The following is a 69,279-nucleotide window of genomic DNA, read 5'->3' as shown; positions in this document are numbered from 1 at the left end:
AAAGCAGGGCGAAATTTCACAAGTTTTCGTGGAGGATAGCCTTGGTTTGCACAAAATTTCTGAAAAATTCTCCCGAAATAGTTTTTTCCTGAAATTCCACGCAAGAATCTCCACTGAATTTGGGACAAAACTCGACAAATTTCAGGTCAAACGGATGAGTATTCACCCACGAAAAAAATCAAACAGTTTCGCACACAAACGAACCTTACTTTCAGCCCTGGCAGTGATGAATAAAAAATTTATTGCCAATCTTGTGGGACAAATCTGGGGCTCAAATCTCAACCAAAACACAGCAGACACAGTGACGAACGTCTGGTAAAAATTTCAGGCCAAAATACCCAAGGAGTAAGGCGTAGTAAGTCCCAGACCGGGAGCGAACAAAACTGGTTTTCCGAAAAAAAGACGTCCTGACTTTCCTTCCCCGTATCTTCTTTTTGTGATTTGTTTATGGACGTGCCTCCTTACCTGGGTGCAAATAGCGTATGAAAGTACTTGTGTGAGTTTTTTCAGCGCAATACGGACCCGGAACGGAATTGCAGAAAGAAGGGCGAAATTTCACAAGTTTCCGTGGAGGATAGCCTTGGTTTGCACAAAATTTTTGAAAAATTCTCCCGAAATAGTTTTTTCCTGAAATCCTCGCAAGAATCTCCACTGAATTTGGGATAAAACGCGACAAATTTCAGGTCAAACGGATGAGTATTCACCCATGAAAAAAATCAAACAGTTTCGCACACAAACGAACCTTCCTTTCAGCCCTGGCAGTGATGATTAAAAAATTTATTGCCAATCTTGTGGGACGAATCAGGGCTCAAATCTCAGCCAAAACACAACAGACACAGTGACGAACGTCTGGTTAAAATTTCAGACCAAAATACCCAAGGAGTAAGGCGTAGTAAGTCACAGACCGGGAGCGAACAAAACTGGTTTTCCGAAAACAAGACGTCCTGGCTTTTCTTCCCCGTATCTTCTTTTTGTGATTTGTTTATGGACGTGCCTCCTTACCTGGGTGCAAATAGCGTATGAAAGTACTTGTGTGAGTTTTTTCAGCGCAATACGGACCAGGAACGGAATTGCAGAAAGCAGGGAGAAATTTCACAAGTTTTCGTGGAGGATAGCCTTGGTTTGCACAAAATTTCTTAAAAATTCTCCTGAAATAGTTTTTTCCTGAAATTCCATGCAAGAATCTCCACTGAATTTGGGACAAAACGCGACAAATTTCAGGTCAAACGGATGAGTATTCACCTACGAAAAAAATCAAACAGTTTCGCACACAAACGAACCTTCCTTTCAGCCCTGGCAGTGATGATTAAAAAATTTACTGCCAATTTTGTGGGACGAATTTGGGGCTCAAATCTCAGCCAAAACACAGCAGACACAGTGACGAACGTCTGGTAAAAATTTCAGACAAAAATACCCAAGGAGTAAGGCGTAGTAAGTCCCAGACCGGGAGCGAACAAAACTGGTTTTCCGAAAACAAGACGTCCTGGCTTTTCTTCCCCGTATCTTCTTTCTGTGATTTGTTTATGGACGTGCCTCCTTACTTGGGTGCAAACAGCGTATAAAAGTACTTGTGTGAGTTTTTTCAGCGCAAAACGGACACGGAACGAAATTGCAGAATGCAGGGCGAAATTTCAGAAGTTTTCGTGGAGGATAGCCTTTGTTTGCACAAAATTTCTGAAAAATTCTCCCGAAATAGTTTTTTCCTGAAATTCCACGCAAGAATCTCCACTGAATTTGGGACAAAACGCGACAAATTTCAGATCAAACAGATGTGTATTCACCCACGAAAAAAATGAAACAGTTTCGCACACAAACGAACCTTCCTTTCAGCCCTGGCAGTGATGAATAAAAAATTTATTGCCAATCTTGTGGGACGAATCTGGGGCTCAAATCTCTGCCAAAACACATCAGACACAGTGACGAACGTCTGGTAAAAATTCCCAAGGAGTAAGGCGTACTAAATCCCAGACCGGGAGCGAACAAAACTGGTTTTCCGAAAACAAGACGTCCTGGCATTCCTTCCCCGTATCTTCTTTTTGTGATTTGTTTATGAACGTGCCTCCTTCCCTGGGTGCAAACAGCGTATGAAAGTACTTGTGTGAGTTTTTTCAGTGCAATACGGACCCGGAACGAAATTGCAGAAAGCAGGGCGAAATTTCATAAGTTTTCGTAGAGGATAGCCTTGGTTTGCACAAAATTTTTGAAAAATTCTCCCGAAATATTATTTTCCTGAAATTCCACGCAAGAATCTCCACTGAATTTGATACAAAACGCGACAAATTTCAGGTCAAACGGATGAGTATTCACCCACGAAAAAAATCAAACAGTTTCGCACACAAACGAACCTTCCTTTCAACCCTGGCAGTGATGAATAAAAAATTTATTGCCAATCTTGTGGGACGAATCTGGGGCTCAAATCTCAGCCAAAACACAGCAGACACAGTGACGAAGGTCTGATAAAAATTTCAGACCAAAATACCCAAGGAGTAAGTCGTAGTAATTCCCAGATCGGGAGCGAACAAAACTAGTTTTCCGAAAACAAGACGTCCTGGCTTTTCTTCCCCGTATCTTCCTTTTGTGATTTGTTTATGGACGTGCCTCCTTACCTGGGTGCAAACAGCGTATGAAAGTACTTGTGTGAGTTTTTTCAGCGCAATACGGACCCAGAACAGAATTGCAGAAAGCAGGGCGAAATTTCACAAGTTTTCGTGGAGGATAGCCTTGGTTTGCACAAAATTTCTGAAAAATTCTCCCGAAATATTTTTTTCCTGAAATTCCACGCAAGAATCTCCACTGAATTTGGGACAAAACGCAAAAAATTTCAGGTTAAACGGATGAGTATTCACCCACGAAAAAAATCAAACAGTTTCGCACACAAACGAACCTTCCTTTCAGCCCTGGCAGTGATGGATAAAAAATTTATTTCCAATCTTGTGGGACGAATCTGAGGCTCAAATCTCAGCCAAAACACATCACACACAGTGACGAACGTCTGGTAAAAATTTCAGGCCAAAATACATAAGGAGTAAGTTGTAGTGAGTCCCAGAGCGGGAGCGAACAAAACTGGTTTTCCGAAAACAAGACGTCCTGGCTTTTCTTCCCCGTATCTTCTTTTTGTGATTTGTTTATGGAGGTGCCTCCTTACCTGGGTGCAAACAGCGTATGAAAGTACTTGTGTGAGTTTTTTCAGCGCAATACGGACCCGGAACGGAATTGCAGAGCGCAGGGCGAAATTTCTTAAGTTTTCGTAGAGGATAGCCTTGGTTTGCACAAAATTTCTGAAAAATTCTCCTGAAATAGTTTTTTCCTGAAATTCCACGCAAGAATCTCCACTGAATGTGGGACAAAACGCGACAAATTTCAGGTCAAACGGATGAGTATTCACCCACAAAAAAATCAAACAGTTTCGCACACAAACGAACCTTCCTTTCAGCCCTGGCAGTGATGAATAAAAAATTTATTGCCAATCTTGTGGGACGAATCTGGAGCTCAAATCTAAGCCAAAACACATCAGACACAGTGACGAACGTCTGGTAAAAATTGCAGACCAAAATACCTAACGAGTAAGGCTTAGTAAGTCCCAGACCGGGAGCGAACAAAACTGGTTTTCCGAAAACAAGACGTCCTGGCTTTTCTTCCCCGTATCTTCTTTTTGTGATTTGTTTATGGACGTGCCTCCTTACCTGGGTGCAAAAAGCGTATGAAAGTACTTGTGTGAGTTTTTTCAGCGCAATACGGACCCGGAACGGAATTGCAGAAAGCAGGGCGAAATTTCACAAGTTTACGTGGAGGATAGCCTTGGTTTGCACAAAATTTCTGTAAAATTCTCCCGAAATTGTTTTTTCCTGAAATTCCACGCAAGAATCTCCACTGAATTTGGGACAAAACGCGACAAATTTCAGGTTAAACGGATGAGTATTCACCCACGAAAAAAATCAAACAGTTTCGCACACAAACGAACCTTCCTTTCAGCCCTGGCAGTGATGAATAAAAAAAAAATTTCCAATCTTGTGGGACGAATCTTTTGCTCAAATCTCAGCCAAAACACTGCAGACACAGTGACGAACATCTGGTAAAAATTTCAGACCAAAATACCCAAGGAGTAAGGCGTAGTAAGTCCCAGACCGGGAGCGAACAAAACTGGTTTTCCGAAAACAAGACGTCCTGACTTTTCTTCCCCGTATCTTCTTTTTGTGATTTGTTTATGGACGTGCCTCCTTACCGGGGTGCAAACAGCGTATAAAAGTACTTGTGTGAGTTTTTTCTGCGCAATACGGACCCGGAACAAAATTGCAGAAAGCAGGGCGAAATTTCACAAGTTTTTGTAGAGGATAACCTTGGTTTGCACAAAATTTCTGAAAAATTCACCCGAAATAGTTTTTTCCTGAAATTCCACGCAAGAATCTCCACTGAATTTGGGACAAAACGTGACAAATTTCAGGTCAAACGGATGAGTATTCACCTACGAAAAAAATCAAACAGTTTCGCACACAAACGAACCTTCCTTTCAGCCCTGGCAGTGATGAATAAAAAATTTATTGCCAATCTTGTGGGAAGAATCTGGGTTTCAAATCTAAGCCAAAACACAGCAGACACAGTGACGAACGTCTGGTAAAAATTTCAGACCAAAATACCCAAGGAGTAAGGCGTAGTAAGTCCCAGACCGGGAGCGAACAAAATTGGTTTTCCGAAAACAAGACGTCCTTGCTTTTTTTCCCCGTATCTTCCTTTTGTGATTTGTTTATGGACGTGCCTCCTTACCTGGGTGCAAACAGCGTATGAAAGTACTTCTGTGAGTTTTTTCAGCGCAATACGGACCCAGAACGGAATTGCAGAAAGCAGGGCGAAATTTCACAAGTTTTCGTAGAGGATAGCCTTGGTTTGCACAAAATTTCTGAAAAATTCTCCCGAAATAGTTTTTTCCTGAATTTCCACGCAAGAATCTCCACTGAATTTGGGACAAAACGCGACAAATTTCAGGTCAAACGGATGAGTATTCACCCACGAAAAAAATCAAACAGTTTCGCACACAAACGAACCTTCCTTTCAGTCCTGGCAGTGATGAATAAAAAATTTATTGCCAATCTTGTGGGAAGAATCTGGGTTTCAAATCTAAGCCAAAACACAGCAGACACAGTGACGAACGTCTGGTAAAAATTTCAGACCAAAATACCCAAGGAGTAAGGCGTAGTAAGTCCCAGACCGGGAGCGAACAAAACTGGTTATCCGAAAACAAGACGTCCTTGCTTTTTTTCCCCGTATCTTCTTTTTGTGATTTGTTTATGGACGTGCCTCCTTACCTGGGTGCAAACAGCGTATGAAAGTACTTGTGTGAGTTTTTTCAGCGCAATACGGACCCGGAACGGAATTGCCGAAAGCAGGGCGAAATTTCACAAGTTTTCGTAGAGGATGGGCTTGGTTTGCACAAAATTTCTGAAAAATTCTCCCGAAATAGTTTTTTCCTGAAATTCCACGCAAGAATCTCCACTGAATGTGGGACAAAACGCGACAAATTTCAGGTCAAACGGATGAGTATTCACCCACAAAAAAATCAAACAGTTTCGCACACAAACGAACCTTCCTTTTAGCCCTGGCAGTGATGAATAAAAAATTTATTTCCAATGTTGTGGGACGAATCTGGGGCTCAAATCTTAGCCAAAACACAGCAGACACAGTGACGAACGTCTGGTAAAAATTTCAGACCAAAATACCCAAGGAGTAAGGCGTAGTAAGTCCCAGACCGGGAGCGAACAAAACTGGTTATCCGAAAACAAGACGTCCTTGCTTTTTTTCCCCGTATCTTCTTTTTGTGATTTGTTTATGGACGTGCCTCCTACCTGGGTGCAAACAGCGTATGAAAGTACTTGTGTGAGTTTTTTCAGCTCAATACGGACCCGAAACGGAATTGCAGAGAGCAGGGCGAAATTTCACAAGTTTTCGTAGAGCATAGCCTTGGTTTGCACAAAATTTCAAAAAAATTCTCCCAAAATAGTTTTTTCTTGAAATTCCACGCAAGAATCTCCACTGAATTTGGGACAAAACGCGACAAATTTCAGGTCAAACGGATGAGTATTCACCCACGAAAAGGATCAAACAGTTTCACACACAAACGAACCTTCCATTCAGCCCTGGCAGTGATGAATAAAAAATTTATTGCCAATCTTGTGGGAAGAATCTGGGGCTCAAATCTTAGCCAAAACACAACAGACACAGTGACGAACGTCTTGTAAAAATTTCAGACCAAAATACCGAAGGAGTAAGGCGAAGTAGGTCCCAGACCGGGAGCGAACAAAACTGGTTATCCGAAAACAAGACGTCCTGGCTTTTCTTCCCCGTATCTTCTTTTTGTGATTTGTTTATGGATGTGCCTCCTTACCTGGGTGCAAACAGCGTATGAAAGTACTTGTGTGAGTTTTTTCAGCGCAATACGGACCCGGAACGGAATTGCCGAAAGCAGGGCGAAATTTCACAAGTTTTCGTAGAGGATGGGCTTGGTTTGCACAAAATTTCTGAAAAATTCTCCCGAAATAGTTTTTTCCTGAAATTCCACGCAAGAATCTCCACTGAATTTGGGACAAAACGCGACAAATTTCAGGTCAAACGGATGAGTATTCACCCACGAAAAAAATCAAACAGTTTCGCACACAAACGAACCTTCCTTTCAGCCCTGGCAGTGATGAATAAAAAATTTATTTCCAATGTTGTGGGACGAATCTGGGGCTCAAATCTGAGCCAAAACACAGCAGACACAGTGACTAACGTCTGGTAAAAATTTCAGACCAAAATACCCAAGGAGTAAGGTGTAGTAAGTCCCAGACCGGGAGCGAACAAAACTGGTTTTCCGAAAACAAGACGTCCTGGCTTTTCTTCCCCGTATCTTCTTTTTGTGATTTGTTTATGGAGGTGCCTCCTTACCTGGGTGCAAACAGCGTATGAAAGTACTTGTGTGAGTTTTTTCAGCGCAATACGGACCCGGAACGGAATTGCAGAGCGCAGGGCGAAATTTCATAAGTTTTCGTAGAGGATAGCCTTGGTTTGCACAAAATTTCTGAAAAATTCTCCCGAAATAGTTTTTTCCTGAAATTCCACGCAAGAATCTCCACTGAATGTGGGACAAAACGCGACAAATTTCAGGTCAAACGGATGAGTATTCACCCACAAAAAAATCAAACAGTTTCGCACACAAACGAACCTTCCTTTCAGCCCTGGCAGTGATGAATAAAAAATTTATTGCCAATCTTGTGGGACGAATCTGGAGCTCAAATCTAAGCCAAAACACATCAGACACAGTGACGAACGTCTGGTAAAAATTGCAGACCAAAATACCTAACGAGTAAGGCTTAGTAAGTCCCAGACCGGGAGCGAACAAAACTGGTTTTTCGAAAACAAGACGTCCTGGCTTTTCTTCCCCGTATCTTCTTTTTGTGATTTGTTTATGGATGTGCCTCCTTACCTGGGTGCAAACAACGTATGAAAGTACTTGTGTGAGTTTTTTCTGCGCAATACGGACTCGGAACGGAACTGCAGAGAGCAGGGCGATATTTCACAAGTTTTCGTAGAGGATAGCCTTGGTTTGCACAAAATTTCTGAAAAATTCTCCCGAAATAGTTTTTTCCTGAAATTCCACGCTAGAATCTCCACTGAATTTGGGACAAAACGCGACAAATTTCAGGTCAAACGGATGAGTATTCACCCACGAAAAAAATCAAACAGTTTCGCACACAAACGAACCTTCCTTTTAGCCCTGGCAGTGATGAATAAAAAATTTATTGCCAATCTTGTGGGACGAATCTGGGGCTCAAAGCTCAGCCAAAACACAGCAGACACAGTGACGAACGTTTGGTAAAAATTTCAGACCAAAATACCCAAAGAGTAAAGCGTAGTAAGTCCCAGACCGGGAGCGAACAAAACTGGTTTTCCGAAAATAAGACATCCTGGCTTTTCTTCCCCGTATCTTCTTTTTGTGATTTGTTTATGGACGTGCCTCCTTACCTGGGTGCAAACAGCGTATGAAAGTACTTGTGTGAGTTTTTTCAGCGCAATACGGACCTGGAACGGAATTGCAGAAAGCAGGGCGAAATTTCACAAGTTTTCTTAGAGGATAGCCTTGGTTTGCACAAAATTTCTGAAAAATTCTCCCGAAATAGTTTTTTCCTGAAATTCCACGCAAGTATCTCCACTGAATTTGGGACAAAACGCGACAAATTTCAGGTCAAACGGATGAGTATTCACCCACGAAAAAAATCAAACAGTTTCGCACACAAACGAACCTTCCTTTCAGCCCTGGCAATGATGAATAAAAAATTTATTGCCAATCTTGTGGGACGAATCTGGGGCTCAAATCTCAGCCAAAACACAGCAGACACAGTGACGAATGTCTTGCAAAAGTTTCAGACCAAAATACCCAAGGAGTAAGGCGTAGTAAATCCCAGACCGGTTGCGAACAAAACTGGTTTTCCGAAAACAAGACGTCCTTGTTTTCCTACCCCGTATCTTCTTTTTGTGATTTGTTTATGGACGTGCCTCCTTACCTGGCTGCAAGCAGCGTATGAAAGTACTTGTCTGAATTTTTTCAGCGCAATACGGAACCGGAACGGAATTGCAGAAAGCAGGGCGAAATTTCACAAGTTTTCGTAGAGGATAGCCTTGGTTTTCAAAAAAATTCTGAAATTCCACGCAAGAATCTCCACTGAATTTGGGACAAAACGCAACAAATTTCAGGTCAAACGGATGAGTATTCACCCTCGAAAAAAATCAAACAGTTTCGCACAAAAACGAACCTTCCTTTCAGCCCCAGCAGTTTTGAATAAAAAATTTATTGCCAATCTTGTGGGACGAATCTGGGGCTCAAATCTGGGCCAAAACACAGCAGACACAGTGACGAACGTCTTGTAAGAATTTCAGACCAAAATACCCAAGGAGTTAGGCGTAGTAAGTCCCAGACCGGGAGCGAACAAAACTAGTTTTCCGAAAACAAGACGTCCTGGCTTTCCTTCCCCGTATCTTCTTTTTGTAATTTGTTTCTGGACGTGCCTCCTTACCTGGGTGCAAATAGCGTATGAAATTACTTGTGTGAGTTTTTTCAGCGTAATACGGACCCGGAACGGAATTGCAGAAAGCAGGGCGAAATTCCACAAGTTTTCGTTGAGGATAGCCTTGGTTTGCACAAAATTTCTGAAAAATTCTCCCGAAATAGTTTTTTCCTGAATTTCCACGCAAGAATCTCCACTGAATTTGGGACAAAACGCGACAAATTTTAGGTCAAACGGATGAGTATTCACCCACGAAAAAAATCAATCAATTTCGCACACAAACGGACCTTCCTTTCAGCCCTGGCAGTGATGAATAAAAAATTTATTGCCAATCTTGTGGGAAGAATCTGGGGCTCAAATCTCAGCCAAAACACAACAGACACAGTGACGAACGTCTTGTAAAAATTTCAGACCAAAATACCCAAGGAGTAAGGCGAAGTAGGTCCCAGACCGGGAGCGAACAAAACTGGTTTTCCGAAAACAAGACGTCCTGGCTTTCCTTCCCCGTATCTTCTTTTTGTGATTTGTTTATGGACGTGCCTCCTTACCTGGGTGCAAACAGCGTATGAAAGTACATGTGTGAGTTTTTTCAGCACAATACGGACCCGGAACGGAATTGCAGAAAGCATGGCGAAATTTCACAAGTTTTCGTAGAGGATAGCCTTGGTTTGCACAAAATTTCTGAAAAATTCTCCCGAAATAGTTTTTTCCTGAAATTCCACGCAAGAATCTCCACTGAATTTGGGACAAAACGCGACAAATTTCAGGTCAAACGGATGAGTATTCACCCACGAAAAAAATCAAACAGTTTCGCGCACAAACGAACCTTCCTTTCAGCCCTGGCAGTGATGGATAAAAAATTTATTGCCAATCTTGTGGGACGAATCTGGGGCTCAAATCTCAGCCAAAACACAATAGACACAGTGACGAACGTCTTGTAAAAATTTCAGACCAAAATACCGAAGGAGTAAGGCGTAGTAAGTCCCAGACCGGGAGCGAACAAAACTGGTTTTCCGAAAACAAGATGTCCTGGCTTTCCTTCCCCGTATCTTCTTTTTCTGATTTGTTTATGGACGTGCCGCCTTACCTGGGTGCATACAGTGTATGAAAGTACTTGTGTGAGTTTTTTCAGCGCAATACAGACCCGAAACAGAATTGCAAAAAGCAGGGCGAAATTTCACAAGTTTTCGTAGAGGATAACCTTGGTTTGCACAAAATTTCTGAAAAATTCTCCCAAAATAGTTTTTTCCTGAAATTCCACGCAAGAATCTCCACTGAATTTGGGACTAAACGCGTCAAATTTCAGGTCAAACGGATGAGTATTCACCCACGAAAAAAATCAAACAGTTTCGCACACAAACGAACCTTCCTTTCAGCCCTGCCAGTGATGAATAGAAAATTTATTTCCAATCTTGTGGGACGAATCTGCGGCTCAAATCTCAGCCAAAACACAGCAGACACAGTGACGAACGTCTGGTAAAAATTTCAGACCAAAATACCCAAGGAGTAAGGCGTAGTAAGTCCCAGACCGGGAGCGAACAAAATTGGTTTTCCGAAAACAAGACGTCCTTGCTTTCCTTCCCCATATATTCTTTTTGTGATTTGTTTATGGACATGCCTCCTTACCTGGGTGCAAACAGCGTATGAAAGTACTTGTGTGAGTTCTTTCAGCACAATACGGACCCGGAACGGAATTGCTGAAAGCAGGGCTATATTTCACAAGTTTTCGTAGAAGATAGCCTTGGTTTGCACAAAATTTCTAAAAAATTCTCCCGAAATATTTTTTTCCTGAAATTCCACGCAAGTATCTCCACTGAATTTGGGACAAAACGCGAAAAATTTCAGGTCAAACGGATAAGTATTCACCCACGAAAAAAATCAAACAGTTTCGCACACAAACGAACCTTCCTTTCAGCTCTGGCAGTGATGAATAAAAAATTTATTGCCAATCTTGTGGGAAGTATCTGGGGCTCAAATCTCAGCCAAAACACAACAGACACAGTGACGAACGTCTTGTAAAAATTTCAGACCAAAATACCCAAGGAGAGAGGCGTAGTAAGTCCCAGACCGGGAGCGAACAAAACTGGTTTTCCGAAAACAAGACGTCCTGGCTTTCCTTCCCCGTATCTTCTTTTTGTGATTTGTTTATGGACGTGCCTCCTTACCTGGGTGCAAACAGCGTATGAAAGTACTTGTGTGAGTTTTTTCAGCGCAATACGGACCTGGAACGGAATTGCAGAAAGCAGGGCGAAATTTCACAAGTTTTCGTAGAGGATAGCCTTGGTTTGCACAAAATTTCTGAAAAATTCTCCCGAAATAGTTTTTTCCTGAATTTCCACGCAAGAATCTCCACTGAATTGGGGACAAAACGCGACAAATTTCAGGTCAAACGGATGAGTATTCACCCACGAAAAAAATCAAACAGTTTCGCACACAAATGAACCTTCCTTTTAGCCCTGGCAGTGATGAATAAAAAATTTATTGCTAATATTGTGGGACGAATCTGGGGCTCAAAGCTCAGCCAAAACACAGCAGACACAGTGACGAACGTTTGGTAAAAATTTCAGACCAAAATACCCAAGGACTAAGGCGTAGTAAGTCCCAGACCGGGAGCGAATAACTTGGTTTTTCGAAAACAAGACGTCCTGGCTTTTCTTCCCCGTATCTTCTTTTTGTGATTTGTTTATGGAAGTGCCTCCTTCCCTGGGTGCAAACAGCGTATGAAAGTACTTGTGTGAGTTTTTTCAGCGCAATACGGACCCGGAACAGAATTGCAGAAAGCAGGGCGAAATAGCACAAGTTTTCGTGGAGGATAGCCTTGGTTTGCACAAAATTTCTGAAAAATTCTCCCGAAATAGTTTTTTCCTGAAATTCCACGCTAGAATCTCCACTGAATTTGGGACAAAACGCGACAAATTTCAGGTCAAACGGATGAGTATTCACCCACGAAAAAAATCAAACAGTTTCGCACACAAACGAACCTTCCTTTTAGCCCTGGCAGTGATGAATAAAAAATTTATTGCCAATCTTGTGGGACGAATCTGGGGCTCAAAGCTCAGCCAAAACACAGCAGACACAGTGACGAACGTTTGGTAAAAATTTCAGACCAAAATACCCAAAGAGTAAAGCGTAGTAAGTCCCAGACCGGGAGCGAACAAAACTGGTTTTCCGAAAATAAGACATCCTGGCTTTTCTTCCCCGTATCTTCTTTTTGTGATTTGTTTATGGACGTGCCTCCTTACCTGGGTGCAAACAGCGTATGAAAGTACTTGTGTGAGTTTTTTCAGCGCAATACGGACCTGGAACGGAATTGCAGAAAGCAGGGCGAAATTTCACAAGTTTTCTTAGAGGATAGCCTTGGTTTGCACAAAATTTCTGAAAAATTCTCCCGAAATAGTTTTTTCCTGAAATTCCACGCAAGTATCTCCACTGAATTTGGGACAAAACGCGACAAATTTCAGGTCAAACGGATGAGTATTCACCCACGAAAAAAATCAAACAGTTTCGCACACAAACGAACCTTCCTTTCAGCCCTGGCAATGATGAATAAAAAATTTATTGCCAATCTTGTGGGACGAATCTGGGGCTCAAATCTCAGCCAAAACACAGCAGACACAGTGACGAACGTCTTGCAAAAGTTTCAGACCAAAATACCCAAGGAGTAAGGCGTAGTAAATCCCAAACCGGTTGCGAACAAAACTGGTTTTCCGAAAACAAGACGTCCTGGCTTTTCTTCCCCGTATCTTCTTTTTGTGATTTGTTTATGGACGTGCCTCCTTACCTGGGTGCAAATAGCGTATGAAAGTAGTTGTGTGAGTTTTTTCAGCGCAATACGGACCTGGAACGGAATTGCAGAAAGCAAGGCGAAATTTCACAAGTTTTCGTAGAGGACAGCCTTGGTTTGCACAAAATTTCTGAAAAATTCTCCCGAAATAGTTTTTTCCTAAAATTCCACGAAAGAATCTCCACTGAATTCGGGACAAAACGGAACAAATTTCAGGTCAAACGGATGAGTATTCACCCACGAAAAAAATCAAACAGTTTCGCACACAAAGGATCCTTCCTTTCAGCCCTGGCAGTGATGAATAAAAAATTTATTTCCAATCTTGTGGGACGAATCTAGGGCTCAAGTTTCAGCCCAAACACAAAAAACACAGAGACGAACGTCTGGTAAAAATATTAGACCAAAATAATCAAGGAGGAAGGCGTAGTAAGTCCCAGATCGAGAGAGAACAAAACTGGTTTTCCGAAAACAAGACGTCCTGGCATTTCTTCCCCGTCTCTTCTTTTAGTGATTTGTTTATGGACGTGCCTCCTTACCTGGGTGCAAACAGCGTATGAAAGTACTTGTGTGAATTTTTTCAGCGCAATATGGACCCAAAATTGAATTGCACAAAGTAGGGCGAAATTTCACAAGTTTTCGTTGAGGATGACCTTGGTTTGCACAAAACTTCTGAAAATTCTCCCGAAATAGTTTTTTCCTGAAATTCCACGCAAGAATCTGCACTGAATTTGGGACAAAACGCAACAAATTTCATGTCAAACGGATGAGTATTCACCCACGAAAAATATCAAACAGTTTCGCACACAAACGAACCTTCCTTTCAGCCATGGCAGTGATGAATACAAAATTTATTGCCAATCTTATGGTACGAATCTGGAGCTCAAATCTCAGCCCAAACACAACAGACACAGTGACGAACGTCTAGTAAAAATTTCATACCAAAATAATCAAGGAGTAAGGCGTAGTAAGTCCTAGACCGAGAGAGAACAAAACTGGTTTTCCGAAAATTAGACGTCCTGGCGTTTCTTCCCCGTTTCTTCTTTTTGTGATTTGTTTATGGACGTGCCTCCTTACCTGGGTGCAAACAGCGTATGAAAGTACTTGTGTGAATTTTTTCAGCGCAATACGGACCCGGAACGGAATTGCAGAAAGCAGGGCGAAATTTAAAAAGTTTTCGTAGAGGATAGCCTTGGTTTGCACAAAATTTTTGAAAAATTATACTGAAATAGTTTTTTCCTGAAATTCCACGCAAGAATCTCCACTGAATTTGGGACAAAATGAAAGAAATTTCAGGTCAAACGGATGAGTATTCACCCACGAAAAAAATCAAACAGTTTCGCACACAAACGAACCTTCCTTTCTGCCATGGCAGTGATGAATAAAAAATTTATTGCCAATCTTGTGGGACGAATCTAGGGCTCAAATCTCAGCCAAAACACAGCAGACACAGTGACAAACGTCTTGTAAAAATTTCAGACCAAAATACCCAAGGAGTAAGGCGTAGTAAGTCCCAGACCGGGAGCGAACAAAACTGGTTTTCCGAAAACAAGACGTCCTGGCTTTTCTTCCCCGTATCTTCTTTTTGTGATTTGTTTATGGACGTGCCTCCTTACCTGGGTGCAAACAGCGTATGAAAGTACTTGTGTGAGTTTTTTCAGCGCAAAACGGACCCGGAACGGAATTGCAGAAAGTATGGCGAAATTTTACAAGTTTTCATAGAGGATAGCCTTGGTTTGCACAAAATTTCTGAAAAATTCTCCCAAAATAGTTTTTTCCTAAAATTCCACTCAAGAATCTCCAATTTTTGGGACAAAACGCCACAAATTCCAAGTCAAACGGATGAGTATTCACCCACGAAAAAAAATCAAACAGTTTCGCACACAAACGAACCTTCTTTTCAGGCCTGGCAGTGATGAATAAAAAATTTATTGTCAATCTTGTGGGATGAATCTGAGGTTCAAATATCAGCAAACACACGACAGACATAGTGACGAATGTCTGGTAAAAATTTCAGACCAAAATACCCAAGGAGTGAGGCGTAGTAAGTCCCAGACCGAGTGCGAACAAAACTGGTTTTCCGTAAACAAGACGTCTTGAATTTTCTTCCCCGTATCTTCTTTTTGAGATTTGTTTATTGACGTGCCTCCTTACCTGGCTGCAAGCAGCGTATGAAAGTACTTGTGTGAATTTTTTTCAGCGCAATACGGACCCAGAATGGAATTGCAGAAAGTAGGGCGAAATTTCACAAGTTTTCACAGAGGATAGCCTTTGTTTGCACAAAATTTCTGAAAAATTCTCCCGAAATAGTTTTTTCCTGAAATTCCACTCAAAAATCTCCACTGAATTTGGGACAAAACGCTACAAATTTCATGTCAAACGGATGAGTATTCACCCACGAAAAAAAATCAAACAGTTTCGCACACAAACGAACCTTCCTTTCAGCCCTGGCAGTGATGAATAAAAAATTTATTGTGAATCTTGTGGGAAGAATTTGGGGCTCAAATCTAAGCCAAAACACAACAGACACAGTGACGAACATCTGGTAAAAATTTCACACCAAAATACCGAAGGAGTTAGGCGTAATAAGTCCCAGACCGAGAGCGAACAAACCTGGTTTTCCGAAAACAAGACGTCCTTGCTTTTCTTCCCCGTATTTTCTTTTTGTCATTTTTTTATGGACGTGCCTCCTTACCTGGGTGCAAACAAAGTATGAAAGTACTTTTCTGAACTTTTTCAGCGCAATACAGACCCAGAATAGAATTGTAGAAAGTAAGCCGAAATTTCACAAATTTTCGTAGAGGATAGCCTTGGTTTGGACATAATTTCAAAAAAATTCTTTCGAAATAGGTTTTTCCTGAAATTCCACGCAAGAATCTCCACCAAATTTGGGACAAAACGGCACAAATTTCAGGTCAAACGGATGAGTATTCACCCACGAAAAAAATCAAACAGTTTCGCACACAAACGAACCTTCCTTTTAGCCCTGGCAGTGATGAATAAAAAATTTATTGCCAATCTTCTGGGACGAATCTGGGGCTCAAATCACAGCCCAAAGACAACAGACACAGTGACAAACGTCTGGTAAAAATTTCACACCAAAATACCCAAGGAGTAAGTGGTAGTAAGTCCCAGACCGAGAGCGAACAAAACTAGTTTTCCAAAAACAAGACGTCCTTGCTTTTCTTCCCCGTATCTTCTTTTTGTGATTTTTTTATGGACGTGCCTCCTTAAGAGGATGCAAACAACGTATGAAAGTACTTGTGTGAATTTTTTCAGCGCAATACTGACCCATAATAGAATTGCAGAAACTAGAGCGAAATTTCATAAGTTTTCATAGAGGATAGCCTTGGTTTGCACAAAATTTCTGAAAAATTCTCCCGAATCAGTTTATTCCTGAAATTCCACGCAAGAATCTCCAATGAATTTGGGACAAAACGCAACAAATTTCAGGTCAAACGGATGAGTATTCACCCACGAAAAAAATCAAACAGTTTCGCACACAAACGAACCTTCCTTTCAGCCCTGGCAGTGATGAATAAAAAATTTATTTCCAATCTTGTGGGACGAATCTGTGGCTCAACTCTCATCCAAAACACAACAAACACAGTGACGAACGTTTGGTAAAATTTCAGACCAAAATAATCAAGGAGTAAGGCGTAGTAAGTCGCGGACCGAGAGCGAACAAAACTAGTTCTTCGAAAACAAGACTTCCTGGCTTTTCTTCCCCGTATCTTCTTTTTGTGATTTGTTTATCGACGTGCCTCCTTAACTAGGTCCAAACAACGTATGAAAATACTTGTGTGAATTTTTTCAGCGAATACGGACCCAGAATTGAATTGCAGAAAGCAGGGGGAAATTTCACAAGTTTTCAGAGAGGATAGCCTTGGTTTGCACAAAATTTTTGAAAAATTCTCCCGAAATAGTTTTTTCCTGAAATTCCACGCAAGAATCTCCACTGAATTTGGCACAAAACGAGACAAATTTCAGGTCAAACGGATGAGTACTCACCCACGAAAAAAATCAAAACAGTTTCGCACACAAACAAACCTTCCTTTCAGCCTTGGCAGTGATGAATAAAAAATTTATTTCCAATCTTGTGGGACGAATATGGGGCTCAAATCTCAGCCAAAAAACAACAGACATAGTGAGGAACGTCTGGTAAAAATTTCAGACCAAAATAATCAAGGAGTAAGGCGTAGTAAGTCGCGGACCGAGAGCGAACAAAACTGGTTCTCCGAAAACAAGATGTCCTGGCTTTTCTTCCCTGTATCCTCTTTTTGTGATTTGTTTTTGGATGTGCATCCTTACCTGGGTGCAAAAAACGTATGAATGTACTTGTGTGAATTATTTTAGCACAATACGGACCCAGAATGAAATTGTAGAAAGTAGGACCAGAAAAATTTCACAAAATTTCAGAAAAATTCTCCCGAAATCGTTTTTTCCTGATATTCCACGCAAGAATCTCCACTGAATTTGGGACAAAACGCGACGAATTTCAGTTTAAACGAATGAGTATTCAGCCACGAAAAAATCAAACAGTTTCGCACACAAACGAACCTTCCTTTCAGCCCTGGTAGTGATGAATAAAAAATTTATTGCCAATCTTGTGGGACGAATATAGGGCTTAAATCTCAGTCAAAACTCAATAGACACAGTGACGAATGGTTGGTAAAAATTTCATACCAAAATACGCAAGGAGTAAGGCGTAGTAAGTCCCAGACCGAGAGCGAGCAAAACTGGTTTTTCAAAAACAAAATGTCTTGGCTTTTCTTCCCCGTATCTTCTTTTTGTGATTTCTTTATGGGCATGCCTCCTTACCTGAGTGCAAACAACATACGAAAGTACTTGTGTAAATTATTTAAGTGCAATACGGACCTAGAATAAAGTTGCAGAAAGTAGGGCGAAATTTCACAAGTTTTCGTAGAGGATGATACCCTTGGTTGGCACAAAATTTCTGAAAAATTCTCCCGAAATAGTTTTTTCCTGGAAATCCACGTAAGAATCTCCACTGAGTTTTGGAGAAAACGAGACAAATTTCAGGTCAAACGAATGAGTATTCACCCACGAAAAAAATCAAATAGTTACGCATACAAACAAACCTTCGTTTCAGCTTTGGTTGTGATGAATAAAAAATTTATTACCAATCTTTTGGGACGAATATGGGGCTCAAATCTCTTCCAAAACTCAACAGACACAGTGACCAACGTCTGATAAAAGTTTCAGACCAAAATACCCAAGGAGTAAGGCGTAGTAAGTCCTAGACCGAGAGCGAACAAAACTGTTTTTTAACAACTTGACGTCCTGGCTTTTCTTCCCCATATCTTCTTTTTGAGATTTGTTTATGGACGTGTCTCCTTACCTGGGTGTAAACAACATATGAAAGTACTTGTGTGAATTTTTTCAGCGCAATACGGACCTAGAATAAAATTGCAGAAAGTAGGGCGCAATTTCACATATTTTGGTGGAGAATAGCCTTGGTTTGCACAAAATTTCTGAAAAATTTCTCCCAAAATATTTTTTTTCCTGAAATTTCGCGTAACAATCTCCACTGAATTGAGGACAAAATGCGACAAATTTCAGGTCAAACGGATGAGTATTCACCCACGAAAAAAATCAAACAATTTCGTACACAAACGAACCTTCTTTTCAGCCTTGGCAGTGATGAATAAAAAAATTATTTCTAATCTTGTGCGACGAAACTGGGGCTCAAATCTCAGCCAATACTCAACAGACATAGTGACGAACGGCTGGTTAAAATTTCAGACCAAATTACCCAAGGAGTAAGGTGTAGTAAGTCCCAGACCGAGAGCGAAAAAAACTTGTTTTTCGAAAACAAAACGTCCTGGTTTTTCTCCCCCGTATCTTCTTTTGGTAATTTCTTTATGGACGTGCCTCCTTACCTAGGTGCAAACAACCTATGAAAGTACTTGTGTGAATTTTTTAAGTGCAATACGTACCTAAAATAAAATTGTAGAAAGTATGGTGAAATTTTACAAATTTTTCGAGAGAATGATAGCCTTGGTTTGCACAAAATTTCTGAAAATTCCTCCCGAAATATATTTTTCCTGAAATTCCACGTAAGAATATCCACTGAATTGGGACAAAACGCAGTATTCACCAAAGAAAAAAATTAAACAGTTTCGCACACAAACGAAGCTTCCTTTTAGCCCTGGCAGTGATGAATAAAAAATTTATTTCCTATCTTTTGGACGAATATGGGGTTCAAATCTCATCCAAAACTCAATAGACACAGGGACCAACGTCTGGTAAAAATTTCAGACCAAAATACCCAAGGAGTAAGGCGTAGTAAGTCCCAAACCGAGAGGGAACAAAATTGGTTTTCTGAAAAGAAGATGTCCTAGCTTTTCTTCCCCGTATCTTTTTTTTTTATTTGTTTATGGACGTACCTCTTTACCTGGGTGCAAACAACGTATGAAAGTACTTGTTTGAAATTTTTAAGCGCAATACGGACCCAGAATAAAATTGCAGAAAGTAGGGCGAAATTTCACAAGTTTTTAGGATGATAGCCTTGGTTTGGACAATTTTCTGAAAATTTCTCCCGAAATATTTTTTTCCTGAAATTCCACGTAAGAATCTCCACTGAATTTGGGACAAAACACGACAAATTTCAGATCAAACAGATGAGTATTCACCCACGAAAAAAATCAAACAGTTTCACAAACAAACGAACCTTCCTTTCAGCCTGGCAGTGATGAATAAAAAATTTATTGTCAATCTTGTGGGATGAATCTGGGGCTCAAATCTCTGCCAAAATTCAACAAACACAGTGATGAACGGCTGATAAAAATTTCAAACGAAAATACCCAAGGATTAAGGCGTAGTAAGTCCCAGATCGAGAACCAAAAAAACTGGTTTTTTGAAAACAAAACGTCCTGGTTTTTCTCCCCCGTATCGTCTTTTTGTGATTTCTTTATGCAAGTGCCTCCTTACCTGGGTGCAAACAACGTATGAAAGTACTTGTGTGAATTTTTTAAGCGTAATACGAATACAGAATAAAATTGAAGAAAGTATGGCGAAATTTTACAAGTTTTCGTAGAGGATGAAGACCCTAATTATTCTCAAAATTTTAGACGAGTTAAGCCTTAAAAGTTTGTAAAGTTGAAACAAAACATGTTAAAATAGTTAACCAAAACATTTGAACTAACCGATGCGCATACCGATGCCCATAATATTTTGGAGGTAGACTTGATGGAGTTGTGCTATAGATGAAATTCTGGAGTATATTGTAAAACGCAGCTAAATTAACTATTCTCATACTTACATCAAACTATACTACAAAGCATAATTACAAGAACCCAGTACAATTCCTCTTATAATAAAGATCTACTATTTTGAAAGGAGGACAAATTATCTGATTACAAGTTCTTCACTCGTCTCTAAATCTGAAACCATACTCAATACCTACATGTCTTGCTTTGGCTTCCGGCTCAATTCAGAATAATGCCCACCCATTAGCAGCAAAATCTCCTCCCACAAACTCTCTGAAGATTCTGATAATGCCCCACAAAGCAAACTTGAGCTACAGGCAGCCACATACCAATAATCTGATTCAATTTCATCTCTCAGCTGATCCAATTGCCATCCAGCATAACCAACAAAGAATCTAAAGTCATGTGGCTTGAGAATCCCCTTCTTCACAAGCCCTGCAGCATCATCCAAACTGTTTCGAGATCCAAAACATAGCCCAGGAATTACCTCTTCAAACCCGGGAAGCTTCATCTTCTCATCTGTTTTCAATAAAACCATGCTTGCCTCAAGAGGTCCACCAAAATGCAGAGAACAATCAGAGAAGGTAGTTGATAGATCATGATTTGTAGGTTTCACGTGTTTGATTTTTTTGTGAAGAGGACGGTTGATGACAATTCCAAAAGGCCCTCCTTGATGGTGTTTAGTTCCAGATCTGAGAAGGAGAATAACAGTTCTTTCAAATGTACGAACACCATCAAGCTTTTCGGTGGCCACAAGTACGCAACCATTCTCAGGCATAGGAATAGGATGAGCCCATTGTGTCCCAAGAGGTTTGTAATTGGGCAAGGTTCCACTTTGAGTTTGAGTATCGGTATCTGATATTTCTTCCTGATAATGAAGTGAAGAAAACCGGTTAACGAAAATATAATAATGTCTAAATAAATCACTGCATTGCTTACATATATGCTCAACTATAAATGATTGTCCACATCAATAATTAAAAGTATTGCGATTACCAACAAGTAAAAAAGAATACTAAAAAATCCTATAAATGAAGTCTGTAGGGTTTAAAACTAGTTACCAATATAAATCATTAGTTGGGTTAACAACAAGTAATAAAGAATACTAATAAAAGCCTATAAATGAAGTCTGTAGGATTTAAACCTAATTACCAATATAAATCAATAGTTGGGTTAACAATGGAGGTGTAGGAAAGTTGTCTGACTTAAGCAAGTGTCCTAGATTGATGACAAATCCATCAAGTGGGGATGGTTCTGAAAGTACTAAACATGCTTCTTCTATGACTGTAACTAAACACAGGTATGGCTCTAAATAGATGCTTGAAATAACATTAGATTCATGAAGTTGATGATTTTCAAAACATAACAAAGAAAAAAGATTCATTAAATTCATCCCTCCACCTAAAAATGGCATGCAAGAGCTACATATAGATCCCATTTAGGAATAAATGCATCACCAGCTCATCTCTATATAGCTTTGCTCTGAACTCACGCCAATCTAGATTAGCATGATGACATTTCTCAGAGTTGCTATCTGATTTGTTACCATCAGCAGAACTGTTTCCTCTAGTGCCATCTCCTTCCGGTACAGACCAATCATCATTGCCTGCAATGACCAATATTTTCATAAACGAACTCCAGTAAAATGATGATATCATTATAAGAGAAAACAATAAAATGAATAAAAAAGGAATAATATGAAAAACAAGGCACCAGGTAGTATGGTTTTATTATGACATCAATGCTTATTTGAATAATCAATCCAAATTCTCATCCTTTTGTCTTCGATATATTTCTATCAAGTAGTCTTCAAACTCTACCCAAGAAACAAAAAGGACAGTAGAAGACCAAATAGTTTTCACTAGACAGAATTGCTTGGCCTTTGTCATATAAATATCACTCCCATTCATGACAACTGTAGTAAAAAAGAAAAAATAGATAACAAACCAATTTGATAATAAGAACATTTGTCCTCACTTTACCCTTTCCAAACAAAAAGAAGAGAAAGCACCTTTAGAGGAACAAAATGTGTCAAGAGTCCAACAAAGATAGCAGCATAAGAATGTAATAAAGATTTTTACACTGTCAGCCAATTAGAAATCATCATGGGTATATCTTCCAAAGTAGTTATTACAAAAGTAAAAAAAATATTACAGTACATGATAATGTAAAAATCATTGACATTGAATTAAAGTACACAAAACTCTAGTGTAAGAAACTATCACATTTAGAATTTTATATTGTCCATACTTCAGAAATGCCTCATGAGATAATCTTTTCACCCAAACATGTTCACCAACAAACAAATGTAAATCACTGATTTTTTATTTATTTAGTTCTTATGAATTCTTTTCTCAAATTACAAATATGTATCAAGTTCGCAAGAAGACAATTTATGCAACACATGGAAAGATGCGAGCTATAGACTGAACTTGATAAACAAGCAACAAAATCTTTGATTTTAGGATTTGACGTGTTCTTATGAAATCAAATTTTCTTTTATTGACAAAAGATTGAAAGTTATCTCAAATCCTCAAACAAAGTATAAAAATAACCAAAAGGTAAGATAAGCTTGCAGTTAGTAAGAGGAGAGGAGAATATTTATTAATAATTAAAAATGAAAAAAATATTGTCCAATCTTTCCTTCCTCCCCCAACCCTAACACCCAAAGATACCCTAAATTGATTGACATGCATGTGGTGTTCCTATAGTAATTGTGATATCAGACTAATAAAACGAGAAGGAAAGAAAATCCAAGGCGAAAACAAACAGTTATTGATTATAAAGAACGTAAATATGAAATTAAAGCAAATGACGAACCAGAAGAAGAGGAGGACTTGTCATTATTCTTTTTGCCCGTGGCGCTGACGAGAAATGGGCGAAGCCCTCTACAGTATGAGTTTCGTTTCAGGACAGTGATCTCGAACACTCGTCCATCTACAACTCTGAAAGGAACTCCTCTCCTTCCCAAATTGGAGGAAATTGGTCTTTGGTAGAACGAATTTGTGTGGAAAAGGTTCTTGGCATGAACGGCGCACAGATCCATTCAGAAATTTGACTACCTTTGATGGGGACAATGGATTTTATCGTGTTTGGGTGGAGAAGGTTCGGTTTCGATGATGAAGAGGTAAGGTAAGAAGCAAGATAGACAAAGAAGAAAACAAATAAGAAGATAGCAAGTGGAGAAACAGAGCAGAAAAGAAGACGATCACAGAGAGGCGCTAATGAAAGACACTACGATTACGAAAACGACGGAGAGAGACTAGGAAAGAAAGTGCAATAACAAGAGTAAGTTAGCCTCAACCTTCTATGTGATATAAAAATGCGCTGGTGGCCTAACTAACATCTATAATTTAATAATTTAATTGGTATTTGCCACTAAAACTATTATTAATTAAAAATAGTAACTTATCATCATAAAATAAATTTTAAAAAATAATTATAAAGGATTTGGAATATACAATAAATAAATATAATAATAATAATAATAATGTAGTATTATTTGATTTGGAAAAGGATAATATAAAGGAGAGAGGGGTGACCAAGCATTTATGTGCCTTCTTCCTCGGAGGGTTGAGCTAATTGTAAGGATGTCAACAGTTGTAAGGACAAGCATAGGATCAGCTTGTGTTTGTGTTTGTGCTGGAATAAACATAGCAAAGCCTCTCACTCCTCACTGCCATTTCTTCCCAACTTCTGTTTCGCCTCTCTTCTGTATGTTATTTTTTCTTCTCCCCAATTTCATTTATGTTCAAATTACTCAAAGTGTGTTAGCATTTCATAAGTTATAAATTTGTTGGGTGGTTCTCTCACTCGAGACAACTCATAAAATTCTTTTAATCTCTCATTTCTCTCATGTATGAACCTGACATAATATAAATTCAGTTACATAGTTGAATGTGATTCTTCAGCATGTTTTCAGAGAAAGTGCGATTTGAATCTTCCAAGACCAGTTCAAGACCGTGCAGAGTCAAAAATTTCATGTAACTTACTGAATGTGCAAGATGGGATAGATGATGAAGCATGTGAACTAGTCAGTGGAGTGGAGCTTTCGATTGGGGAGGGTGATGATAACATCAGTGCTTATCTGTTCAAGGCAGTAAAAAATAACAATGGAACGGGCCTATTGCTTCTTTCTGATGTTTTCGGGTTTGAGGATTCTTTCACTAGAGATTTTGCATATAGGGTAGCTTGCAATGGTTACAAGTATGTTTCTCAACTCCTACAACGTTTTCACTTTATGATATCCGTGTTAGCGAATGTAATTGTAACCAAATTTGCAGCATTTTAGTTCCAGACTTATTTCGTGGAAATCCATGGACAAAGGAGCAGCCAGATGAGTTTGAAGAGTGGATTGGTAGACAAAAGCCAGAGAGGATAGCAGAAGATATTAGCAGATGGACAAAATGGCTGGTTGATGAATTCATGGCTGCAGGGATTTCCAAGAAACTTGGCATTATTGGATTCTGCTTTGGAGGTGGGCAAGTGTTAAAGGTGCTGGCACAAGACCATGGTTCTTGTTTTGGTGCTGGAATCTCCTTCTATGGAACAAGGATGGATCCCCATGCTGCTTCTGATATAAAAGCACCTGTCTTATTTATTTTAGGAGATAAAGATCCACTTTGTGTGGTAAGTGAAATGGAGAATATTCAGAAAAAAATTGGCGAGGACTCCAAAGTATTAGTGTTCCCAGGTAGAGGTCACGGATTTGCTCACAGGCCTGGATCTCCTGAAGAAGATGTGGATGCTGAACAAGCTTATGTGATTATGAGAGACTGGCTATATGATCATTTGGTTGTATAAAATTGTATATATATATTCAACACTTGCCTTTTAACATGTTAATAGTGACCTGTCAACTTCTCTGCCATTAACATTTTGAAAATTGAAGAAATTTTTAGAAGTTGATTCATTAGATGAGGTAAAAGAATAAGTTGGATAAGTTTTATATGGTGGTGATCTCCGTGCAATTAATCAAGATTTTGATCATGTTAGAGATCAAATTTTAACTAGTCAAGAAGTTCCTTTTGTTGAGTCTTCTACAATGATTTCTACTCCTGGAAAAATGAAGTCGTGGCACTGGAGGAGTGTGTGGTGGTAGAGGACATTTTCAATGTAAATATGGTAAAATAATGGATGGACAACATGCAAAAGAACTATTACTCGTTAGATGACTTTCTTGACAAGACAACTAACATTTCCAAATCTTAAGGTTCTGAGCCAAAGTTCTCTAGTGAAAAATATCCAAAATATTTAAGGTTGAAATTCAACAACCTAGTACAATCATGCACAACTAGTAGTTTGTCAACAATTTGCATGCCATAATTTATGGAGAGTCAAAATCCATGGATTATTAATTTAGTTCAAATTTCATCATAGTTTTAGTAATATCTCTTTGTTCTCTTCTCTCTTCTTTCCTTAAACACCTCTTTTAATAACCATAACCAACAAATCTAAAGTAGTTTCTCAATGAATTTGTCAATTTTCTCCCTCTCAACAAATCTTTCTCCCTCTTTAACTTTAAATTTGTTCTTTTTGTTCCTACCAATCCCTTTAGTCTCATTTCTTCAAGTTAATTAACTAAATCAATTGTGTAGATATAGACTCTTTTGTTATAGTCTCATTTCTTCAAGTTAATTAACTAAATCACTTTAGTCTCATTTCTTCAAGTTAATTAACTAAATCAATTGTGTAGAGATGTAGACTCTTGTGTAGACGTAGACTCTTTTGTTATACAAGAATGTAGTATGGGTCGGATGATTGACAAAGGACATGAATCTAGAAGACTATACTACCTTAGTACTAGCTCATATGTATTATATGTATCCATGTGATTCTTATTTATCAAAATTAAAAAAAAAATGTTCTTGAACTTAATAATCTAAAAAATTTAAAATGTGAATCATGAATCTAGAGATAACTTTTTACTATCACCCATTTTGATACTTGGGAGCCAAATCATGTGTCATCTTTTCGATTTAGATATATAGCTACTTTCATTAATGACTTTAGGGTTTAATATACCTAGATTTGACAAATAATGAAAGATCATTATAAACTTTTATATATTTTTTTATGTCTTTTCTTAATGAAATAAAAAATCAGTTTGGAAAAATAATCAAAATCTTACATGATAACACGAAAGAATGTTTTTCCTCTTATTTATCTAAACTCTTAAGCTTACATGAGTCTACTTCCTTTTGTACACCTCCACAAAATGTAGTAGAAAGGAAAAATAGATACCTAGTTGAAATTACTCGCACCTTAATAGGAAAGGTAGGTCAATCAACAACACAACTATGTAAATTGAATAATATTTTTTTTCTCCATCTTATTTTTCATTAGTTTTCAAGATATCATTTGATTGAACCAATTATACTAATAGAATCATCACAATCTTCAATACAATATGAAAACAATGGCAGACAAAATATGCCAACTAGACTGGTAAAAAATAAAGCTAATAGAAAATTAAATCTGAAGAAAACTTCCTTTGCGTTTTCAATCCTTTTCCGCATAAACAGTGCTCAGATTACAGGAGAACAAATGTTTGTAAAAGCTAGGGAATAAAATATAAGTGATGTTTGCTCAATTATGAAACATGGTAGTGCAACATTTGGAGCAATAATGCTATAAGGACGATCACGAGAATTCTGATTCACCTTGACGCTGTGGCATCTACTCGGAGACCTGCACATTCTGGAAACAAAATCAACAAGTACGTTAATTCTGTCTAATCTAGTTCTTTAAATACATGTGTTGCCCTTGCCACCATGAGCAACACTATCAGACTGGTGCCCTGTTAGAACTGAAAAATACACAGTACAATTGCATTGGTGAACCCTGGAGCATTGTTATTGGATTGAACATGCAAACATTGCCACTTAAAATAGCCTTCAAACAACATGAAATAAGATAACTTCCCACAATTATACTGGGTCTAGAATCACGGTGTATTTGACTAACCAGAAACATAAACACAAACTTATGATAAAGTACAGCTATTAGCACGTCTTCAAAATAAATAGAAAACTCAACAGTTATAGGATCTCTGCAACTTAAACAGCACTGCGTACCCCAACCTTATGGCTAGGGTGATTCCAATTACATGTAAGAAAACATTGAGCTATTTGATCTCATTGGTCATAAGTGAACGCATTTCATGGTTGGGTTGAGTGGAGACCAAAGGATGAACAGAGACTGGGTGGGTGGGTACACGGATGGGTGAGCCAGACAGCATAGGTCAAGACAGAATTTTTTTTTGCCCGAATAACTGAAGAACATTTTCAAATCCTACTATGTTTCTAAAGTAAATGAGCACTAGAAATTATGAGAATATCAACCAAAAAAGAAAGAGACTCGGAAATAAAGGGTAAATGTGGATTTTTAACCCTTGTTTACAATAGTGCTTGTAACGGCACATTTTTCTTTGTGCTATATATAGTGGCCACAAATTTCAGAGTGAAAGTCACAACCTTAACCAAGATGCAAATAACTATTGTCAATTTCAAGCAAGATAGCCTTTTTGGGTTGCTCCGGACCATTATTTAAGATTGACTACCATGATGCAAATGAGAACCTATAGCCATAACCTGCTGCAAACACAACTCAAAATGACACTATATAACTATCCCTGTTCATGATTTATAAATGTTCCATTTCCACTAAGTATATTTTAAATCTTAACATGATAACCCTGCCTACTTACTAATAGCTTTTGACATGAGTATGACATATCACATATGTTTTGAATAATCATTCTAATTGGAAAAATTGGGAGAGCCACACTACAAAACCTAGCCATTGTAATTGGAAAGCCCAATGTCCTAAACACCAGAATCCCATACTTTCAAAGAGGGAGTGGGACTAAGGTTCCATACCTTTCTATTGGATTGTAGCAATATATAAACAAGAAAATAAAAGACAAAAATCCTACCTGAGCAGCAGTTTCGGAGACCTTAGGTAGGGGTAATTTTGTTGAAGGTCCATCAAACAGACGAGAACATTCTGCATATGCAGATCCAATTCCAACTCCAGCTCCAAAAGCAATAGATGCCCATCGAGTTACAGGACTCCCTAATACAATAATCAGAAGCAAAGAAATTCAACATTATCATCAATTTGGGAAAGTCTCAACCATAAAGGTATTTTTTTTTTTGTATTAGGAAAACGTGTGGAATCTGAGCATACTTCTGTTTCTAATTGTCCCTTAACATATCTGAAAGTGTTTATCCTCTAAGCATATTTTCATTCTCTAGAAGTTTATACCCTGAGCATTTGAACAGAGCATTCGAAGAAAGAAGAATATGAGAAAACACATCTAGTCTAATTTTTGGCTCTAAAGCAATTGTTGCGGAAACAATTCAAAATAATGTAACAGATTTCGGATGAGAAATTGATTGCTGAAGAAAATGAAAGTTTTTTAAAACAACAATTTTGAAACAAAAAGGTCAGAATATAAAAGTGGCACATATCTCAAACTTGTGTTGTGAATGAAATTTTGTGAGAAAGGAAACAGACACAAAAATTTGTCTCATCTAGTATTCTTCCGAACTGACGGTCTTTCTTTGAGGATCCATTGGGACAATCGGATAGAAGATTTTGGCGGAATTTGGGAGATTCGTTTTGGTTTAGGGTTAATATAATAAGGAAGATCAAATATCTCATAAGAGTGATAGCAGAATATGATGGCAGATAAATGTGGTGCTTTGACCTCAGAAACAACAAAAGAACATAAGATTTTGTTCAGAGATTGAAACCATGAGAAAGAAAGAAATAAGGTACTGACTGAAAAACAGGAGACCGGCAAATGCACCGGCAGTGGAGGAGTAGACGAAGCGACGGACGGTGAGATCAAGGCATGCATCCCATTTGGCATCGAGGTCATGCGGTGGGGGAATGATTTGCTTGTCAGCCATTGTTGTAGGGTAAGAACAACCTCTGCTTTTTTTCTTCTTTTTCCTTTTTTTTATCAAACAACACAACTCTTCTCTGGTTTCGTTATTTTCTTTTAATTTGATTCTGCCTGTTCTTTTATTTCTTCCCAATACACATGCCCTATCGGTTTCGGGTGGGTTGCATTTATGTTTTCCTTTCCTAGACAATTACTTTCGGCACCCGTGTAATTTCCTCCTACATCCCATTTTTAAAATAAATATTATTTTATATTTCTTTGAAGCTCTTAAAACTATATTTTTCTGCTTAATTTTTGTGTTTTTTTTTATAAAAGCTACATTATTATACAACTTACATCTTTAACACATAAAAAAAACAAAAATAATTTGTTATCACATTAAAAAAATATTATTAAAAGAATAAAAATAAAAAAAATATACCAAAACCCATAATAATATATATATGTTTCTTGGTTCATGTTTGTTCAATTTCAAAAATTCACTGTTAATATTTATTTAAAACTTTTTTTATTTATTTTTGTAAATATTTATTTAATGTAGTCATATTAAAATTGAAGTGAAAATAGTTGTCCTAGTTTTTTTGGAAAGAATATAAAAAGTAATATAAATAAAATATTTTAAAGAAAATAATTATATGATGCTTCAATAAGAATGCAGTGAAGTATAATTGGTTGCCACGTCCATCAGGGTGGAGTGTTGCTTTCTTGACATATTTACTTCAATATCACAAGAATTGTTGGCCAAGCTTTAGAATTTTTGGAGGAGCAATGTTGCTTTAGTATGCATGTTTATTCATTTTGAGATGTTAACTATTAATATTTATCTTTTTCTTTTCATTTATGGTTAGCCTTATCTTTACTAAGCTAAGAACCTCTTCCACACCAGTTTAGTTCTCGGTCTGGGAATTACTACGTCGTATTCCATGGGTATTTTGGTGTGAAATTCTTACCAAACATTCGTCATTATGTCTATTGAATATTCACTTAGGAAAAAAAATCAAACAGTTTCACACACAAACGAACCTTCCTTTCAGCCCTTGCAGTGATGAGTAACACATTTATTGCAAATCTTGTGGGACGAACTTGGGGCTCAAATCTCAGCCAAAACTCAATACACACAATGACGAAGGTCTGGTAAAAATTTCACAACAAAAGACCCAAGGAATAAGGCGTAGTAAATCCTAGACCGAGAGTGAGCAAAACTAGTTTTCCGAAAACAAAACGTCCTGAATTTTCTTCCCTATATCTCCATTTTGGTCTGAAATTTTTACCAGACGTTCGTCACTGTGTCTGTTGAGTTTTGGCTGAAATTTGAGCCCCAGTTTCGTCCCACAAGATTGACAATAAATTTTTTATTCATCACTGTCAGGGCTGAAGGGAAGGTTCGTTTGTGTGCAAACTGTTTGATTTTTTTCATGGGCGAATACTCATCCGTTTGACCTGAAATTTGTCGCGTTTTGTCCCAAATTCAGTCGGGATTCTTATGTAGAATTTTAGGAAGAAAATATTTCGGGAGAATTTTTCAGAAATTTTGTGCAAACCAAGGCTATCCTCTACCGAAACTTGTGAAATTTTGCCCTACTTTCTGCAATTTTATTCTTGGTCCGTATTTCGCTGAAAAAATTCAGACAAGTACTTTCATATGTTGTTTGCACCCAGGTAAGGAGGCACGACCGTAAACAAATCACAAAAAGAAGATACGGTGAAGAAAAGAAGGACGTTTTGTTTTCAGAAAACCAGTTTTGTTCACTCTCGGTCTAAGACTTACTACGCCTTACTCCTTATGTATTTTGGTCTGAAATTTTTACTTGACGTTTGTCACCGTATTTATTGAGTTTTGGCTGAGATTTGAGCCCCAGATTCGTCCCACAAGATTGACAATAAATTTTTAATTCATCACTGCCAGGGATTTGTGTGCGAAACTGTTTGATTTTTTTCGTGGGCGAATACTCATCCGTTTGACCTGAAATTTGTCGCGTTTTGTCCCAAATTCAATGGTGATTCTTATGTAGAATTTCAGGAAGAAACTATTTCGGGAGAATTTTCCAGAAATTTTATGCAAACCAACAAAACTTGTGAAATTTCGCCTTACTTTCTGCAATTTTATTTTGGGTTCGTATTGCGCTGAAAAAATTCACACAAGTACTTTCATATGTTGTTTGCACCCAGGTAAAGAGGCATGTCCGTAAACAAATCACAAAAAGAAGATACGGGGAAGAAAAGTCATGACGTTTTGTTTTCAGAAAACCAGTTTTGTTCACTCTCGGTTTAGGACTTACTACGCCTTACTCCTTGGGTATTTTGGTCTGAAGTTTTTACCAGACGTTTGTCATTGTGTCTGTTGAGTTTTGGCTGAGATTTGAGCCCCATATTTGTCCCACAAGATTGACAATAAATTTTTTATTCATTACTACCAGGGCTGAAAGGAAGGTTCGTTTGTGTGCGAAACAGTTTGATTTTTTTCGTGGGCGAATACTCATCCTTTTGACCTGAAATTTGTCGCGTTTTGTCCCAAATTCAGTGATGATTCTTACGTGGAATTTCAGGAAGAAAATATTTTGGGACAATTCTTAAGAAATTTTGTGCAAACCAAGGCTATCCTCTACCGAAACTTGTGAAATTTCGCCATACTTTCTGCAATTTTATTCTGGGTCCGTATTTCGCTGAAAAAATTTACACAAGTACTTTCATATGTTGTTTCCACCCAGTTAAGGAGGCACGTCCGTAAACAAATCACAAAAAGAAGATACGGGGAAGAAAAGTCAGGATGTGTTGTTTTCGGAAAACCAATTTTGTTCACTCTCGGTCTAGGACTTACTACGCCTTACTCCTTGGGTATTTTGGTCTGAAATTTTTACCAGACGTTCGTCACTGTGTCTGTTGAGTTTTGGCTGAGATTTGAGCCCCAGATTAGTCTCACAAAAATGGCAATATATTTTTTATTCATCACTGCCAAGGCTGAAAGGAAGGTTCGTTTGTGTGCGAAACAGTTTGAATTTTTTCGTGGGCGAATACTCATCCGTTTGACCTGAAATTTGTCGCATTTTTTTCCCAAATTCAGTGGGGATTCTTATGTGGAATTTCAAGAAGAAACTATTTCGGGAGAATTTTTCAGAAATTTTGGGCAAACCAAGGCAATCCTCTACCAAAACTTTTGAAGTTTCCCCCACTTTCGGCAATTTTATTCTGGGTCCGTATTGTGCTGAAAATTTCACACAAGTACTTTCATATGTAGTTTGCACCCAGGTAAGGAGGCACGTCCGTAAACAAATCACAAAAAGAAGATACGGGGAAGAAAAGCCAAGACGTTTTGTTTTCGGAAAACCAGTTTTATTCACTCTCGGTTTGGGACTTACTACGCCTACTCCTTGGGTATTTTAGTATGAATTTTTACCTAACGTTCATCACTGTATCTGTTGAGTTTTGGCTGATATTTGAGCCCCATATTGGTCCCACAAGATTGGGAATAATTTTTTATTCATCACTGCCAGGGCTAAAAGGAAGGTTCGTTTGTGTGCGAATCTGTTTGATTTTTTTCGTGGGCGAATACTCATCCGTTTGACCTGAAATTTGTCGCGTTCTGTCCCAGATTCAATGGAGATTGTTACGTGGAATTTCAGGAAGAAACTATTTCGGGAGAGTGTCCAAACCAAAGTTATCCTTTACCGAAACTTGTGAATTTTCGCCCTACTTTCTGCAATTTTATTCAGGGTCCGTATTGCGCTGGAAAAATTCACAGAAGTACTTTCATATGTTGTTTCCATGCACGTAAGGAGGCACCTCCGTAAAAAAATCAAAAAAATAAGATACGAGGAAGAAAAGCGAGGACGTTTTGTTTTCGGAACACCAGTTTTGTTCACTCTCGGTCTGGGACTTACTACGCCTTACTCCTTGGGTATTTTGGTCTGAAATTTTTACCAGATGTTCGTCACTGTGTCTATTGAGTTTTAGCTCAGATTTGAGCCCCAGATTCGAGCAACAAGATTGGAAATAAATTTTTTATTCATCATTGTCAGGGCCGAAAGGAAGACTCGTTTGTGTGTGAAACTGTTTGATTTTTTCGTGGGTGAATACTCATCCATTTTGATATGAAATTTGTTGCGTTTTGTCCCAAATTCAGTAGAGATTCTTACATGGAATTTTAGGAAAAAACTATTTTGGGAGAATTTTTCAGAAATTTTGTGCAAACCAAGGCTATCCTCTACCAAAACTTGTGAAATTTCACCTTAATTTCTGAAATTTTATTCTGGGTCAGTATTGCGTTGAAAAAATTCAAACAAGTACTTTCATATGTTGATTGAACCCAGGTAAGGAGACACGTCCATAATCAAATCACAAAAAGAAGATATGGGGGAGAAAAGCCAAGACGTTTTGTTTTCGTAAAACCAATTTTGTTCACTCTTGGTCTGGGACTTGCTACGCTTTACTCCTTGTGTATTTTGGTCTGAAATTTTTTCCAGACGTTTGTCAGTGTGTCTACTGAGTTTTGGCTGAGATTTGAGCCCCAGATTCGTCCCAAAAGATTGGAAACAAATTTTTTATTTATCACTGCCAGGGCCGAAAGGAAGGTTCGTTTGTGTGTGAAACTGTTTGATTTTTTTCGTGGGTGAATACTTATCCGATTCACCTGAAATTTGACATTTTATGGAATCAACTTGAGTTGGAGAATGAAGAGGCACTTTTATAGAAATGGATCTATGTTCTATGTTTCAAGAGCTCACCAAAACTTGCGCCAAACACCAAAGCTCACATGGAAGTTCCATTTCTTGTCAATTGAACCGATTAAAAGATGCAAGAATGCAAATGAACCGATTAAATTGCATAACAATTGAAATGCATCGAACAAATCAATGGAAAATGAAGAAGAACCGATTAAATCCAACAAAGGAGAAGATGAACCGAACAAAACATGATTCAAAGCTAAAACACCGAATAGAATTGCAAGAAAGGAACCTAAGACATGTTTAGGAGTTCATATGAGCACGAAAATGGAAGAAATAGATGGAGAAGAAAGAAGACTTATGTGGTTGTAGTTCTTGGTTGATGAACACGCCACTTGAAGTGTGAATGCTCCAAGATAAGTATGAATTGCCGCCACTTGAGAGAACCAAGGCACTCAAGATGAGACTAGGAAGAGGAGAAGACAAGTTCTCACTACACTCTATCACCAATTTGGGAGAGTTTTGATACTACAAATTCCAATTCTGCATTATGAAGGACCCAAGCCCTCCTTTTATAGGAGTAAGGGCCGATCATTAGCTTTACAAAGCTTGTATCCTAAGCTACTCAAGAGTCTCCTAAGCTACCGCCTCTCCTAAGCTAACGCCTAAGCTTCTAGAATTTTCTAAGCTAAAGCCTAAAGATGCTTTTACAAAAGAGGTGTCTAATGTTTCCCTCTAAGCACCTTCCTAAAGACCATGTATTTAAACATTCTATTTTTTATACAAGAGACACTATAAAAAGAGAAAACAATCTACCACTACTTCCTAATTTCTTAAACTTGCTCCTTGTAAGCCTTTGAGGTAAGGTAGTGTCTCCTTGAGCTTCTTCAACTTCGGCCTCTACCTCTATTTCCTCTTGAGCTTGATCTCCATCATACTCCCCGAGTTGGAGAGAATTCGACCACGAATTCTGGAGACCTACAGAAAAAGAAGTTAGATCACTGATATTAAATGAATGACTACCAAGGTATGTATCAGGCATATCTAACTCATAAGCATTGTCATTAATCCTCTTTAGGACTTGAAAAGGTCCATCACCACGAGGCATTAGTTTGGACTTCCTTTGAGTAGGAAAACGATCTTTCCTCAAGTGAAGCCAAACCCAATCACCTTCATCAAATAACAATGCTTTTCTCCCTTTATTGGCAAATTCAGCATACTTGTCAACCTTGTTCTCAATTCTCAACTTGATGTCTTTATGCAAATTTTTCACTAAAGAAGCCTTTTCATCCCCATCTTTGCACAAGACATCATCAAGTATTGGAATAGGAAGAAGATCAAGAGGTGTTAAGGGATTAAACCCATAGACAACCTCAAAAGGAGAATGTGAGGTGGTAGAATTTACTACACGATTATAAGCAAATTCAACATAGGATAGTAAATTCTCCCACACTCTAGGATTCCCGGAAATAAAGCATCGCAACATTTGTCCCAAAGTTTTATTTACCACTTCGGTTTAACCATCGGTTTGTGGGTGACAAGTGGTAGAAAATAAAAGTTTAGTACCAAGCTTACCCCACAAGGTCTTCCAAAAGTGACTCAAGAACTTGCAATCCCTATCGGACACAATAGTTTTAGGAATACCATGCAAACGAACCACTTCTTGAAAGAAAAGGTTTGCAATATGACATGCATCATCCACTTTGTGGCAAGGAATAAAGTGAGCCATCTTTGAAAAACGATCCACTACCACAAAAATGGAATCCTTTCCCTTTGATGTCTTGGATAATCCTAAGATGAAATCCATAGAAATGTCAACCCAAGGCATTGAAGGGATAGGAAGAAGAGTATATAAACTATGGGGATGCAATCTAGATTTAGCTTTATGGCAAGTTATGCATTTTTCACACAAACTATGAACATGTTTATGCATATGAGGCCAAAAGAAATGTTCATGCAACACATCCAGAGTTTTTGCAACCCCAAAGTGACCCATTAATCCTACCTCATGTGCTTCTCTAACAAGAGATAATCTAATGGAGTTTTGAGGAACACAAAGACGCTTTCCTTTAAAAAGAAAGCCATCTTGGATAAAAAAATCTTTGTGTCCTCCTTTGATACACTCTTGATAGATAAGAGAAAAATCAAAGTCATCATGATAAAGATCCTTAATGTGATCAAAGCCAAGAAATTGAGAACCCAAAAGATTTAGCAAGGCATAGCGTCTCAAAAGTGCATCGGCCACAACATTATTTTTGCCTTGCTTATGCTTGATCACATAAGGAAATTGCTCAAGGAATTTCACCCACTTAGCATGCCTCTTGTTAAGTTTGTTTTGGCTTTTCAAATATTTAAGAGATTCATGATCACTATGAATCACAAACTCTTTAGGAAAAAGATAATGTTGCCAAGTAAACAAAGCTCTAACAAGTGCATACAATTCCTTGTCATAAGTGGAATAGTTGAGATGACTTCCTTTCAATTTCTCACTAAAATAAGCTATGGGGTGGCCCTCTTGAAGGAGAACAGCCCCAATGCCTATACTTGAAGCATCACACTCAATCTCAAATGTTCGTTCGTGTGTGAAACTGTTTGATTTTTTTCGTGGGTGAATACTCATCCGTTTTAACTAAAATTTTTTGCGTTTTGTCCATGATTCAGTGGAGATTCTTACACGTAATTTCGGTCAAAACTATTTCGGGAGAATTTTTCATAAATTTTAACAAATCAAGGCTATCTATCCACTACCGAAACTTGTGAAATTTCGCCCTACTTTCTGCAATTTTTATTCTGCGTCCATATTGCGCTGAAAAAATTCACATAAGTACTTTCATATGGTGTTTGCACCCAGGTAAGGAGGCACGTCCATAAACGAATCACAAAAAGAAGAAACGGGAAAGAAAAGCCAGAACGTTTTGTTTTCGGAAAACCAGTTTCGTTCACTCTCGGTCTGAAACTTACTACGCCTTACTCCTTGCGTGTTTTGGTCTGAAATCTTTACCAGACGTTCGTCACTGTGTCTATTGAGTTTTGGCTGAGATTTGAGCCCCAGATTCGTCCCACAAGATTGGCAATAAGCTTTTTATTTGTCATTGCCAGGGCTGAAAGGAAGGTTCGTTCGTGTGTGAAACTGTTTGATTTTTTTCGTGGGTGAATACTGATCCGTTTGAAATGAAATTTGACACATTTTGTCCTGAATTCAGTGGAGATTCTTACGTGAAATTTCAGGAAAAAACTATTTCGGGAGAATTTTTCAGAAATTTTCGCGCAAACTAGGGCTACCAGTACCAAAACTTGTGAAATTTCTCCCTACTTTCTGCAATTTTTTTTCTGCGTCCGTATTCCGCTGAAAAGATGCACGTCCCAGACCGAGAGTGAACAAAATCGGTTTTCCAAAAACAGAACGTCCTGGATTTTCTTCCCCGTATATTCTTTTTGTGATTCGTTTATGGACGTGCCTCCTTACCTGGGTGCAAACATCATATGAAAGTACTTGTGTGAATTTTTTCGGCGCTATACGGACGCAAAATAAAAATTGTAGAAAGTAGGGCGAAATTTCATAAGTTTAGGTAGTGGATAGCCTTGGTTTGCGCGAAAATTTCTGAAAAATTCTCCCGAAATAATTTTTTTATGAAAATTCACATAAGAATCTCCACTGAATTCAGGATAAAACGGGACAAATTTCAGGTCAAACGGATGATTATTCACCCACGAAAAAAATCAAACAATTTCACACACGAACGAACATTCCTTTTAGCCCTAGCAGTGATTAATAAAAAGCTTATTGTCAATCTTGTGAGACGAATATGTGGCTCAAATCTCAGCAAAAATCAATAGACACAGTGACGAACGTTCTTTAAAGATTTCAGACCAAAACACCTAAGGAGTAGGGTGTAGTAAGTCTCAGACCGAGAGTGAACAAAAATGGTTTTCCGAAAACAAAACGTCCTGGCTTTTCTTCCCCGTATCTTCTGTTTGTGATTCATTTATGGATGTGCCTCCTTACCTGGGTGCAAACAACATATGAAAGTACTTGTGTGAATTTTTTCGGCACAATACGAACGCAGAATAAAAATTGAAGAAGGTAGGGCGAAATTTCACAAGTTTCGGTAGGGGATAGCTTTGGTTTGCGCGAAAATTTCTGAAAAATTCTCCCGCAATATTTTTTCCTGAATCTCCACGTAAGAATCTCCACTGAATTCGGGACAAAACGCGACAAATTTCAGGTTAAACGGATGAGTATTCACCTAGGAAAAACATAAAACAGTTTCACACACAAACTGATGGAAGAGGGCCAAGCACCACTTCAAAGGAGAGCCAAACACAAAGACATATTGGGCCAACTACAAGGGAAATGGCTAAGAGGCTTGATAAGGATTGGGACATTGCCACTGATGGCAGAGAAACTTACCTCTACATGTTCCAAGAGGTCCAAAATCAAGCGTAGCTGATAGCTGTCGTTTTGCTGTCAAATTAATATAATTCTAGCGTAGACTTGTCTAACACTAGAGAGATGATAGTATAATTGTGGCCAGATGACCCCAAGTCGTCTCCCAACGAATCCAATAGTAAAATCAGTTTATCAGGGTTTAAAATCTATCTGCAAGCAATAAAAGTTAGCAATAACAATAAAGATGAAAAGGGGGTTTGAGATAGTTGTGCAGAAAATATAAAAAAAGATTAAAATAACAAATAAAAAGCGGTTGATCCCAAGTTCTTCCACCATTGAATTCTTCACAGGTTCTCTAAAGATTAATCTTTTCTCAATCCTCCAACAGAGCTAAACCAGATTGAACATGCGCCGATCTGATTCAACTGAAACTCACCAGTAAAGCATGCGTCTACTAGTTTAATCAATACCCACTTTGTTCCATGCGTATACTCCATGGGAATGCTTACCTCCTCTCCCTTGAATCATGCGCCCAAGAAATTAATTAGAACAATGCGAACTAACTAAGAAACCAAAGTTTAAGATAAGGAAGACTCTCAATCATGCGTTCAAGTACAACCTCTCACAAAAACCAGTTTTCCAGGAGATTAGACAATAAAAACAACTGCTATAGAGACTTAAAAATCGAAACTTTTATAGAACAAAACCTCAGAACTCAATGGGAAATTACAAAGGAATCAACCAAAAAGGTTTAGCCTTCCATGCGGAGGCAAAACAAAAGAATTACTAAGAAGAAAAGAAACTAAGAAAACCCTATGAAGCTCTCTCTTTTCTCCTTGTTGCTTGTGTCCTTTTATAGGCTTTTCTGCTCCAAGGATCTTGGGAAAATATTGCAGTTTAGATTTTGTAAACAGTTTCCACTTTCCATAATTCTTTTTATTTTGCAGAAGATTTGCTTCCAATTCTATTTCTGGAATCTTGTAGCTTTTATTTTCTCTTTCTTCTCCTCAGAATATTTTTTCTGTTTTGGTTCAAGAAGCAACTTGGACTTTTACATATTTGGCCCATTCACAAAGGTAGATGCTTCCTCCGGATAATTTACTCTAAAAACACAAAATTAACAATAATAATAGTTAAGGCCCAAATAAACCCAATTATAAGAATATTAATTAAAACAATGAATTTATTTATTATTATAGTCCAATAATCTATGATTAAGGCTATTGTATGTGAATAAATATATGCTCATCAGTAGCATAGTTTTTAAATTCTTGTCAAAATAGTATAGGAATTTTATTTTCTGTAAAATTGTTTAAATTGTAATTAGGATGAATTTTGGATCCTAAAATCTTTTTTTTTTTAATTTATTCAAAGATGTTGTTTGTTATCAAATCTTAACAAACTCTTAAATTGCATTAAAAGATTGGTCAAAGCATTTAATGACTGGAGCGTAAGAAGTTAAATCATTTAAAGCTCAGTCAAAGATAAAACAGTTTTTTCTGTTATGGTCCCAAAACAAACAATCGGTTGTTTCCTCGAATCAATCGGTTGTTTTGGTTTTAACAGCTCAACCATTTAAAAAACAGTTTTCAATCTTTTCTCAAAACATCTAAGTATAAACAATTTGTTGTTTCGACAAAACAATCGTTTGTTTTAACTTTGTTTGAAAACATTTTACTTTCACAAAGATTGAGAATGCCTATGCTTTAAATTTAATCAAATGGTGGATTAGAACACTCAAACTACCTAAAACTAAACTAAACCAGCACAGCAACAGCAAACACAACCAAGGCTTCAACATCCTTCAAAGGGTTTGGATTCTTCAAAGTTTGAACACCAATTGGTTCAACAATCTCCCCTTATTTGATGAAGACAAATCCCTGATGCTTGTGCTGTACCTGATTGAATCTGAAGCAGTTCCTGCAAGATACAATTTTATGCAAAACATATAACTTCTGATATTTGGTTAGCATAGAAACAAATACAGAAATCCAAAGCATAAAATCAGAATAAACAACATTCAAAATAGCAAACTATTTTTGCAGAAAACATAAAACTGAAATCAAACACAAATAGCATAAATCTCCTCCTATTTGTCTTCACAAATAGACAAAAGAAGAGATAAAACAAGAGACAATTGTTTTGATTACATCTGAATTATAGCAGTAACAACAGAAGGAAAAAAAAATTGAAAAACAGATATAACCACACAAAAAAAATCGATTGTTTCGATACATCAACCGGTTGTTTTTCCTCATTCATCATCATCAGCAAACTGAAGATTAAAGATTTGGTTCTGGACAGCTTCGATCTGTTCATCTATAGTCATGAAGTATGCATCCATGCTGTCAAACCTGTTGTCAGTCCTATGGAAATTACTAACACAGAGATCATGGAGGTTTCTTTGATTCTCCCCAAAGCTATCAAAAGCCTATTCATCATGAGTCTTTCAAAAGGAGACATGGTTTGCATCCTTTCTTCTTGATTTCCAGCACCAGCACTTGGTCCAGCATCTTGATAATCTTCAGGTGGATCTTCATGTTGAACATCCATATCAACAGGCTCATCTTGTTCAAGATCAGCAGCACCACTAGATGAGGCACCAAGATCACCATCCTTGCTAATCCATTTGCCACCTACTTTGGTAAAACCCATTTTGATGAGTGATCCATTGTTCAACTCTTGAGTTGACTTGACCAACTCAGATGTTTCATCTTCAAGGTTCACTTCAAAATAGAGTAGAAATTTAGATACCAAAATAGCATATGGATAGTGATAGTCACATAACCTCATAACTTTTTGCATGTGCTCTTTGATGATGTGGATCCAATTGATTTTGATCTTCTTCATGATGCAGAAAATATATACCAGATCTTCCACAGTAAGAACAGAATGATTACTCCCCCTAGGAGTTAAAATCCAAGTCACAATGAGAGCAAACAGTCTTTCATCAAGCTTTAGACCTCCAACCGAGCATGTTGATTCTTCAAGCAACTCTTGTAGTATTGGATTTTGTTAAAATCCTCCTCTACACCAAGATTTCCCTTGTTGATTCTAAGCCCAGAGAACTTGAGACCAGCAACAACAGTCCATACTTCATGAGTTATCTCCATTTCTACACCTTTCACATGAGAAACTAGATTGTTTCCCTCAAACTTTAGGTTTGTGTAGAACACCCTTACCAAATCTGGGTAAATGTTTCCCTTCATCTGCAGGAACTTTCTGAGAGATTGATCTTTGAGCAGCCTCCTTACATTATCAAGCTTTTGACTTTTCAGCCAATCAAAGCACACAACGTTGGGGTTGTTTATCTTTTTGATACTTGTTTCATACCTATACCTCTCAATAAGATCATTGTCTCCAGAAAACCAGCCTTCTAGCCTTCCTCCAAACCTTACAGCTCTGGTTTTGACTCTCTTTCTTGACACTTTGAGGAATCACCTTGAGCTGGAAAATGTAGAGGCACTTTCTTAGAAGTTGGATCATGGTTCTAAGATCAAGAACCCACCAAAACAAGTACCAAATCCCAAACTCATTTGGATGAACCAAATATTGTCAAATTGAATCAACAAAGGAAAGGTAAAAAGAAGAAACCGAACAGAAATGAATTAGAAACACAACTACCGAACAGAATTAAGAAGCAAACAAACTATAGGTGCTGGAAAATTAGAAGAACCAAAACAACAACAACTCAAAACACAAGACAACATGAACAAATTGAAGAAGAAGAAAGGAAGGAGAAGAGAATGCTCATGAAGATGGAGGAATGGTTGGATGATCACGCCACTAGAAGAATGGATGCTCCTAGATGAGTGTGGAAGCCGCCACTTGAGGAAACCATGGTCCTTCAAGATAAGACTAGAGAAGAAGCTCAAAGCTCTCCAAATGCTCACTCCAATTTTGAGTATAGTTTCTTTAGATAAAATTCAAATCTGAAATTTACAAGGAAGGCACCTCTATTTATAACCTAAGGTGCTGAAAATTGAAAGCTAAACAATTCAAAATTCCCTCCAAAAGCTACTAGAACCGGTGCTAATTGCCTAAGCAAGGAAGGTGTGATCCCTTCCTTCACTTTGGCACCCCCCTATTCTACTCCTACACCTATCTACTAATACACCCCCCTAAAGCTCCTAACTACAACCTAAAAGATGCTATAACAAAAGAGGTTTCTAAGGTTTCCCTCTAAGCACCTTCAACTAAAGATACTACAAAAAGAGAAAATAAATGTCCTCTAGCTCCCAAGGCTTTGAACATGCTTCTTGTAATCCTTTGAGGTGGACTTTGACCTCTATGGGCGTCCTCCATTTGTGCCTCCACCTCTTCTTGAGCTTGATGAGTGGCCTCCATGTTCTCTTGGGCTTGATCTCCATCATACTCCCCGAGTTGGAGAGAATTCGACCACGAATTCTGGAGACCTACAGAAAAAGGAGTTAGATCGCTGACATTAAAAGTATGACTACCTAAGAATGTATCAGGCATATCTAACTCATAAGCATTGTCATTAATCCTCTTGAGGACTTGGAAAGGTCCATCCCCTCGAGGCATTAGTTTGGACTTCCTTTGAGTAGAAAAACGATCCTTCCTCAAGTGAAGCCAAACCCAATCGCCCTCATCAAACAACAATGCTTTTCTCCTTTTATTGGCAAGTTCAGCATACTTGCCAACCTTCTTCTCAATTCTCTTCTTGATGTCTTTATGCAAAGTTTTCACAAAAGAAGCCTTTTCATCCCCATCTTTGCACAAAACATCGTCAAGAAGGGGAATAGGAAGAAGATCAAGAGGTGTTAGGGGATTAAACCCATAGACCACCTCAAAAGGAGAATGGGAGGTGGTAGAATTTACTACTCGGTTATATGCAAACTCAACATGGGGTAGTAAATTCTCCCACACTCTAGGATTCCCCGAAATAAAGCATCTCAATAGTTGTCCCAAAGTTCTATTCACCACCTCGGTTTGACCATCAGTTTGTGGGTGGCAAGTGGTAGAAAATAAAAGCTTAGTTCCAAGCTTGCCCCACAAGGTCTTCCAAAAGTGACTCAAGAACTTAGGATCTCTATCGGACACTATAGACCTAGGAATCCCATGCAAGCGAACCACTTCTTGGAAGAAGAGGTTTGCAATGTGGCATGCATCATCCACTTTGTGGCAAGGAATAAAATGAGCCATCTTTGAAAAACGATCCACTACCACAAAAATGGAGTCCTTTCCCTTTGATGTCTTGGGTAAGCCTAAGATGAAATCCATAGATATATCTACCCAAGGCATTGAAGGGATAGGAAGAGGAGTATAAAGACCATGGGGATGCATTTTAGATTTAGCTTTGCGGCAAGCTATGCATTTATCACACAAACTATGAACATGTTTATGCATATGAGGCCAAAAGAAGTGTTCATGCAACACATCCAAAGTTTTAGCAACCCCAAAATGTCCCATTAAGCCCCCCTCATGAGCTTCTCTAACAAGAGATAATCTAATAGAGCATTGGGGAACACAAAGACGTTTTCCTTTAAAAAGAAAGCCATCTTGAATAAAAAAGTCTTTGTGTCCTCCCTTAAGACACTCTTGATAGAGGAGAGAAAAATCAAGGTCATCATGATAAAGTTCCTTAATGTGATCAAAACCAAGATATTGAGAGGTTAAAAGATTTAGCAAGGTGTATCTTCTAGAAAGAGCATCCGCCACAATATTTATTTTGCCTTGCTTATGTTTGATCACATAAGGAAATTGCTCAATGAATTCCACCCACTTAGCATGCCTCTTGTTAAGTTTGTTTTGGCTTTTCAAATATTTAAGAGATTCATGATCACTATGTATCACAAACTCTTTGGGAAAAAGATAGTGTTGCCAAGTAAACAAAGCCCTAACAAGTGCATATAATTCTTTATCATAGGTGGAATAGTTGAGATGACCTCCCTTCAATTTCTCACTAAAATAGGCTATGGGGTGGCCCTCTTGAAGGAGAACAGCCCCAATACCTATGCTTGAAGCATCACACTCAATCTCAAATGTCTTAGTGAAATTAGGAAGGGCCAAGATGGGAGCATTAGTCAATTTTTCTTTCAAAGTATCAAAAGCATTTTGTTGTGCTGCTCCCCAATGAAAGACCACATCCTTTTTTACAATGTCATTGAGTGGTGCGGCAATGGTACCAAAGTTTGGGACAAATCTTCTATAGAAAGAAGCAAGCCCATGAAAACTTCGGACCTCATTCAAAGATTTCGGTGTAGGCCAATTTTGAATGGCCACCACCTTGGTTTTGTCCACATGGACCCCTTTACAACTCACAACAAACCCTAGGAATTCTATATGATCAAGAGCAAACATACATTTAGCAAGGTTAGCATACAAATGTTCCTTCCTAAGGGTTTCCAAAACTTGCCTAACATGCAACCTATGGTCATTCAAAGATAAGCTATAAATGAGAATGTCATCAAAGTAAACCACAACAAACTTACCAATGAAAGGTCTAAGAACATGATGCATGAGGCGCATGAAGGTACTTGGTGCATTAGTTAAACCAAAAGGCATAACTAACCACTCATATAAACCAAAGTTGGTCTTAAAAGCCGTCTTCCATTCATCACCCGGTTTGATACGGATTTGATTGTAGTCGCTTTTAAGATCAATCTTTGAAAAGATTTTTGAACCATGTAATTCATCCAACAAATCATCTAGTCTAGGTATGGGATGCCTATACTTAATGGTTATGTTATTGATGGCCCTACAATCCGAACACATTCGCCATGTGCCATCCTTTTTTGGCACTAAGATGATAGGCATAGCACAAGGACTCATGCTATCTTGCACCCACCCTTTTTCAATCAAAGCCTCAACTTGTTGGCGAATTTCCTTGGTTTCACTTGGATTGGTTCTATATGCGGGACGATTTGGTAAAGAAGAGCCCGGTATCAAATCAATTTGGTGTTCAATCCCTCTCAAAGGTGGAAGTCCATTTGGAGGATCTTGAAACACATCTTTGAACTCTTCTACCAAATTTTCCAAGCAATGAGGACTATCAACAAGTGTTTCTATGCTAAGAGTTCTAGGGATGGCTAAAAAAAGAGGATGATGAGCCACTATTTCCCTTTCAATGTCACGCCTAGACACAAGGAGTGTAGGCTTAGAACTCTTATCTTTTTTATCTATTTTATCTTTTTCACTCTCCCTCTTTTTCTTCATGATAACTTGGTCCTCATGGACTTCTCTTGGAGAGAGAGATTTTAAAGTAACCTTGTGACCATGGAATTCAAAAGATAATTTGTTGGTAAAGCCATCATGTAAAACTTTTCTATCAAATTGCCAAGGCCTTCCCAAAAGAACATGAGTGGCTTCCATGGGCACAACATCACATAATACCTCATCTTTGTATTTTCCAATGGAGAAATGGATGAGGACTTGTTTATTAACAATTATTTCTCCTACTTCACTAAGCCATTGTAATTTGTAGGGCTTTGTATGAGAGATAGTAGGCAAACCAAGCTTATCTACTACTCTTGTACTAGCCACATTTGCACAACTACCCCCATCCACTATCAAGGAACAAATGTTGTTTTGAATAAGACATCTTGTATGGAAAATATTTTCCCTTTGACTTTCATCAAAAGGTTGTGAAACTTGTCCAAGAAGTCTTCTCACAACTAACAAGTCCCCTTCAAGTGGACATTCACTCTCTTCCTCACTAGATGCATGAGAATGCAATGAATGCTTTGAAGAATCCGAATCATGCTCACTAACTACAATGCCCTCATGCATGTACATACTTCGTTTTGAAGGACAATTTGCAGCAATATGACCATAACCCATACATTTAAAGCATTTAGTGTTAGATGTTCTAGTGGGAGACTTAGGTCTAGATGTTGATGGCTTAGATTCCTTGGGTTTGAAAGAAGAATCTTTGGAAGGATATTTTGAAAAAGAAGTTTTGTTTCTCCAAGACTTGGAGTAGTATCCATTATTGGAAGCATTTTTAAAAGAGTTTTTCTTAGCAAGTTGGGCTTCCACCTTCATTGCAAGATGAACTAAAGAGCCCAATGATGAATACTCTTGTAACTCAACAATGTCTTGGATATCCTTCCTAAGACCACTCACAAACCTAGCAACCATGGCTTCTTCACTTTCTTCTAATTCAATTTTAAGCACAAGCGTCTCAAGCTCCTTATAATATTCATCCACATTTAGCGTGCCTTGTTGAAACCGTTGGAGTCTCAACATGAGGGCTTTCCTAAAATGTGGGGGCACAAACCTAGCGCGCATATGATCCTTTAAAGAGTTCCAAGAGTCCACGGGAGGACCCTTGTGATAGATAATGTCCTTTACAATCCCATGCCACCATTTCATGGCATAATCACTAAACTCTAGGGTGGCTAGCTTGAGCTTATGCTCATCTTGGATCTCATGGATCTCAAAAATTTGTTCACACTTAGCCTCCCAATCTAAATACACATTTGGATCACTAGAACCATTAAAACAAGGTAGTTTGACCGAAGGAAGCTTGGACTTTGCATCATGGTAGAAGCCATTGCCGTAGTGAATTCTTTCCCCTTGGTGATGATGTCTTTGTCCATGGACTTGGGGTGGAGGTCTCCTTCTCCTATGCTCATCTTCACGGCCAACATCATTTGAAGAAGCTCTTGAAGATGGTCTATGAGAATGATGTCCATCATGGATAGAAGGAGATGGTCTAGTTTGTTGGACCTCCATCTTTTGCAATTTCTCCTCCAACCTTCTAATTGTTCTTTGAGCTTCATGTAATTCACCAAGAATGGAAGCTTTGGAAGGAGAATTCTGCTTGGAGGATGCATCACTTGAAGATCCAGCCATTTGTAATTAAAAAACAGCAAACACACAAAACAGCAAACAAGTTAAAAATTAGCAAAAACAGTGAGCTTTGCACTTGAAACTGCCGAAGTGAATTTAAGGCTGAAAAAGATATCACTCTCAAAGAAATAATGTTCTTGCTCCAATCTGATCTTGAGGCCTTGGAATCCTCAAATGAAATATGTCAAAGCAAGCACACCAATCTTAAGAGCAAACCACCACAAAACCAAAGAAACAATAAAGACAAACAAGAAAAGGTATAAGCAAGGAAAGGTAATTGCAAAAGGAATACTATATGTAAGACAAACTCAAAGAGTAAGAATGAAAGACAATCAAGAAAATAAAGAACTCAATGAGAAAAGTAGGCACACAAAAGAATACCTAAGGAAAAGCCCTAGAGTAGATGAAGAAAACAAAAAATTTAGCTACTGGAAATTTTTTTTTTTTTATGCAAACTGTGTTTGATATTCACTGATTTAACTGGAACGTTGTAGAGCGAACTGGATTATGAAATTTATACCACAGAAACTTCAAGATGTTAACTCAAAAATGGCACTGGAATCAATTAAAAACAGTAAGCCAATTGAGAGAAATAAATTTTTTAAAATCGCTGCCAGATTACCGTATTTTTTTCGGCAGGAATGTACACTTTTTTTATTTTATTTATCATTTTTTGTGTACTTCATATTTTTGAATGATTCTTTTTTCTATTCTTTTCTAACACTTTGAATATCTCAAATCCAGAATTTCAGAATTTTACAGTACGTAAATCAGTTGCAATAAGGAAAAACAGTAAGCACTTTTTTCAGAAACAGAGGAATCCTAATAGGAATAAAAAACAGGATGATGAACTAGCAAAGACATAATAGAAAATGATGTATTGGAACTTGTATAGGTCTAGAATACAAGTATGAACTCAATTCTAAAAAGAAAATGCACAAAGGATCAACATCAATTCAGAAAATTATATGACACCAAAGCAAGAAACAATCAAAACAATAAAAGTACTACTAGAACTAATGACATATATGGAATAACATGACTAAGACAAAACTTGACATGATTCAAAAATTAAAAGACACATCACAAATTGTAACAAGTGAAAGGAAGCTTAAGGTAAACTCTAGGAAGGATAATGCCATTCCAAAAGAGCAACCATACTCATAAGAATTATGAGTGCCATAAACCTTTCCACAAACACTTGGTGTAAAAGAAAAACAGCAAGAATACTCAAGTAAAATTCTAAAACAGAAACTTAAATTGCAAGAAATTAAAAAGAGCTCTTGAAATAAAGTGCACACAACTCAACAATTAAACAAGAATGAACCTAAGACTCATGATACCACATGATGTGATTCCAATAGCCACATAGAACAAGATTCTTGACACTTTGAGGAATCACCTTGAGCTGGAAAATGTAGAGGCACTTTCTTAGAAGTTGGATCATGGTTCTAAGATCAAGAACTCACCAAAACAAGTACCAAATCCCAAACTCATTTGGATGAACCAAATATTGTCAAATTGAATCAACAAAGGAAAGGTAAAAAGAAGAAACCGAACAGAAATGAATTAGAAACACAACTACCGAACAGAATTAAGAAGCAAACAAACTATAGGTGCTGGAAAATTAGAAGAACCAAAACAACAACAACTCAAAACACAAGACAACATGAACAAATTGAAGAAGAAGAAAGGAAGGAGAAGAGAATGCTCATGAAGATGGAGGAATGGTTGGATGATCACGCCACTAGAAGAATGGATGCTCCTAGATGAGTGTGGAAGGCGCCACTTGAGGAAACCATGGTCCTTCAAGATAAGACTAGAGAAGAAGCTCAAAGCTCTCCAAATGCTCACTCCAATTTTGAGTATAGTTTCTTTAGATAAAATTCAAATCTGAAATTTACAAGGAAGGCACCTCTATTTATAACCTAAGGTGCTGAAAATTGAAAGCTAAACAATTCAAAATTCCCTCCAAAAGCTACTAGAACCGGCGCTAATTGCCTAAGCAAGGAAGGTGTGATCCCTTCCTTCACTTTGGCACCCCCTATTCTACTCCTACACCTATCTACTAATACACCCCCCTAAAGCTCCTAACTACAACCTAAAAGATGCTATAACAAAAGAGGTTTCTAAGGTTTCCCTCTAAGCACCTTCAACTAAAGATACTACAAAAAGAGAAAATAAATGTCCTCTAGCTCCCAAGGCTTTGAACATGCTTCTTGTAATCCTTTGAGGTGGACTTTGACCTCTATGGGCGTCCTCCATTTGTGCCTCCACCTCTTCTTGAGCTTGATGAGTGGCCTCCATGTTCTCTTGGGCTTGATCTCCATCACCTATACCTCTCAATAAGATCATTGTCTCCAGAAAACCAGCCTTCTAGCCTTCCTCCAAACCTTACAGCTCTGGTTTTGACTCTCTTTGAGGTGGGAGGAGTTGATTCCATGATGGTAGAGAAGAAAACAGAGAAGAGCTCACTTGACAGATTTTTGCAAGAGATATTGCAATTGGTTGTTCTTGTGGAAGAGATTGTTGGATCTATTAGTGTCTAAGTTCAAGAGGGGAGGGGTGAGTTGAGCTTATAAGATTTTCGCAAATACAAACAATTTTCAGTATATCAGAGGCAAATGAACAGATTGTTTTTAAAAGAAACAGATTGATTCTTCAGAACAATCTAGCACAATTTGAATTTGTTTAGATTAAAATTGTAATCAACAAAGAGGTATAACAGAATCAGATTGGATAGATTTTACGAGTTTGAAGAATACAGCTATGCCAAGAAATCAACCAAGTTCATCCAACACAAGGTTTTAAAAAGAATGAATCTTTCTCAGGTTTTAATGAATAGACTATTTGTTCACAGACCAATTAAAACTTCATATACAACTATCTTGTTCGTGATTAGAGAACTTTAACAGATAAGGAAGAACAGTTTTTATTAAACCCAGAATTAACAGATTCAATTTCAAAAGAACAGATTTAGTTCTTGACAGAATTAAGCAAAACCAGAAACGAGTGCAGGGATGAGAGGAAAAGACAAACAAGTTTTCATACTGGTTCACTCATACAGAGCTACATCCTGATGGAGATCAAGCCCAAGAGAACATGGAGGCCACTCATCAAGCTCAAGAAGAGGTGGAGGCACAAATGGAGGATGCCCATGGAGGTCAAAGTCCACCTCAAAGGATTACAAGAAGCATGTTCAAAGCCTTGGGAGCAAGAGGACATTTATTTTCTCTTTTTGTAGTGTCTTTAGTTGAAGGTGCTTAGAGGGAAACCTTAGAAACCTCTTTTGTTATAGCATCTTTTAGGTTTTAAATAGGACCTTTAGGGGGGTGTATTAGTAGATAGGTGTAGGTGTAGTTTTTGGGAGGTGTCATAGTAGAAAAAAGGTCACACCTCCCATGTGACTTGTTTTTGGTGGGAATTTCAAATGAGTTTATTTGAAATTTCCCACCTATTTTTCAGCACCTTAGGCTATAAATAGAGGTGCTTCCTTTGTAAAATTCAGATTTGAATTTTATCTAAAGAAACTATACTCAAAATTGGAGTGAGCATTTGGAGAGCTTTGAGCTTCTTCTCTAGTCTTATCTTGAAGGACCATGGTTTCCTCAAGTGGCGGCTTCCACACTCATCTAGGAGCATCCATTCTTCTAGTGGCGTGATCATCCAACCATTCCTCCATCTTCATGAGCATTCTCTTCTCCTTCCTTTCTTCTTCTTCAATTTGTTCTTATTGCCTTGAGTTTTGAGTTGTTTTTGTTTCGGTTCCTTTAATTTTCCAGCACCTATTTTCTGTTTAGTTTTTAAATTCTGTTCGGTTCTTTTGTTTTGAAGTTCAATTCTGTTCGGTTTGTTCTTTTCCTTCTCCTTTGTTGATTCAATTTGACAATATTTGGTTCATCCAAATGAGTTTGGGATTTGGTACTTGTTTTGGTGAGTTCTTGATCTTAGAACTATGATCCAACTTCTAAGAAAGTGCCTCTACATTTTCCAGCTCAAGGTGATTCCTCAAAGTGTCAAGAATCTTGTTCTATGTGGCTATTGGAATCACATCATGTGGTATCATGAGTCTTAGGTTCATTCTTGTTTAATTGTTGAGTTGTGTGCACTTTATTTCAAGAGCTCTTTAATTTCTTGCAATTTAAGTTTCTGTTTTAGAATTTTAATTGAGTATTCTTGCTGTTTTTTCTTTACACCAAGTGTTTGTGGAAAGGTTTATGGCACTCATAATTCTTATGAGTATGGTTGCTCTTTTGGAATGGCATTATCCTTCCTAGAGTATACCTTAAGCTTCCTTTCACTTGTTACAATTTGTGATGTGTCTTTTAATTTTTGAATCATGTCAAGTTTTGTCTTAGTCATGTTATTCCATATATGTCATTACTTCTAGTAGTACTTTTATTGTTTTGATTGTTTCTTGCTTTGGTGTCATATAATTTTTCTGAATTGATGTTGATCCTTTGTGCATTTTCTTTTTAGAATTGAGTTCATACTTGTATTCTAGACCTATACAAGTTCCAATACATCATTTTCTATTATGTCTTTGCTAGTTCATCATTCTGTTTTTTATTCCTATTAGGATTCCTCATTTCTGAAAAGAGTGCTTACTGTTTTTCCTTATTGCAACTGATTTACGTACTGTAAAATTCTGAAATTCTGGATTTGAGATATTCAAAGTGTTAGAAAAGAATAGAAAAAAGAATCATTCAAAAATATGAAGTACACAAAAAATGATAAATAAAATAAAAAAAGTGTACATTCCTGCCGAAAAAAATACGGTAATCTGGCAGTGATTTTAAAAAATTTATTTCTCTCAATTGGCTTACTGTTTTTAATTGATTCCAGTGCCATTATTGAGTTAACATCTTGAAGTTTCTGTGGTATAAATTTCATAATCCAGTTCGCTCTACAACGTTCCAGTTAAATCAGTGAATATCAAAAACAGTTTGCATAAAAAAAAAAAAAAAAAAATTCCAGTAGCTAAATTTTTTGTTTTCTTCATCTACTCTAGTGCTTTTCCTTAGGTATTCTTTTGTGTGCCTACTTTTCTCACTGAGTTCTTTATTTTCTTGATTGTCTTTCATTCTTACTCTTTGAGTTTGTCTTACATATAGTATTCCTTTTGCAATTACCTTTCCTTGCTTATACCTTTTCTTGTTTGTCTTTATTGTTTCTTTGGTTTTGTGGTGGTTTGCTCTTAAGATTGGTGTGCTTGCTTTGACATATTTCATTTGAGGATTCCAAGGCCTCAAGATCAGATTGGAGCAAGAACATTATTTCTTTGAGAGTGATATCTTTTTCAGCCTTAAATTCACTTCGGCAGTTTCAAGTGCAAAGCTCACTGTTTTTGCTAATTTTTAACTTGTTTGCTGTTTTGTGTGTTTGCTGTTTTTTAATTACAAATGGCTGGATCTTCAAGTGATGCTTCCTACAAGCAGAATTCTCCTTCCAAAGCTTCAATTCTTGGTGAATTACATGAAGCTCAAAGAACAATTAGAAGGTTGGAGGAGAAATTGCAAAAGATGGAGGTCCAACAAACTAGACCATCTCCTTCTATCCATGATGGACATCATTCTCATAGACCATCTTCAAGAGCTTCTTCAAATGATGTTGGCCGTGAAGATGAGCATAGGAGAAGGAGACCTCCACCCCAAGTCCATGGACAAAGACATCATCACCAAGGGGAAAGAATTCACTACGGCAATGGCTTCTACCATGATGCAAAGTCCAAGCTTCCTTCGGTCAAACTACCTTGCTTTAATGGTTCTAGTGATCCAAATGTGTATTTAGATTGGGAGGCTAAGTGTGAACAAATTTTTGAGATCCATGAGATCCAAGATGAGCATAAGCTCAAGCTAGCCACCCTAGAGTTTAGTGATTATGCCATGAAATGGTGGCATGGGATTGTAAAGGACATTATCTATCACAAGGGTCCTCCCGTGGACTCTTGGAACTCTTTAAAGGATCATATGCGCGCTAGGTTTGTGCCCCCACATTTTAGGAAAGACCTCATGTTGAGACTCCAACGGTTTCAACAAGGCACGCTAAATGTGGATGAATATTATAAGGAGCTTGAGACGCTTGTGCTTAAAATTGAATTAGAAGAAAGTGAAGAAGCCATGGTTGCTAGGTTTGTGAGTGGTCTTAGGAAGGATATCCAAGACATTGTTGAGTTACAAGAGTATTCATCATTGGGCTCTTTAGTTCATCTTGCAATGAAGGTGGAAGCCCAACTTGCTAAGAAAAACTCTTTTAAAAATGCTTCCAATAATGGATACTACTCCAAGTCTTGGAGAAACAAAACTTCTTTTTCAAAACATCCTTCCAAAGATTCTTCTTTCAAACCCAAGGAATCTAAGCCATCAACATCTAGACCTAAGTCTCCCACTAGAACATCTAACACTAAATGCTTTAAATGTATGGGTTATGGTCATATTGCTGCAAATTGTCCTTCAAAACGAAGTATGTACATGCATGAGGGCATTGTAGTTAGTGAGCATGATTCGGATTCTTCAAAGCATTCATTGCATTCTCATGCATCTAGTGAGGAAGAGAGTGAATGTCCACTTGAAGGGGACTTGTTAGTTGTGAGAAGACTTCTTGGACAAGTTTCACAACCTTTTGATGAAAGTCAAAGGGAAAATATTTTCCATACAAGATGTCTTATTCAAAACAACATTTGTTCCTTGATAGTGGATGGGGGTAGTTGTGCAAATGTGGCTAGTACAAGAGTAGTAGATAAGCTTGGATTGCCTACTATCTCTCATACAAAGCCCTACAAATTACAATGGCTTAGTGAAGTAGGAGAAATAATTGTTAATAAACAAGTCCTCATCCATTTCTCCATTGGAAAATACAAAGATGAGGTATTATGTGATGTTGTGCCCATGGAAGCCACTCATGTTCTTTTGGGAAGGCCTTGGCAATTTGATAGAAAAGTTTTACATGATGGCTTTACCAACAAATTATCTTTTGAATTCCATGGTCACAAGGTTACTTTAAAATCTCTCTCTCCAAGAGAAGTCCATGAGGACCAAGTTATCATGAAGAAAAAGAGGGAGAGTGAAAAAGATAAAAAAGATAAAAAAGATAAGAGTTCTAAGCCTACACTCCTTGTGTCTAGGCGTGACATTGAAAGGGAAATAGTGGCTCATCATCCTCTTTTTTTAGCCATCCCTAGAACTCTTAGCATAGAAACACTTGTTGATAGTCCTCATTGCTTGGAAAATTTGGTAGAAGAGTTCAAAGATGTGTTTCAAGATCCTCCAAATGGACTTCCACCTTTGAGAGGGATTGAGCACCAAATTGATTTGATACCGGGCTCTTCTTTACCAAATCGTCCCGCATATAGGACCAATCCAAGTGAAACCAAGGAAATTCGCCAACAAGTTGAGGCTTTGATTGAAAAAGGGTGGGTGCAAGATAGCATGAGTCCTTGTGCTATGCCTATCATCTTAGTGCCAAAAAAGGATGGCACATGGCGAATGTGTTCGGATTGTAGGGCCATAAATAACATAACCATTAAGTATAGGCATCCCATACCTAGACTAGATGATTTGTTGGATGAATTACATGGTTCAAAAATCTTTTCAAAGATTGATCTTAAAAGCGGCTACAATCAAATCCGTATCAAACCGGGTGATGAATGGAAGACGGCTTTTAAGACCAACTTTGGTTTATATGAGTGGTTAGTTATGCCTTTTGGTTTAACTAATGCACCAAGTACCTTCATGCGCCTCATGCATCATGTTCTTAGACCTTTCATTGGTAAGTTTGTTGTGGTTTACTTTGATGACATTCTCATTTATAGCTTATCTTTGAATGACCATAGATTGCATGTTAGGCAAGTTTTGGAAACCCTTAGGAAGGAACATTTGTATGCTAACCTTGCTAAATGTATGTTTGCTCTTGATCATATAGAATTCCTAGGGTTTGTTGTGAGTTGTAAAGGGGTCCATGTGGACAAAACCAAGGTGGTGGCCATTCAAAATTGGCCTACACCGAAATCTTTGAATGAGGTCCGAAGTTTTCATGGGCTTGCTTCTTTCTATAGAAGATTTGTCCCAAACTTTGGTACCATTGCCGCACCACTCAATGACATAGTGAAAAAGGATGTGGTCTTTCATTGGGGAGAAGCACAACAAAATGCTTTTGATACTTTGAAAGAAAAATTGACTAATGCTCCCATCTTGGCCCTTCCTAATTTCACTAAGACATTTGAGATTGAGTGTGATGCTTCAAGCATAGGTATTGGGGCTGTTCTCCTTCAAGAGGGCCACCCCATAGCCTATTTTAGTGAGAAATTAAAGGGAAGTCATCTCAACTATTCCACCTATGATAAGGAATTATATGCACTTGTTAGGGCTTTGTTTACTTGGCAACACTATCTTTTTCCCAAAGAGTTTGTGATACATAGTGATCATGAATCTCTTAAATATTTGAAAAGCCAAAACAAACTTAACAAGAGGCATGCTAAGTGGGTGGAATTCATTGAGCAATTTCCTTATGTGATCAAACACAAGCAAGGCAAAATAAATATTGTGGCGGATGCTCTTTCTAGAAGATACACCTTGCTAAATCTTTTAACCTCTCAATATCTTGGTTTTGATCACATTAAGGAACTTTATCATGATGACCTTGATTTTTCTCTCCTCTATCAAGAGTGTCTTAAGGGAGGACACAAAGATTTTTTTATTCAAGATGGCTTTCTTTTTAAAGGAAAACGTCTTTGTGTTCCCCAATGCTCTATTAGATTATCTCTTGTTAGAGAAGCTCATGAGGGGGGCTTAATGGGACATTTTGGGGTTGCTAAAACTTTGGATGTGTTGCATGAACATTTCTTTTGGCCTCATATGCATAAACATGTTCATAGTTTGTGTGATAAATGCATAGCTTGCCGCAAAGCTAAATCTAAAATGCATCCCCATGGTCTTTATACTCCTCTTCCTATCCCTTCAATGCCTTGGGTAGATATATCTATGGATTTCATCTTAGGCTTACCCAAGACATCAAAGGGAAAGGACTCCATTTTTGTGGTAGTGGATCGTTTTTCAAAAATGGCTCACTTTATTCCTTGCCACAAAGTGGATGATGCATGCCACATTGCAAACCTCTTCTTCCAAGAAGTGGTTCGTTTGCATGGGATTCCTAGGTCTATAGTGTCCGATAGAGATCCTAAGTTCTTGAGTCACTTTTGGAAGACCTTGTGGGGCAAGCTTGGAACTAAGCTTTTATTTTCTACCACTTGCCACCCACAAACCGATGGTCAAACCGAGGTGGTAAATAGAACTTTGGGACAACTATTGAGATGCTTTATTTCGGGGAATCCTAGAGTGTGGGAGAATTTACTACCCCATGTTGAGTTTGCATATAACCGAGTAGTAAATTCTACCACCTCCCATTCTCCTTTTGAGGTGGTCTATGGGTTTAATCCCCTAACACCTCTTGATCTTCTTCCTATTCCCCTTCTTGACGATGTCTTGTGCAAAGATGGGGATGAAAAGGCTTCTTTTGTGAAAACTTTGCATAAAGACATCAAGAAGAGAATTGAGAAGAAGGTTGGCAAGTATGCTGAACTTGCCAATAAGAGGAGAAACGCATTGTTGTTTGATGAGGGCGATTGGGTTTGGCTTCACTTGAGGAAGGATCGTTTTCCTACTCAAAGGAAGTCCAAACTAATGCCTCGAGGGGATGGACCTTTCCAAGTCCTCAAGAGGATTAATGACAATGCTTATGAGTTAGATATGCCTGATACATTCTTAGGTAGTCATACTTTTAATGTCAGCGATCTAACTCCTTTTTCTGTAGGTCTCCAGAATTCGTGGTCGAATTCTCTCCAACTCGGGGAGTATGATGGAGATCAAGCCCAAGAGAACATGGAGGCCACTCATCAAGCTCAAGAAGAGGTGGAGGCACAAATGGAGGATGCCCATGGAGGTCAAAGTCCACCTCAAAGGATTACAAGAAGCATGTTCAAAGCCTTGGGAGCAAGAGGACATTTATTTTCTCTTTTTGTAGTGTCTTTAGTTGAAGGTGCTTAGAGGGAAACCTTAGAAACCTCTTTTGTTATAGCATCTTTTAGGTTTTAAATAGGACCTTTAGGGGGGTGTATTAGTAGATAGGTGTAGGTGTAGTTTTTGGGAGGTGTCATAGTAGAAAAAAGGTCACACCTCCCATGTGACTTGTTTTTGGTGGGAATTTCAAATGAGTTTATTTGAAATTTCCCACCTATTTTTCAGCACCTTAGGCTATAAATAGAGGTGCTTCCTTTGTAAAATTCAGATTTGAATTTTATCTAAAGAAACTATACTCAAAATTGGAGTGAGCATTTGGAGAGCTTTGAGCTTCTTCTCTAGTCTTATCTTGAAGGACCATGGTTTCCTCAAGTGGCGGCTTCCACACTCATCTAGGAGCATCCATTCTTCTAGTGGCGTGATCATCCAACCATTCCTCCATCTTCATGAGCATTCTCTTCTCCTTCCTTTCTTCTTCTTCAATTTGTTCTTATTGCCTTGAGTTTTGAGTTGTTTTTGTTTCGGTTCCTTTAATTTTCCAGCACCTATTTTCTGTTTAGTTTTTAAATTCTGTTCGGTTCTTTTGTTTTGAAGTTCAATTCTGTTCGGTTTGTTCTTTTCCTTCTCCTTTGTTGATTCAATTTGACAATATTTGGTTCATCCAAATGAGTTTGGGATTTGGTACTTGTTTTGGTGAGTTCTTGATCTTAGAACTATGATCCAACTTCTAAGAAAGTGCCTCTACATTTTCCAGCTCAAGGTGATTCCTCAAAGTGTCAAGAATCTTGTTCTATGTGGCTATTGGAATCACATCACATCCAGTTTCACCTTACTCCAAGGTGGAATCCACTAAAAACAGTATCAATCACTTACAAACACAACAGTTCTTGAACACTACAGTTCTTGAACACTACAAGAACAATACAACCAATGCTGAAAAACCCTATTTCAGCACACCTTGCACTCCAAGAAACCCTATCAAGGAGTGACTAACACTTACACTTTTACAAACCAAAATAAAGGAAAGATAACACCTGAAAAGAAGATGCAAGAACTCAAAACCAGTAGTTCAATTTGCTACAGAACTGCACCAGCACCTTCACCAAGATCAAGGTTTTCCTAGAACAAGCACACTTGAAAAATCCCTTTGGAAAACCTTTCAAAAATCTTTTCAATCCTTCTTCTCACATAGAAAGTGTTTAACCTCTGTCAGAAACATAATTGCTCAGCATCCTTTCATGTGAGAGAGGCTTTTCTTTATATAGAAAACAGTTTCTAACTTCTTTTCAAAAAACAGTTGAAAAGCTGTTATGAAAACAACAGATTCAGTTTCAAACTTAACAGATTTATTTTTATGAAAACTGCCAACTCAGCTAACTGAAATAACTGTCTGAGTTGTACCTTTGGTGCCCTAACTAACTTTCGAAAATCCTTTCAGCAAACCAAAGAATAAACCTGTTCTTTTATAGAAAAACAGATTTATTTTTGTGCAGTATCCTGATTTTTGAAGAAACCTCTAGAAAGCTTTTAGAAAAACTTTTAACCACTTCATGTGCTTATTCTAGGCTTGGTTAGGCATCTAGGATAGATCATGTAGCAAAAGGCAACCTTACACATACACAAACCTAAATACAAGATCATCTAAACCTATTACAACCTTCAAAGCAAACTAGTTATTTTCTACATCAAACACACACTAAAACTAGGTAGAGATGAGCTTCATCCATCTCCAACAGAGATCAGCTGCACCAGATTTTATAGCAGAAAAAGAATAAATTAGCATTCAATGTTATGAGTGGGTACCTGATTTTCAGAGAGAGAGGACTTGACTCTGCCTTGCACAGAAAACGTCAGAAAAAGCTGAAAATCACATGGTCTTCACATGTGATCTTTGACTAGTCATTAAGGCTCTTGAATTTCCAAGATTTTGGAATATATTCCTTTATGACTGTTGTAACTTTTCTCTGAATGTGATCAACTTTCAACACGGATTCTTTGACCAAGATTCTCTCTTTGAATTGATCTGCAACGGATAGAAATTCAAAATAGCAATTAAAAAAAAATTCTTCACAGTGCTATCAGACCCAAAACAATCGGTTGTTTCGAAGAAACAATCGGTTGTTTTTCTGCAGCAGTTAAAACTAATTTTGAATTTTAACCATGAGCAGAAAGAGTTCAAAGCAGATGATATCAAGCATATTAAAAATATTTTTAACCATGAGAAAGAACTTTAAAACAGAAATTAAGAACAAATAAAGGAAAGTCTTATCCATATGTTAATTCTTCAATGAGCCATGTGCTTTATGATCAAGAAGCCTCTTTTCACTGTTGCGGTCCTTTGGACAAATGCATAGCATCGATTCAGCTTCAATGATTGTCTTTTTCTTCCAAGAACTTGATCACATGACTTAGTCCTTCACACTTCTTTAGAATTCCTGCATAATCATGAGTTCAAGCAACAAGATTTGGTCCCTTTACAAATGTGGGTCCAATAGATTTCTTTTTCTCATTTGGAACCTCACATCCTTTCGGAATCCATTTCATGTAGCCTCTAGGAATAGAGAATTTTCTTATTTTGCAGAATCGAACCGAATGGCCCTTTTTCATGCAATAAAAGCATGTAACAACCGGTTGTTTCGATTTAACAATCGGTTGTTTCACTGGCCTTCTTGAATTTGTTTTTGAAAACTTATCTTGTTGGTTCTGTGGATTGAAACCCAAACCAACCTTTCCAAAAACACAACTTTGAGATGCCAAGACATTCTCAAAGTTAGATTTCCCCTTTGAAAGCTTGTCCACAGTTTCAACAAGATAGTGAACCTTTTTATCAAGATTTTCACAATTTTCGCAAATGAGAGTGTCACACTTGCAAGAAGCATTTTTGAAATGGTTTTCCAGATTTTTGAAATCATTTTTAGATTTTTCAATCTCATCTTCAAGTGATTTCACTCTCTTTTCTAGCCAGCTGTTAAGTTCTTTCAATCGGTTATTTGAAAGAACCAATCGATTAGCTTCATCATGAGTTTCTTGAAAAGCTTCAAGTAATTCACTGTAATTTTTTTCATTCAAGGAAGCACATGAACTTACCTCACTTGAGCTGCAAGATTCATCATCATCTTCAGCAACCAAGCAGATGTTTGCTTTCTCATCTTCACTTGATGAAGAACTTGATGATGACACCTCATTTTCATCCCAAGCTATGTAGGCTCTTTTTGTCTTGCCTTTCTTTTCCTTGTAGCTAGGCTTTTTCTCCTTGCTCTTGTTTGGACAATCTGCTTTTATATGACCTTGCTCACCACAACCAAAACAAGTATAGTTATTGGAATTAAAATCATTGGATTTATTGTTTCCATTCCTATCTTTGTTGTTGTCTTTGTTGCGGTTTCTCTTTAGGAATTTGCTGAAATTTCTTAACAGTAAGCTAAGGTTTTCCTCATCACTATCATCATTGGATTCTTGTTTTCCTTTGCGATTGGAAGCTTTTAAGGCTATGCTCCTTGTGTGCTTGTCTCACTCTCTTGAACATTGAGTCTATTCATCTCTAACTCATGTTCCCTAAGCTTTCCAAACAAAGAAGCAACACTTAATGATGTTAGATCTTTAGATTTGGAAATAGCAGTTACCTTGGGTTGCCATGCTCTATCAAGACATTTCAAGATCTTGATGTTTAGGTCTTCTTTATCAAAGGTCTTGTCAAGACTCATGAGATGATTGATGATGTGCGTGAATCTTTTCTGCACCTTAACAATTGTTTCTCCTTTAAGCATTCTGAACATCTCATACTCTTGGATTAGAGCATGCTTCCTAGCTCTCTTCACCTCATTTGTTCCTTCATGAGTGACTTCCAAGGTGTCCCACATTTCTTTTGATGATTTGCATTGAGAGACCCTGAAAAACTCACCAGAATTTAAAGTAGAGGTTATAATATTTTTGGCAATGCAATCAAATTTAGCCTTTTTGCTTTCTGCATCAGTCCATTGAGACCATGGCTTCTCAATGAAAGATCCATCTTTTTCAAACTTTGGGACAAAAGGACCATTTTTAATTGCATCCCAAATTCCTTTGTCAAGTGATTCCATAAATATTTTCATTCTCACTTTCCAAAATTGGTAGTTCAAACCACAAAACAGAGGTGGTCTGTTAATTGAAGCACCTTCCCCAAAAGGTAGTCTATCAGCCATTTTAAAAACAGTTTTAGGATCAACTTGAATAAGTTTCAAGAACCAAGCTCTTGATGCCAATTGTTAGAATGGATGGCTTTAAACTAGAGGGGGGTGAACTGTTTAAAGAGGGTTTTCGCAAACTTTTAAAACAAGAATGAAATTATCTCAAGAAACAATTAATAAGAAATTCAGTTTGCCAAAACAGCAATAAAAAACAACAGTACCAGAAAAATAATCGGTTGTTTCACAGAAACAATCGGTTGTTTATACCAGCAAACAACAAACAAAACTGAATTTAAAGAGTTAGGGATAGAGAGATTTCACACAGATGTTTATACTGGTTCACTCCAAATCCAGAGCTACATCCAGTCTTCTCAGAAACCCTGAGGAAATCCACTAAGCAATCACACCTTGATCACTTACACCACAACCAAGAAAGTGACCTTGATCACCTCAAGACACACACTCTTCTTGGCCAACACACCAACCCTAAGATTGCTAATCTTGATCCCCTCAAGAACACACAACCAATCTCAGCAAACACAGAAACGAAACTTGTTTCACAGAGTACAAGGATTACACTTGTTACAGAAGATAATCTGAAATCAATACAAGCAGAATCCTATTCCACACACTTTGATCAATCACAAACTCTAAGCAATCTCAGCTCTTTGAAAAACTCAAAAACTCTTTTCAAAATCTTGTAAAAGATTGTTACTCAAATCTGTTTTTTTTTTTAATTTATTCAAAGATGTTGTTTGTTATCAAATCTTAACAAACTCTTAAATTACATTAAAAGATTGGACAAAGCACTTAATGACTGGAGCGTAAGCAGTTAAATCATTTAAAGCTCAGTCAAAGATAAAACAGTTTTTCTGTTATGGTCCCAAAACAAACAATCGGTTGTTTCCTCGAATCAATCGGTTGTCTTGGTTTTAACAGCTCAACCATTTGAAAAACAGTTTTCACTCTTTTTTCAAACCATCTAAGTATAAACAATCGGTTGTTTCGACAAAACAATCGGTTGTTTTAACTTAGTTTGAAAACATTTTACTTTCACAAAGATTGAGAATGCCTATGCTTTAGACTTAATCAAAAGGTGGATTACAACACTCAAACTACCCCAGAACTAAACTAAACCAGCACAGCAACAGCAAGCACAGCCAAGGCTTCAACATCCTTCAAAGGGTTTGGATTCTTCAAAGCTTAAACACCACTTGGTTCAACAATAGTTTTTTCCTGAAATTGCATGTATGAATCTCCACTGAATTTGAGACAAAACGCGACAAATTTCAGGTCAAACGGATGAGTATTCACTAACGAAAAAAATTAAACACTTTCACACACAAACGAGCCTTCCTTTCAGCTCTAGCAGTGATGAATAAAAAATTTATTTTGAATCTTGTGGGACGAATCTGGGGCTCAAATATCAGCCAAATCTCAGCGGACACAGTGACGAACGTCTGGTAAAAATTTCAGACCAAAATACCCAAGGAGTAACGCGTAGTAAGTCCGAGTCCAAGAGTGAACAAAACTGGTTTTTCAAAAACAAAACGTCCTGGCTTTTCTCCCCCGTATCTTGTTTTTGTGATTTTTTTATGGACCTGCCTCCTTGCCTGGGTGCAAACAACATATGAAACTACTTTTCTGAATTTTTCCAGCGCAATACGGACCCAGAATAAAATTTCAGAAAGTATGGCGAAATTTCACAAGTTTTGGTAGAAGATAGCCTTGGTTTGCACAAAATTTCTGAAAAATTCTACTGAAATAGTTTTTTTTTCCTGAAATTCCACGTAAGAATCTCCACTGAATTTAGGACAAAACGCAACAAATTTCAGGCCAAACGGATGAGTGCCTAGGAAAAACATAAAATAGTTTCACACACAAACTGATGGAAGAGGGCCAAGCACCACTTCAAAGGAGAGCCAAACACAAAGACATATTGGGCCAATTACTAGGGCAATGGCTAAGAGGCTTGATAAGGATTGGGACACTGCCACTGATGGTAGAGAAACTTACCTCTACATGTTCCAAGAGGTCCAAAATGAAGCGTAGCATAGTCTTTAAATTCTTGTCAAAATAGTATAGGAATTTTATTTTTTGTAAAATTGTTTAAATTGTAATTGGGATGAATTTTGGATCCTAAAAACCAATCTAAGTTATATTAAGGTTTCTAGAACCTTCTAATCTAACTTAGGTTGGTCATGTTTGGCGCTAGAAGCATCCTAATAGTTCACGCTTGCCATGTGAACTCCTTAGGCGTCACATTTGCATTTCATTTGGCTAGCATTCCATTGTCATTGACTCTTCATTTCCAGTCCTCCAAGACTATTTAAGGAGGAGCCTACCTCATGTATTCTCAAGATTATTTTGAGTAATGAAATGCTGCCAAAATCGCACCTCAAAGAGAGTTGGCCGAACCTCTCTCACTTTCACACTCTTCATGCACCTCTAAGGCTTACACAACTCTTAGGAGAGCCTTATTCCATCTCAATCCATGGATGCTTCTGCTAATTCCACATAAAAAACGCAAAGATGAATAACTCAAGCTATCATTTGGTATCTAGAGCTATGGTCTTCAAGAGATAAGTGTCTCTTTTTATTTTTTCTGTTTGAGTTCTTCTTATTTTCGTGTTGTTCATCTCTTGTTCATGTTGTCTTGCTGTTTTTACATTTTTAAATTGATTTAGATGTTGTTCTAAGCATTTCAATCGGTAGAAATTGTTCAAATTGTTCTTGAGCTTCTTATTTTCATTTTTTGTGTAGGAATCTATGTTGAATTGAGTTGTTGTTTTTGTTTTAGGTTTATTTGAGTTCTTATTGCAATTCTGTTAGGTTCATATGATGTATTTTGTGTTATTTTATTTTCTGAATCTATATGTTTTGTCTAGTCATGTAATTCCAAGAATGTCAACAAATCTTAGTAGTACTTTTCTTGATTCATTTGTTTCTTGTTTTGATTTGAGTTCAATTTGAACTCTGACTTGATTTGATCCTTTGGTGGATTTTTCCTTTTAGTTTGAGTTCATATTTGTACGATAGATCCATACAAATTCCTATAACATTCACTCCATTGTGTTTTTGAAGTTTCTCTTTCTTTTTTTAATTCCAGAATTAGGATTCCTCTATTTTTACAATTTCTGTACTGGCTGTTTTGTGTTATGAAATTTAAATACGTTAAAAGAAAATTCTGAGATTATGGATTTCAGTGGTTTGATGTGTTAGAAAAAGAAGAAAAAAAGAATTAGTTGAGAAGGCAAAATAAAAAAAATAGATAAATCACACAAAAAAAGTGTGCATTCTGGCGCTAAAATTGACGGTAGTTGGACAAGAATTTTGAAAAATTTATCACAATTATTTGGTGCATGTTTTTGGTGTGATTCCAGTGCCAAAGGTTTGCTAAGACATTGAATCGTTTGTGTTAAAATTTTCAAAATCAAATTCAAAATAGCCAGCTCAACATAAATATTTTAAGTCACGCTTTCTGAACCTTAATTTTCCAGTAGTGCTGTTTTGGTTTTTCAAATCAATTCTAGTGCCTTTCTTTAGGTTCCTTTTGTCTGCCAACCTTTGTTGAGTGCCTATTTTTTATTTTGCTTGTCCAATATCAATCTAAACTCTTTCTAGTTGTGTCATATCATTAAATCCAATTGTTATGGTACTGTTTTTAAAATTTATTTTGTTTCTTGCTTTCTTTTCTTGACCTCTAAATTGTTGGTGGATGAATTTCAATTGGTGCTTGTTAACTGCAAATTGACTTGAGGTGAGTCTAGCTCTACTTAGTAGGTATTGTTTTGGAGAATTTAATTGCTTAAATCATAAGAGGTTAAGGCAAGGAGCAGCAGCAAACACAAATACCAAAAACATACACTTTGAAGGACACAACAAAGAAAAGCAAGTACAAGCCAAAGTAGGGCTTCTCCTCCCCGTATCTTCTTTTTGTGATTTTTTTATGGACGTACCTCCTTACTTGGGTGCAAACAACATATGAAAGTACTTGTGTAAATTTTTTCAGCGCAATACGGACCAATAATAAAATTGCAGAAAGTAGGGCCAAAATTTCACATGTTTTCGTAGAGGAGAGTCTTGGTTTGCACAACTTGTGAAATATCGCCCTACTTTCTGCAATTTTATTATGGGTCCGTATCGCGCTGAAAAAATTCACACAAGCACTTTCGTATGTTGTTTGCACCCAGGCAAGGAGGCACGTCCATAAACGAATCAGAAAAAGAAGATACGGGGAAGAAAAGCCAAAATATTTTGTTTTCGGAAAATCGGTTTTGTTCACTCTCGGTCTGGGACTTTTGACGCCTTACTCCTTGGGTATTTTGGTCTGAAATTTTTACCAGACATTCGTCACTGTGTCTGTTGAGTTTTGGATGAGGTTTGAGCCCCAGATTCGTCTCACAAGATTGGCAATAAATTTTTTATTCGTCACTGGCAGGGGTGAAAGGAAGGTTCATGTGTGTGTGAAACTGTTTGATTTTTTTCGTGGGTGAATACTCATCCGTTTGACCTGAAATTTATCGCGTTCTGTCCCAAATTCAGTGGAGATTCTTGGGTGGAATTTCAGGGAAAAACTATTCCGGGAGAATTTTTCAGAAATTTTGTGAAAACCAAGGCTATCTCCTCTATCGAAACAAGTGAAATTCCAGCCTACTTTCATTTTGGGCCTGTATCGCGGTGAAAAAAATTCACACAAGCACTTCCGTATGTTGTTTTCACCCAGGCAAGGAGGCACGTCCATAAACGAATCACAAAAGGAAGATACGAGGAAGAAAAGCAAAGACGTTTTGTTTTCAGAAAACCGGTTTTGTTCACTCTCGTTCTGGGACGTACTACGCCTTACTCCTTTGGTATTTTGGTATGACATTTTTACCAGACATTCGTCACTGAGTCTATTGAGTTTTGGCTGAGGTTTGAGCCCCAGAGTCGTCTCACAAGATCGGCAATAAATTTTTTATTTGTCACTAACAACGCTGAAAGGAAGGTTCGTTTGTGTGTGAAACTGTTTGATTTTTTTCGTAGGTGAATACTCATCTGTTTGACCGGAAATTTGTCGCGTTTTGTCCCAAATTCAGTGGAGATTCTTGGGTGGAATTTCAAGAAAAAACTATTCCGGGAGAATTTTTCAGAAATTTTGTGAAAACTAAGGCTATCCTCTACCTAAACAAGTGAAATTCCGGCCTAATTTCATTCTGGGTCCGTATTGCGCTGAAAAAAATTCATACAAACACTTTCGTATGTTGTTTGCACCCAGGTAAGGTGGCACGTGCATAAACAAATCAGAAAAAGAAGATAAGGGGAGGAAAAGCCAGGACGTTTTGTTTTCGGAAATCTAGTGTTGTTGACTCTCAGTCTGGGACTTACTACGCCCTACTCCTTGGGTATTTTGGTCTGAAATTTTTACCAGACATTCGTCACTGTGTCTATTGAGTTTTGGCTGAGGTTTGAGCCCCAGGTTCGTCCCACGAGATTGGCAATAAATTTTTATTCGTCACTGGCAGGGTTGAAAGGAAGGTTCGTTTGTGTGTGAAACTGTTTGATTTTTTTCGTGGGTGAATACTCATCCCTTTGACCTGAAATTTGTTGAGTTTTTTCCCAAATTTAGTGGAGAATCTTGGATGGAATTTCAGGAAAACACTATTCTGGGAGAAATTTTCAGAAATTTTGTGCAAACCAAGGCTATGTATGCACTACCAAAACTTGTGAAATTCCGGCCTAATATCAGCAATTTCATTCTGGGTCCGTATAAAAAAATTCACACAAGCACTTTCGTATATTGTTTGGATCCAGGCAAGGAGGCACGTCCATATACGAATCACAAAAAGAAGATAAGGGGAAGAAAAACCATGACGTTTTGTTTTTGGAAAATCGGTTTTATTCACTCTCGGTCTGGGACTGACTACGCCTTACTCCTTGGGTATTTTGGTCTGAAATTTTTACCCGACATTCGTCACTGTGTCTGTTGAGTTTTGGCTGAGATTTGAGCCCCAGATTCGTCCCAGAGGATCGACAACGAATTTTTTATTCGTCACTGCCAGGGATGAAAGGAAGGTTCGTTTGTGTGTGAAACTGCTTGATTTTTTTTGTGGGTGAATACTCGTCCGTTTGACCTGAAATTTGTCGCGTTCTGTCCCAAATTCAGTGGAGATTCTTGGGTGGAATTTCAGCGAAAAACTATTCCGGGAGAATTTTTCAGAAATTTTGTGCAGACCAAGGCTATCCTCTACCGAAACTTGTGAAATTCCGGCCTAATTTCTGCAATTTCATTCTCGGTCCGTATTGCGCTGAAAAAAATTTCACACAAGCACTTTCGTATGTTGTTTGCACCCAGGCAAGGAGGCACGTCCATAAACGAATCACAATAGGAAGATATGGGGAAGAAAAGCCAGGACGGTTTGTTTTCGGAAAATCGGTTTGGTTCACTCTCGGTCTGGGACTTACTACGCCTCACTCCTTGGGTATTTTGGTCTGAAATTTTTACCAGACATTCGTCACTGTGTCTGTTGAGTTTTGGCTGAGGTTTGAGCCCCAGATTCGTCCCACAGGATCGGCAATAAATTTTTTATTCGTCACTGCCAGGGCTGAAAGGAAGGTTCGTTTGTGTGTGAAACTGTTTGATTTTTTTCGTGGGTGCATACTCGTTCGTTTGACCTGAAGTTTGTCGCGTTCTGTCCCAAATTCAGTGGAGATTCTCGGGTGGAATTTAAGCGAAAAACTATTCCGGGAGAATTTTTCAGAAATTTTGTGCAGACCAAGGCTATCCTCTACCGAAACTTGTGAAATTTTGGCCTAATTTCTGCAATTTCATTCTGGGTCCGTATTGCGCTGAAAAAAATTTCACACAAGCACTTTGGTTTGTTGTTTGCACCCAGGCAAGGAGGCACGTCCATAAACGACTCACAAAAGGAAGATACGGGGAAGAAAAGCCAGGACGTTTTGTTTTCAAAAAACCAGTTTTATTCATTGTCGGTCTAGGACTTACTACGCCTCACTCCTTAGGTATTTCGGTCTGAAATTTTTACCAGGCATTAGTCACTGTGTCTGTTGAGTTTTGGCTGAGGTTTGAGTCCCAGATTCGTCCCACAGGATCGGCAATAAATTATTTATTCGTCACTGCCAGGGTTGAAAGGAAGGTTCGTTTGTGTGTGAAACTCTTTGATTTTTTTCGTGGGTGAATACTCGTCCGTTTGACCTGAAATTTGTCGCGTTCTGTCCCAAATCCAGTGGAGATTCTTGGGTGGAATTTCAGGGAAAAACTATTCCGGGAGAATTTTTCAGAAATTTTGTGCAGACCAAGGCTATCCTCTACCGAAACTTGTGAAATTCCGGCCTAATTTCTGCAAATTCATTCTCGGTCCGTATTGCGCTGAAAAAAATTTCACACAAGCACTTTCGTACGTTGTTTGCACCCAGGCAAGGAGGCACGTCCATATACGAATCACAAAGCGAAGATACGGGGAAGAAAAGCCAGGACGTTTTGTTTTCGGAAAACCGGTTTTGTTCACTCTCGGTCTGGGACATACTACGCCTCACTCCTTGGGTATTTTGGTGTGAAATTTTTACCAGACATTCGTCACTGTCTCTGTTGAGTTTTGCCTAAGGGTTGAGCCCCAGATTCGTCCCACAGGATCGACAATAAATTTTTTATTCGTCACTGCCAGGGCTGAAAGGAAGGTTGGTTTGTGTGTGAAACTGTTTGATTTTTTTCGTGGGTGAATACTCGTGCGTTTGACCTGAAATTTGTCGCGTTCTGTCCCAAACTCAGTGGAGATTCTTGGGTGGAATTTCAGGGAAAAACTATTCCGGGAGAATTTTTCAGAAATTTTGTGCAGACCAAGGCTATCCTTTACCGAAACTTGTGAAATTCCGGCCTAATTTCTGCAATTTCATTCTGGGTCGTATTGCGCTGAAAAAAATTTCACACAAGCACTTTCGTACGTTGTTTGCACCCAGGCAAGGAGGCACGTCCATAAACGAATCACAAAAGGAAGATACGGGGAAGAAAAGCCAGGAAGTTTTGTTTTCCGAAAACCGGTTTTGTTCACTCTCGGTCTGGGACTTACTACGCCTCACTCCTTGGGTATTTTGGTCTGAAATTTTTACCAGACATTCGTCACTGTGTCTGTTGAGTTTTGGCTGAGGTTTGAGCCCCAGATTCGTCCCACAGAATCGGCAATAAATTTTTTATTCCTCACTGCCGGGGTTGAAAGGAAGGTTCGTTTGTGTGTGAAACTGTTTGATTTTCTTCGTGGGTGAATACTCGTGCGTTT

The 69,279-nt window shown here is 38.0% G+C and overlaps 3 protein-coding genes across 3 annotated transcripts; 1 reads left to right on the top strand and 2 right to left on the bottom strand.

The window, feature by feature from the left end:
- Positions 1-20,039: 20,039 nt before the first annotated feature.
- On the bottom strand, positions 20,040-23,368 carry LOC137817742 (electron transporter, putative (DUF179)). Its single transcript, XM_068620975.2, has 3 exons — positions 22,866-23,368; positions 21,503-21,651; positions 20,040-20,913 (listed from the first exon to the last, which is right to left on the bottom strand). The coding sequence occupies exons 1-3, from the start codon at positions 23,089-23,091 to the stop codon at positions 20,239-20,241; spliced, it is 1,050 nt and encodes a 349-aa protein (XP_068477076.2). The 5' UTR covers positions 23,092-23,368; the 3' UTR covers positions 20,040-20,238.
- A 212-nt stretch (positions 23,369-23,580) lies between these two features.
- Positions 23,581-24,890, top strand: LOC137834561 (alpha/beta-Hydrolases superfamily protein). Its single transcript, XM_090301997.1, has 3 exons — positions 23,581-23,759; positions 23,957-24,251; positions 24,329-24,890. Exons 1-3 carry the CDS (start codon positions 23,597-23,599, stop codon positions 24,846-24,848), a joined length of 978 nt encoding a protein of 325 aa, XP_090158123.1. The 5' UTR covers positions 23,581-23,596; the 3' UTR covers positions 24,849-24,890.
- Positions 24,891-26,516: 1,626 nt separating this feature from the next.
- LOC137834562 (MICOS complex subunit MIC10) lies at positions 26,517-29,099 on the bottom strand. The gene is made up of 3 exons (XM_068642585.2): positions 28,834-29,099; positions 27,982-28,121; positions 26,517-26,744 (listed from the first exon to the last, which is right to left on the bottom strand). The coding sequence occupies exons 1-3, from the start codon at positions 28,961-28,963 to the stop codon at positions 26,724-26,726; spliced, it is 291 nt and encodes a 96-aa protein (XP_068498686.2). The 5' UTR covers positions 28,964-29,099; the 3' UTR covers positions 26,517-26,723.
- Positions 29,100-69,279: the final 40,180 nt, after the last annotated feature.

Source organism: Phaseolus vulgaris, chromosome 5 (assembly GCF_051622355.1).
Source record: "Phaseolus vulgaris cultivar YP4 chromosome 5, ASM5162235v1, whole genome shotgun sequence".
NCBI classification, from domain to species: Eukaryota; Viridiplantae; Streptophyta; class Magnoliopsida; order Fabales; family Fabaceae; genus Phaseolus; species Phaseolus vulgaris.
This window is presented reverse-complemented; position numbering and strand designations above follow the sequence as displayed.

Coding starts and splice junctions, on each gene's coding strand:
- LOC137817742 (XM_068620975.2), bottom strand. CDS start 23,091: ATGGATCTGTGCGCCGTTCATGCCAAGAACCTTTTCCACACAAATTCG. Junction 21,652..22,865: donor CAAGTCCTCCTCTTCTTCTG/GTTCGTCATTTG, acceptor TGGTCATTGCAG/GCAATGATGATTGGTCTGTA. Junction 20,914..21,502: donor AGCTATATAGAGATGAGCTG/GTGATGCATTTA, acceptor CTTCATTATCAG/GAAGAAATATCAGATACCGA.
- LOC137834561 (XM_090301997.1), top strand. CDS start 23,597: ATGTGCCTTCTTCCTCGGAGGGTTGAGCTAATTGTAAGGATGTCAACA. Junction 23,760..23,956: donor TTCTGTTTCGCCTCTCTTCT/GTATGTTATTTT, acceptor GTGATTCTTCAG/CATGTTTTCAGAGAAAGTGC. Junction 24,252..24,328: donor GTAGCTTGCAATGGTTACAA/GTATGTTTCTCA, acceptor CCAAATTTGCAG/CATTTTAGTTCCAGACTTAT.
- LOC137834562 (XM_068642585.2), bottom strand. CDS start 28,963: ATGGCTGACAAGCAAATCATTCCCCCACCGCATGACCTCGATGCCAAA. Junction 28,122..28,833: donor TGCCGGTCTCCTGTTTTTCA/GTCAGTACCTTA, acceptor TTATTGTATTAG/GGAGTCCTGTAACTCGATGG. Junction 26,745..27,981: donor TCTCCGAAACTGCTGCTCAG/GTAGGATTTTTG, acceptor TTTTGTTTCCAG/AATGTGCAGGTCTCCGAGTA.